This window comes from Eschscholzia californica, unplaced genomic scaffold (genome assembly GCF_041429995.1).
Source record: "Eschscholzia californica isolate CP2 unplaced genomic scaffold, dmEscCali1.0.p SCAF_6, whole genome shotgun sequence".
Lineage (NCBI taxonomy): Eukaryota > Viridiplantae > Streptophyta > Magnoliopsida > Ranunculales > Papaveraceae > Eschscholzia > Eschscholzia californica.
Genome location: NW_028238483.1, coordinates 21,873,492 through 21,945,580, shown reverse-complemented (window position 1 = coordinate 21,945,580; position 72,089 = coordinate 21,873,492). Strand labels below are relative to the sequence as shown.

Sequence of the window (72,089 nt, the reverse complement as noted above, 5' to 3'; positions counted from 1 at the left end):
CAACTTAAATTAGTGTATTACGTTATTATTTCATATCTATAAATTTGAATAGACAATACTATTTAAAATATATATAACAAAGTTGACCTATAATTTATGTAGTTTGAGTAAAAGGATATAACAGGACTTTCGTAAAATTTACATTCCTATTCCTACACAAACCTAACAACAAGTTAGGAATCCATCGGGAATGAAATTCCTATTCCTGGTTGAACCAAACATTAAACCAAAATAATCTGACTCCCAAGAATCGCATTACGGGAATGTGATTCCCGGAAATGACATTTCATTCCCGCGCGCCAAACATGGCCTTAGGGTTTTTGCTTTAAAAGATAAAAGGAAACTAGAGTTTTTTTTTTTTATTGAAAATACCAATAAGAATATAAATATCAAAATTTAAATTCAGACTTAATTATTCAAATTTAGAAAACAAATACCTAACTTTGCAAAATAACTTTCCCAATACAAATTTGTGACAATTACAGAAAAACAAACACAACATGTTTTATACTAATCTCACTAGTTTAGCTGTTAACTTTTCTTTTTCCTTTTTCTTTTTTTTTTTTTGTTGAAAATCCTAACTTTATGATTATTAAGTGAGAAAAATAGAGAGAAATTAATAGGAGAACTTTCAACAAAAAAAAATTTAATAAGAGAGTAACCAGAATGCTTGTTTTATACTAATCTCAAAGTTCATGCCTTCAAGATCCAACCAGACAATGCTTGACCATTTAAAGTTTTTTTGTTTGCTATTATTAGGTTAGATGCACGTGTAATGATGAGAGTAACCAGAATGAACACAAAAGATGATCAACCAATCTTTTAATTTTTTTTTTGTTGGAATTTAAACTGTATATCTTTGATCTAAAAAGTCGTAGCCACCGTCCTGTATAAGCTGATATAACCTGTTTGGGGTGAGCTGTGGTCAATTGTCATCATTTAGGATCAGACCGAAGTCAAATCAATTAATTGTGATTTGAATAACTAATTGATTGAAGTTGGACCCATCAATTTTATTAGGTCTGTTCCAATTTGTATTAGGTCTGTTCCAATTTGACTCGACTAAATTCAGTTGGTCGGTCTGATCAAACTCAATTAACCAAAATCAAACATGAGATAAAGACTGATCTTAAGCTAGGAGAATAGGAGTAAAAATTTAAAGTCAGCTTTTAACCTATTATAGATTTAAATACTTACCAAAAAATCTCTAGTGATGTATAATGTTATATACGTATAGTTTTGGTCAGTTCGGTTTGGATGGTTTTCAAGAATACAAGTCAGAACCAAATCAAACCATGACCGATTAATCGCTTTTTCAGCCAAATGTTCCGTTCGGCCTAAAATCTATTCAGTTTGTTTTGGCTTGGTCCGTTTTCCCTACTGGTATTTTACTCACAACTAGCCACCTTCTACTAAATATGTAATTAGTATTTCGAGAGAAATTAAAATGTGTTTTTTATGATGCTTTGTAGCTAGCTAATTCAGTGTTGGATTTTACTTCTGTTAATTAGTCAACAGTACCTTTCAACAAAAAAAAAAAAAAAAAATAGTCAACAGTACTTGTGATGCTCACTTTAGTTAACCAACAATAAGTTGAGACGAAATCAAGATTTTATTTATAGTGGGATGAAATTATGGTCACCAGGTGGTAAACCCAAACATTGCTTCATATCGTGGATTGCTTTTCGAAGACGCCTCAAAATCAAATTTATTCTGGCTAGTTGGGGTATGGTTATAGATACTTCTTGTGTATTCTGTGGGGGAGATGAAGAAACGAATTTTCATCTATTATTTGGTTACTCGGTAACAGAGAATGTATGAGAATTATTATTACTCAAGATGAGTTTTCAGAGAGTATGTGTTGTGGACTAGGAAGAGGAATTGCAATGGTGTATTAATCACTTTGGTGGGCCCTATATTGCAACCCGAGTGGGTCGTTTGCTTTTAAATGTCTATGCCTATGTCACCAGGACTGATTATCCACACTATTTGTGATGAAGTGCGGATCAGGTTGAATACTGTTACTAAACAGTTTGAAGAAACAGAGGAGAACCGGAGGACCATTGATCGTTGGAATCTTACTATCTCTCTTCAAAAGTTGGTTTATACTTCATGTAAATGGACTCGGCCGATGGCAGGGAGATATATGATTAATACCGATGGTGCACTAAACGAGGTGGATGCGGGGTATAGAGCTATTATTCGAGATTCGGAGGGTACTGTTGTTAGGGCAGCCATTGGTCAGGTTGATCGACAAACTATTTTTATACATGAGCTGCAGGGTGTTGAGTTGGGATTTGAGTTAGCAATTAGCGTCGGGCTGCAGGAAGTTGAGCTTTGTCTTGATTCGATAAAAATCAAGCTATTTCTTGCAAAACCACATCAGAAATTATCATGGAATGCGGGGCGATTATGGAAGAGGGTGCAAAGGCTTCGAAGCTAATTTCGGAGAAAGTAGTTAATGAGCCAACTGCGAAAGTAGTTAATGAGCCAAACCATGGTGTGTATGTTAGTCTGTTTAGCAGCTGAGAAAGTAGTTAATGAGCCAGACCATGTTGATTTAAATGACTGTTTGCCTGTCTGCGGCGAACTTTGGGTTCTGAGTTACGAAAGTAGATAGTTTAATTTCAAGCTCCCACCAAAAGAAATATGCACAGGTTTAGGAATGGGAGATTGTTATCATAAAGTGAGATTTAGTAGGTCTCCACTCAATTCTTCATTGCTTCTAAATCAAGTTTAACCCTTCTCTACTTATACAGGTGATGAGTGCCTTCGAACTGGCCATGTTTACTACTTTGTTATCTATTTCACAAAGGCTATAATCTTCTGGTATGAATATAAGTAAAAGTTTATACTCTGAAGTGCAAAATAGCTTTTTCTGTTTGATTACTTTGTTGCCACAAATAATAGAAGTAAAAGTTCATATTCTGAAGTACAAAATAGCTTTTTATGTCTAATTACTTCGTCGCTATTAAGAAAATTTCATATCTAACTTTAACTCACATTTGTATTGCCTATTGACAGGTGCTATAATGATTAGCGCTTAGAGAGGAACAAATATCTTTCGTAACATTGAGGTTCCTGTTAGTATATATATTTTAAATTTTAGGTTTCTAGTCCAAAAATCTACCCCTAAACACACATTTAGTCCACCCTAATATTAATATAGGATTTTAAGCCAAAATAATAATTATAATGGATATTTAGTCCAACTTAGTTAAAGTATGTTTATATGTCAAGGTTAAAGTGTTTTTCTGTTTATCGATTCTTGTTTTGTTTCATAAATTACCTGTTATTTATTGTTAAAGTTTCATATTTTATTTCATTTTTTCATACTTTATTTCATTTTTTTTTATATGTGTCATACATAACACATTATGTATCAACAATGTTTCTTCAAAACGGAAAAGGACTAAAAACCCATTTTCTGAGAAGATTGGACCTTAAACCCTTTTTGAACTTTATTTTGGACTTAAAACCCATGGTGTCGTAAAATACCTTTTATTTGATAACTTCGCTTCTCATCTCTCTGACACATTTCTTATTAAGTGAAATGTCAAAATGAAATGCAATTACGTAAAAATATAAATTGTAAATAACATTCACAAAAACTTGCAGTTTGTAATACCACAAACTTAAATGTTTTCAGTTTAAATGATCAAGTCTTTACTTTGTGCAAATTTGATTTTAATATTATAATATTCTATTTTTTTCCCAACAGATCCTAGGTTTGCTTCAGGTTTTTACCAGAATTAAAAAGACAAACAAGCTAAACAGATTCCCCTCTTACGCTCTCGTATGTTAATATTTCATTAACTTGATATCTCCATCATACTGAGACGCTCATCTGTAAGTAAAGGTTTTATTGATGTTGTTTGGTTTATTTATTTATTGGCATGTACATGAACTTCACCAAAACTTGGAAAATTTCTCTAAAGTTCAATGTTCTTTAGTCTTTACATTAGATGGTGATTTTATTATGTCCCTTCCTCAGATTATAGTGTTGGTTTTCCATTGTCCAGAGAGAGTCAGTTGGTTTTCCCTTTTAGTACAACACACAATATTTGTTTATGTGCTCAATATGCGTTGACGTGGGTTAGACATAACTTTTTAGTTGATCATTACTTTGCTACATTGACATTAGCTGTCCATGTTTAAGATTTCTTTGAAGATCTTATAAAAGCATGTCAGTGTTACTTGTAATAGGGAAGTAGTAGGTCAGTTTATAGTCGAGCTATCCTTTCATCTCGAGAGTATTAGTTAAATGAAGAGAATTCATGTACAAATTTTAGAAGTTCAAATAAGAATTGGAGTTAGTATTGTTGGTGGATTGGCATGTTAAACTGATCATGTTTTTTTTTTCTCATATTTGCTAAAACTAAATGTCATAAGAACCAGATTTCAAGAGTCATTTGGTTTAACTTTCAATTTGATGTTAGGTTATATCAGTTTAAGAGTTAATTTTTCATCGGATGTTTTGTCCATTTTCGCAGTCCATTCAATTATGGAGGAAAGACAAATGGAAGTCTTCTTAAGCTCCAATCTCAATCTAAACCATTGGTCCGAGGTAAACTGCTTCAGATCCAAAAAAATTGTCTTAATCACTGAATTTGTAATGAAAAAGTGAAAGCTTTTTTAGTGGTAACAAGAAATGGTATGAAAAAAGATAAAACAATATGGTTACTGTTGTTAGAGTTAAATCTTACAAGTATTGTTAGTTTATTAGGTTTCTAACATTATCTATTCTCATGTTGATGTTTGAATATCTTACTACGAAACCTGAGCCGAATAGCCGACTACCAAATTGGAGACGGAAAGACTGTTTTAGATACACAATTTTTTACTAAATGTATTTAATCACGTAACAAAATTGACAATATCCAAAAGATTTAAATATGCGTGTGGAATTGAATAATATCTAACTCGTATTGGTCTGGTGCTTCCTCATTACATTGGATTTTCCTCCTATAAGTATAAATATATTGAAATTTCGAAAAAAATAAGACATGAATTAAGGATTTCTTATGATGAGTTTTTATTTGTACATAAAATTGCTACCAATCCACCTTTACCATTCTTGTGTATTGTGTCAAGATTGGATAGTTGTTTTGTTTGATGCATTGGGGATATACACTTCTTTTCGGTTTGTTATTTTGTCTGATGAATTGGAGTTATGCACTTTTTGGCCTATTGTTTTGTCTGGTGAATTGGGAATATACATTTATCTCTTAATGCTTTTGAGGATGGGTTGATAATCAAACTTGTTGCATAGAGAAAGTCAATTTGACCGTTTTAACGATATTACGGTCAAAGAACAGATTTGACTTTTCATTCACGTGGTCTTCAAAATATATTTTTGTATTAGCATCTGAGTTTTCCTATAGATTCATAAACTATGCTCTCTTTATATATGTATATGTATATGTATATATGTATATATATATATATATATATATATATGTCGGTTTCAGTCTCATTGAATTCCTTTGTTTATGATGTTACTGATGTTATAGGTGATTCACCGATTCAAATGTATAAGTTTCCTCTTATTTGTTGTTCATTAATGTTGGGTTTGTTTTCATTTAAACTTATTCACCGATTTCACCGCATGCATACTTTCATTCAACCGGTGCATGAGTTAATAATTATGACGTGGTTTGTTGGCTCTTGATTTTACTTGTTATATTTTTCTGTTTGGGTGCTTCTAAAGGCACCTGACCAAACAGCTGTTAGCATCCATCTCTGTTGGCACCACGCCCAACCGCTCTATTCTCTGTTGGCACCACTCAAGTATGTAGGCACCGGTCCATTATCTGTTGACCCTAACCCCTCCATCCATCTCTCACAAAATCCATCCAAAATTGGGGATTTTAAACTTTCTCTCTCTAAGCTCTTAAAAAACCGAGTTTAAACCTCATCAAATCGCTCATAATCTCACCAATCTCCCTCAAATTTTGCTGAGAATAAGTCATTCGACTCTCTAAGTCTTAGAATCAATAATCATTTGGTGGAGACGAAGTTGAAATCAAGCTACAATTGCTCCTTCAAGGTTGGTTCAAAAACCCTAACTTTTTTAATTTTTTTGAATAAATTTGTTGTTTGATTGATTGGGGATGTTAATAGTGTGTTGTAACATGTTTAGAATGTTGTATTCTTCAATTTCGAATATATTTAGAGCATTTTCTGTGAATATTTGATGCCCAAACAAACTGCCCTAGATCTATGAAGCTTCTGGAACGACTCGGACGGACTGGTCCAGTCCGTCCGTGTCTTCCTAGTCACGGATCAGCTAATCCGTGACTTAGTACAAAGAAACGGACTCCCTTTCCAGTCCGTGACGGACTGGGTAATCCGTTCCGGACTTAAAGGGCCCGGATTACCTGATCCGGGACCTTAGTTTTTTTTTTTTTTAATCTTTCATATTTTTCTTTCTTTATTTTTCTCATCATTTTTCCTTCATTATTTGAATGACCTTTTTTGTAGCGATACGTGCCTATTTTGAATGACCTTTTTTATAGCGATACGTCTAATTTTTCCTTCATTAATTTAGAGTAGGAAAACATATTTTGATTATTTATTGTTTGTGCATCACATATCCGCGTATTATTCAAAAGTTATTATGGCACCACGTAAGCAACGACGAACGCAAGGAGATGAGAACGAAACAGAGCCTCCTATTTCGACAGCAGAAACAGAAGTAGGGGGGTCATCTTCATTTTCAGACCCGTACTCTGGAGGTCCGATAGATCGTGCGCTTCTACCTTGTTTCAAGAATCATGTTACTTATACGATTTGGAACAAACCGGTAAGCAAATATTATTTTCTAATTTTAGTAGTTATGATAAAATTTTGCTAATCATCAATCTAAAACAATATCTTTTTTATTTTCAGGAGAGGCCGGTGCTGAAGTTACACAACCATGCGTCTGCCGTAGTTGTGGGTACTGCTTTGAAGAAGACGAATGGGTGGGACCTGGAAACTGAGTGTCAAAGTGTTCGAGAGAGAGTCCGGAACACGGGATTGGCCCACATCGCCAAATATTCATACACCAAGCTAGATCGTGTTCTAATCTCGGCATTTACAGAGCGGTGGTACGAGGACACAAATACTTTCCACATGCCGTTCGGGGAGATGACGATCACGTTAGAGGATGTGTATCGCATATGTGGTCTTCCAATTGAAGGTAAACCCGTTGTTCTGTCCAAGACGGATGATGAAGATTTGAACGATGACGATGATACAAAAGATACAGATGCATTACTAGTCTCTCGTTATTTACAATTAGATTACGAAGGTGTAAAATTGCACTTAGGTAAATCTAAGTCTGTGGAGCTTAAGTGGTTGAGGGAGCAATGCAGTGGGTCGAAAGAGGATGACTCCGACCTTGTCAAAGATGCTGTTGCACGGGCATACCTCTTGCATCTTTTTGGTTGTACTCTTTTTGCTGATAAGAGTGCAACTAAGGTTCCTTTTGTCTATCTACGTTATCTGAAGAACTTAGATGATATTTTGAGTTACTCGTGGGGAACAGCGGCGCTTGCCTATCTTTATCGGCAGATTGGTTTTGCTTCGAGGGGAGGAAATCAATTGGCTGGTTATCTTACTTTATTTCAGGTAATTTCATATTTATTTTTGTCTCTCAATTATTTCTTTATTATGTTAGAGTAGCGAATAATAAATGTGTATTTAACATTACATTTGTAGGCGTGGATCGATGAACACTTCAAACTTGGGGTGTCTGTTCCCAACCCAAAATATGATCCTACATCTAACGTGCCCCGGATGTATAGATGGGAGGAACACGTTTTGAAAGGCAACAAGGCATATGCTCTAGGAAGCACTCGTGAGCAATTGGACGGTCTGACTGAGAGAGATGTATGTATTTTATTTATTAATTTTTTCCTGTGTTCTATAATACCTCACGTATGCTATAGGAATCACTCGTTAAACGTCTGTATCATGTAGGTCATTTGGGACCCATATCGTTCCTTATTGTCTGGTGATGCACTACCACTTCCTGAATACTCTTTTTACACTGGTTGCATCGCGGTTAACGATATTGCCGAGCCCTATCACCCTGATAGGGTGTTAAGGCAACTTGGGTTGGTTCAAGTCATCCCTAAAGAACCGATTCGACCAAAAAAGGTGTCGAAGGATGGAGATTCTAAAAACTTTGGTAATGTGGCTTCTTATTGGGGGCGTTGGGAAGATCACCTACTAAACATGAGTGATAGACCGAACGAGATATCTTTGGCTCCGTGGGAGGCAAGCGCTCAGTATAACAATTGGTTCAAGAGAGTACTCACCCATTTGTACAAAACCCAGCTTTGTACAAATCCAATAGACCAGAACAGTACATAGGTTCGGTATCGTACTACATGAGTATTCGATTTATCATTCTTTTGTTTTGTTACTTTTGAATTTGTAGCTATAATTTGTTACCTAATTTGTTATTAATCCATTGTTGTTTTTTTAGAGAGATGGAATTGATCGTGCCATTGTAGCGATTCAAGCGTCTGACGTTCCGTTAGGGCTTGAAATCCTAACTAATGCGAGGGCTGAAATGCCGCTTCCCGAATGTCCTCATCAACCTCAACCAGAACCCGAACCAAGAAAATCGTCTAGAAAAACTACGGTGAAGAAATCGAGGAAATCACAAAGGGAATGAAGTATTATATTATCTCATATATTATGGTTTAGAATCTCAAGAGTAGTCTCGTTATTTTGAATTGCTTTTGTGAACAACGGTTACTTTTTTTTAACTTCTTTTGTGAACGATGTGTATCGTACAATTTGATCTATGTTTGAACATCGTTACTCTTGTTTTAACAAGTTTTAACATCTACCGTACATTTTGATCGTTATTCTTGTTTTTTTAACAAGTTTTAATATCTGTCAAACTGTAACGACTCTAAGATCTACCGAACGGAAGGTTTAGAAAGCGCCACCTTAAATACCATTGTTTGGAAAAAAAAAAAAACCGTACGGATCAGCTAATCCGTGTCTTCCCTTCTCAGGTCACGGATCTATGGATCCGTGACTTTGTTACAAGAAACGGATCTTTCTAACAGGAAAACAGTAACCCCTGTTAGAAAGTAACGGATCTATGGATCCGTGTCTTTTTTATAGGAAACGGATCCATAGATCCGTTTGATTCTAACAGGGGTTCCTGTTAGAGATTGACGGATCTCTGGATCCGTCCCTTTGTGAACCAAAACGGATTCAGGGATCCGTGACCTGTATGAAATTCCTGTTTTCTGTTTCTCTTCGATTATAAACTCAAAGAAAAAAAAAGTTAAGTAACGAAGACAATTAATCATCTAAATTTATTCAAATATTAAATCAAAAACTTTGTAACTCGGTCTTTCAGTACACCTTAATCATCACTTAAATTTATCACACTACTACTTGGCTCATTCGAATTATCATGAGAATAAAATTTCTTTCCATCCTCGATTCTATCTCTAACAAGTTCAAGCCAACCCGTTGCCTCTAGCGATGCATACCTAGACCATTGCGGTGCAATGGGAGGGAGTATAGAATCTTTTTTGAGTTTAACGTTCATAAAGTGACCACCACTATATGTAATGCATGCAATCTTATAACCCTCAGAAGGTGGACCACTAAGTAAGGGTAAGAAAGTTGTCGAACAACCGTAAGACAAATGAACTAATATGCATTGAAGCTACTCACCACAACTATACTAGTGTACGGGTGAATGTAGAACCAATCATCCGGACATGTAAAATTGAAGTTGTTCGAGGCACTTAATGTTTGAGTGTATTCTCTTATTCCAAACATCTCTTTGTAGAGTGTGTACTGATCCTCAAGTTCTTTTATTACGTTTTCGCGAACTTGTTTCCAACCATCTTCTAGTGAAAACCCAAGTCCTTTACCAACGGCATGAAACCCACAATGACCATCGCCTGGCACATCTATAATGTCATCCAAGAATGGATCCATAACTGACGGAATCTATCCTTTGTATCTTTTAAAATTGGGTATGGTTGCTTTCGGTGCTTTGGTTACTTTGTTAACTTTACGTTCTGTCTGAGTGGAGGGAACACATTCATCAACACACTTTGCATATTCGAAAGCAGATGGGTTCCTCTTAGTAGATTTTGCAGCTTCTTTTTCTTTTTTGCTCATTCTTCTTTGTTTCGGAGCCCCTTTTGTCTTTGTTTGTTGCAATGGCTCACACAAGTTTGTCATGACCGGAAAAGAAATTTCCCTCAACTTCTCAAGTATTGCGGTCCTCTCAGCATCACTGGATTTATCCCACATTAAATAAAGGTGCTCTATCTCATGTGATGCGTCAAGATCATTATGAATCGGTGGAGTCGGGTTAATGGATAGCTTGGTCCACTGAGGGTGAATGATGTCCTTTGGACATACCTTATCTTGATTCATCAAAGATACCATCTCATGAGCACAAGGGAGACCATAGACATACCTTAGAACACATCCACAATTTTGAACGTTAATATCAATCCCATTTGCACGGTCGATCTCATCTACCATAAGATCTAATGCCGCGTGCGAGACATAACCACGTAGCTCTTTAAAAAACTTGATTTGATGCCCTTCCTTCACCTTAATACGACTGTGCTCAAAAGATGTTATAATTTCACATGTCTCGGTTTCCGTCATGATATGCATAAATTCCCAGCACGTAACATAGTTACCTTCGGAGCTACATAGATATCTCTTCAATTTGGAATGAGCACCTTCCACACGATTTGTTGTAGTATTTCCCATGTGAATAACCCCGTTAGTCCATGCAGTCACAAATCTCTCTTTCAATCCCAACCAGGTATCTTGAACATAACTAACATCTTTATGATGTGTGTTTGACCAAAACTTCACAAAAGTTTCCACCGCCTCATTATAACCACTTTCAGTCTCAGCATACATGATAGCTCGAAACATTGTCATAAACACATTGAATTGTTCTTGTTTGAAATGACCCTTGACTTTGGCTACCACACACTTGTCGATGTGGAAAGTACATAGCAACCTTTGAGCATTTGGAAAGACTTCACCAATGGCGTTAATCAGTGCAAGTTCACGATCGGTAATAAACACGATTGGCATTGAGTTGGGAGGAAACAACGTCCGCAAACGATTAAGGGCCCATGTGTACTGATTAGTTGTCTCCCCATCCATAAATGTAAAGGCCGCGGTGAAGGATTTCAACGTAGAAGTTACCCCGACAATCTCAAGCAATGGCTTGTTAAATCGGTTGGTTTTATACGTACAATCGAGCAATAACACGGTATGGAAACTCTATAATAATCGAATACAATCAGGATGTGCCCAAAATAGATTTGTTACCTCATCAGTGTCTTCGTTCTTTGAAAAATGGTAGACGTAATGGTGTTCCACCAACAACTTAATGACTTGTTGCATCGGACTCCTTCCTTCTTGGTTTTCCATACGTATGTTCGCACGTGCATTGTAAATGGTTTTCAATGTTGATGTGTTATCCTTGAATTGTTCATGAATTTGAGAAAGAATTTGAGCTGGCTTCGAACCAATTTTTAATAGATGTTTCACAACAGCTTTTTCATCGGGTTTCAACCTATTCACATATGCGTGACCTAGAAGACTTTCAGCTAACTCGTGGTTATGGATTCCAGACACAACTGACACTTTCCACGTGTCATTAACCCCCGGTATTCCTTTGAGCTTGAACGGACATTGACATTTTTGGTGCTCGATTTCCTTTTCTTTATAGGTGGTTGATGGGATTTTGGAACTAAATCTTTCTTCTCATGTGAACGAAATACTCCACTTCTTTCGCAACATAATTCTAACCGGGGTTTCTGTCCACCTCTTCTATTACCTGACCTAGAGGTCAATACTACAAACTTATGTTTTTTTCCCAATTTCTTGAGCCCAAACGATTAACTCCTCTTTAGTTTGAAAAACATCTTCAGTCACAAAATACTGACCAACATCAATACTAATAAATTGACACCCATCATTTGAAGGTCGATTTTCTTCTTCGGCATGGTACTCCTCTTCAATAGGAACAATATTAAGGTCCGGAATCTGTCAAAAGGTGAAAAAAACATAAAAATCACTTAAAGATAAAAAAAATCTTCAGGATGGAACGGACTGAACGAGTCCGGGATTTATCAGCTAAGGACGGATCAGTCTATCCGTCCAAATCTACAAGAGCACGGACTTCTGAGTCCGTGACATTTCATTTATAAACGGATAGACCGATCCGTTAGTGACTGATAAGTACCGGACTGGTTCAGTCCGTCCGCGTCAACGAAGTTTCACTTTGATTTTTTCAAAAACTCACACAACACGTATAAAAACATATAAAATAGGATCGGGGAATGGTTGTATACCTCATGAGAAACTTCTCCTTGCCCGGAAATAGGTGAAAGAGTTGGAATCGATGTAGTTGTTAAATTTTTAGAACTCTCTTCTTCCATGGTTATCTTCCTAATTTCTTTTCAAAAGATGATATAAAGAAGCTATAAATTATATGTGACACAGCTGTATGATGAATAAATCACCCGGATTGATTTTTTCGAATAAAAGAATAGTCGCCGGTAGGTGTCGGAGACGTTGCCGTCGCCGTTGCCGGAGAATGTTGCACTCTTTTCTAGGGTTTTGTTTTGGAAGAAGAATTGATTAGGATTCCTTTTTTGTTGGAAGAAGAAGATGGAAGAAGTAAACGAAGGTGAACGTCACCCACATTAAAAACTGGTGCTTATAGAGACCTCGAGTCAAAAATCATTGACTTGAGTCAACAATATTTTTGGATGCTAACAGCTGTTTGGTCAGGTGCCTTTAGAAGCACCCTTTCTGTTTTCCTATTAGAACTTTGAGCTACGCATTAGAAAAATTGAAGGAGAAAGTGGATGGAGAAGAATCAAGAATATTAGAAGGTTTTAGGTCAAAGGATGTTGGTGCTCAATGAAACTATCAATGATGTAATGTTGGGCCTAAAAATAGGTCTATTCCCGCAAGTATACGGGGTCAAGTTATAGTATTTATAATAAGATCGAGTATCGTCCCAAGAGATAGGTGGGTAACTTCGGATATTGATTGCGGGTTTAACCCAATAATTAAAATGTTAATAGCTAACTTAAACTAACACACACACCCCACTCATAAGTTTAATGATTGATTGGTAAGAAATAAGAAAACAAATAAAACTACTAAACTATATAAGAAAGAGGTGAGAAGATATCTAAGGTTATAAAATCCATCACATAATTTCACTTTATAAAACAAGCACTTAATTACTTAAATCTCTTTTGTATTTACTCGGGATCCAATATAATGAACTATTTGGATTCCGGATGATATTCTAGATAAAATAATTTTATAATTAAGAATGTATGATTGACTACCATATAAAACTAATTTCCTACACTATCATTCAAGATCTAAAAGGCATATCTCATCTAATAAATCAATAAAAGCATGAAATATCTAATTATAATACATGAATGATAATAAGGTTATAGAATCAACATGAAATGACAATCAATAGGCATTGAAGCACATCAAAGGATTTAATTAATCAAGAACAAGTATTATAAAGATCCAAAATGGGTTTCATTCACAACCTTAGATTGCTAAATTAACTATACATGGAATCTAGAATAACATTCATTGACATTGTAAAATAAATGAAAATACTAAGAAATTAATGGAAAGAAATCACCAAGAATGTTCAAATTCCATATCCCCATGTATCTCCAATTTGTCCAAGATTTGCTCCATTTATGCTCAAGAATGTTACTCCAAAAAATCCAAGTAATAGCTATTTTATTGCCACTCAAATAAGAAAAAGAAAGGGAAAGAAGAAATTAGATCTAGAAAGTTGGAAAGAAGAGATGAAGAGGGTAAAGATGATAGAAGAATATGGAAGGAAGAAGAAGATGACTATTAATGGTAGAAAGAATAGTGGTAGAGAAGAAAGTAGTAGTATTAGTAGAGAAGATAGAAAAAGAATGGGAAAAATGGATTAGGTTGAAGAAAGAAATATGTAAGAAGAGGTATTAGAGAAGAAGGAGTATGGAGAAATTAGAAGGTTAGAAGTAGAAAGAAAATGTAGAGAATAGATGAAGGTGGTAGAGAAAGTAGAAGAAAAGAATGGGGGATTAGGGTTAGAAGATAGAAAGAGAAGTGGCTTAGAAATTAGATAAGGAAGCCATTGAGAGGGTTTGCAAGTCTCGGTTCTAATGGAGGAGAAAGTGTTGTTTAAATAGAGTTAGGGTTTGTGTAGGGTTAAAATGGTAGAAAATGATAAATTGGGGGTTATATTTGGAATTATTGGGGTTTAAAGGACAAAACCCATGTGGCTAGGGTTTGAAACTGGGACATGTGTCGGCTGAGTGAAAGGGTATCAAAATTCGTTTGATAAGGTGTGGCCGGGTATGATTTAATAGGGTGAGACGGAGCAGCAGCCCTTGGATCTTTAGGCACGCGGATCTGGAGGGTTTAGAGCAAGCCACGTGACCGGATGCACGGAGACTAAATGACTTCGGGTAACACAGTAATGGATAAAGAGCTGACGCTCAGAAGCCGTCGGATGAAAGGAAGCGCGGGATCTGGGTGGACGGGAACGGGACACGTGGCCGGGACTATGTTAATACGAAGCTTCGGGCCACACGGAATGAATGTAAAACACGGGTCTTACCGGAACCGTTGGATCTGGGACACGCGGAGAAGAACGGTCAAGATTAAAACGTTGAAGTGGGGCTACCGGGTTAAGTTGCAATGCGCTTCACTGGATCAAGCTTATAAGCTTCACTTCGGTGCTCAGCGCAAATACGGGAATAGGATATACTGGCCTCCAAAATGCGCCACGTGTTCCACCGAATCCCGCGTGCCAAATTAGTGCCCGACACTGTCCCGCAAGTCAACCCTCTTTGACAAAACTTTGACCTTAATTTATTCCTTCGTCCGGACTCCGATTTGACTTCCGTTTTCTCCTACGGATTCGTCTCGACCTCTACTTTTCAACCACGCACTGACCTTGGCCAAATTACCAGGATTTCCTTCACCCCAAATGACCAAAATACCCTTCATGCATCTTTTCCTCGTTTTTAACCGTTTTTCACATCTAACTCCGCAAAAGACACCTAATCAAGAAAACCAACCATTTTATTATAATAAAGACTCGAAACCGACTAACTTGGCTAAATTAAACGACTTAGATGGGACATTTTCATGACCCATCAAACATCCCCAAACTTAGATTTTGCTAGTCCCCGAGCAAAACAAAATAAAAGAAAAACCTAACTCACTTTCGGAGGAATCCCGGTTGCATTTAGCGTATGCAACAAGCCGTTAAACCCCTAGGTTGCCCTAGTGGACGAGTGTGGTCTCGTGAGGGTTTCCATAGATGACACCCACAAACATCATGGTTTCAAATACACAAGGGTCCAAAATCCAAATCGTAGATAAGCATGATTGATATAGTAAAGGGTTTAAGCATGTCAACACATAATGAATCAAGTAAATAAGCTCTTGTAAAAGCTAAAGATCTCTTCACTAATGATCTTACCCTAAAATGCAAGTGTCATACCATAATAAGCACATCTATGTTCCGAAGTCACAAAACCTTGATTCCCAAATTAGTACATTTCGCCTCGACTTCGGCCTCACGGACATACACTCCAAAAAATGAAATCACTCAAGAATGGTTCGCTCGTATGTGTGAGTGTGATCACTTAAATAGGACTCAACACATAAAAAGGGGTGAGGACAACATTTTGGAACAAATGATCTTCGAAAAGGAATTAGCCACTAATAGAGTGGGGAAGCTCACTCACCCTTCTCACCCATTCTACCCTCTAAAAATGCCTTCTAAAGTTTAGCGGATACTAGAGATGGATGACGATGGTGGAATCCCGAGAATGTCGAACTCTTCATTATGGTAGAACCTCTTAAGCATCTCAACATTTGTTTCTTGCTTCGAATACTTATTCATGAACAAAAACACCAACACATATACACAATCACATCACTCACACAAAAGAGCTAACACATGCTCAAACATACACAAAAATCACTTTTTTTTTTTTTTTTTTTTTTTATATCACTTTTTTTTTCATTTTTCATTTTTTTTTTCATTTTTTTTTCTTCTTTTCTTTTCATAACACAAATACAAACAACTAATACAAAATACAACACACACAACTCTATTCTTGCAATCAACTTTTTATTTCATACTTGCTTTTGACATTCTTCATTCTTTTATCTCATGTCTTCATTCTCGGGATATAAGATGATGGATGGTGATGGAGTATCCGCTTTCCTCTAGTTGGCATTCTCATTGGGTTTCATGGACTACAAGGGCAAGGTTAATTCGCTATCCTAATGTCACTCCTAGTGGCTAAGGAAATTGAGCACACGAGATCAAATGAGCTCTTTTATAAGTTACGAGGTTGAGTAGCTCTTCATTCTACTCGGAGTTAGCGCGGAAGAGTACACTCGAATGACAATTTAGGCTTTGAGCTCTTACATGGGTTAAGTCTCCACTAATGACTACTTTAGGTCTCTTAGAAATGTTTCTTCTTCACTAAGATGTAACTCACATGGCACAACACAAACACTAAAAGACTCGACTTTCATGCAAAGGCCATTAGCAATCACAAAACTCATCAACTCGACACATATGCATCAAAATTCTTAATACTATCACTAGAATCACATGCAAATCTACTCAAAATGTTCAAAATTTTCAAATTTTGGCTAATTTGAACCCTTTTGTCTTTGAAACCCATGGTCATGCATCGGTTATAGTCATATCCCGCATCCCCAAACTTAAAACTAACATTGTCCTCAATGTTCTAAGCATACACTCACCAAAAGATAAAGAGGCACATCAATCTAAAGAGAAGAGTGGAGAGATATTACCATAACCGAAGGAGATAAAAGATGATACTACCAAGGCTCATGTATAAAGAGGTTCCAAGTTGATGCCAAGCTCGCGCCATCCCCAAACTTGGAACAAACCACGCCTCGGAAGTAAAACATATAAGAAATGCTCCTAAAATATCAACAAATATCATGAGAATGAAGCACATAAAACATATGACCATATAAAACTTACCACTAACGCGGGTATACACGATTGCATTGAGCTATGCAATTAGCCTTTAATTCTCTTGATTTCACACAAGAACACGAGTTATGTCTCGTGGAGGGTTTCCAGAGATGTTACCCACAAACATCAAGGCCCATCAATCGGCCTAACGATCATAAAGCAAAAGACGGAATATTTGGGGGTCAACCCAAAAAAAGATATATACAGGTGCTAATCGTCTCAAAAAAAGATAAAGAATACGAAGTGCACATGAGACGATAAAAGAAAACAAGCCATCCCCAAACTTAGTGGGTGCACAGTCCACTAAGTAGGTATAAATAGAAGGAACGACAACAAAGAAATCATCAAAAGGATCGACATACATGTGAAGAGTCAAAATATCAGTCGAAGGCAAAAAATCATCTGGAAGCTTAGTGGACAGAATATCCACTATGTCCATAGACGTCTTTGGAAAAACGTCTGAAATGTCCCAAAAGGGATCAACAACCGAGTTTGAGATCATGTGGAAAGTCGAACTAGACTCTAAGGGTAAGGCAGTATGCTCAGGGACCAAGTCAAGGTCCATGGTTTCCTTAGGTAAATAGTCTGACAAACTATCCAACATGTCTCTAACTACTTCGTCATCAATATCCTCAAAGACATCTGGGGCCTCGCAGTCAGTTATAATATCAGGCCTTCCTAGCATTACATCTAAGACTGACTCCTTACAAGTGTCAAAAATTGGATAGTTCGGAATCGTGCCATCCTCAAACTTGCTCGTAGAGCCATCACCCTGAATCTCAAAGTCTAATGTAGTCCTATCATGATGAGATGACACATGGTGAGGAAACGAGACAACAAGGTTATCAGTTTGTTCAAGCTCTTGGGTCCTCTCAGTTGATTCGTCGACATTTAACTTAGTACTAGGGTTAGACGTATTACCCTCGCCATCGGACCTAGTACCCTCTTGAGTTTGGGGTGGTGAAACCCCTTCCTCGTCGGCTAACAACTGTGACATCATCATCTCTAATGGATGATTTAGAGATTCTAATTGATGATTTAGAGACTCAAACCTCTGATGTAACTCTTGTTGCAGTTGAGTCTGCGTTTGTTGTAACTCTTGCTGCATTTGAGTCTGCATCTGTTCAAATCGGTCTTGTGTCTCTTTAAGTTGTAACATCATTTCAGTCAGACGACTCACAGACTCTACTTGAGAACTATCTTCAAGAGTCTCTTCATGATAAGGCTCATAAGTGTAATGAGATGAAGACTCTTGTTGATAATTCCCACCGTACATACTAGGATCATACCTGCCTCTAAAATCATTGGTCTCAGAATAGTGTGGACTATAAGGTCTCTCATACATGTTTACTGTCGGACCATATCCATCACTAATTCGACCATCTCTACACATCCGTCGGTATTCTCCTAGGGTCATACGAGATCTGTCAGACTCAAATGGTCTATTCCCCTCACTAATCGAAACATCCCTACACATCCGTTGGTATTCACCTAAGGTCATATCAGGTCGGTTAGTGCGGGGAATCCTCGAAATAAGCTCATCATCATCATCAAATGGCCAACCGTTATAAGAACGGGCCATGATCTCACAATGCTCAAGGAACTAACAAACAAGCTATCAATGCAAATCACAACTCATCCAACCAATCACACACAAGTAAGAAAGAAAGAGATAGAATACGATACTAGCGGATGCTCCTCTCGTTTCGTTCTTCCTTCCGATTCCTTTGATTCTTTTGTTCCCCTTCGCTCCTATGTTCCCGTTTTTGGGCTTTTCTCTTAAAGGGGTACCTAAAAAAAAGAATAGATAAGAAACTACGAAAATAAAGAAAGAAAACGTCTAAGTTAACAAATAACGCTAAACTAAAGAACAAAACAAGCAAACAATATCCTAACTACGAGACCTATCCCCGGCAGCGGCGCCAAAAACTTGTTGGGCCTAAAAATAGGTCTATTCCCGCAAGTATACGGGGTCAAGTTATAGTATTTATAATAAGATCGAGTATCGTCCCAAGAGATAGGTGGGTAACTTCGGATATTGATTGCGGGTTTAACCTAATAATTAAAATGTTAATAGCTAACTTAAACTAACACACACACCCCACTCATAAGTTTAATGATTGATTGGTAAGAAATAAGAAAACAAATAAAACTACTAAACTATATAAGAAAGAGGTGAGAAGATATCTAAGGTTATAAAATCCATCACATAATTTCACTTTATAAAACAAGCACTTAATTACTTAAATCTCTTTTGTATTTACTCGGGATCCAATATAATGAACTATTTGGATTCCGGATGATATTCTAGATAAAATAATTTTATAATTAAGAATGTATGATTGACTACCATATAAAACTAATTTCCTACACTATCATTCAAGATCTAAAAGGCATATCTCATCTAATAAATCAATAAAAGCATGAAATATCTAATTATAATACATGAATGATAATAAGGTTATAGAATCAACATGAAATGACAATCAATAGGCATTGAAGCACATCAAAGGATTTAATTAATCAAGAACAAGTATTATAAAGATCCAAAATGGGTTTCATTCACAACCTTAGATTGCTAAATTAACTATACATGGAATCTAGAATAACATTCATTGACATTGTAAAATAAATGAAAATACTAAGAAATTAATGGAAAGAAATCACCAAGAATGTTCAAATTCCATATCCCCATGTATCTCCAATTTGTCCAAGATTTGCTCCATTTATGCTCAAGAATGTTACTCCAAAAAATCCAAGTAATAGCTATTTTATTGCCACTCAAATAAGAAAAAGAAAGGGAAAGAAGAAATTAGATCTAGAAAGTTGGAAAGAAGAGATGAAGAGGGTAAAGATGATAGAAGAATATGGAAGGAAGAAGAAGATGACTATTAATGGTAGAAAGAATAGTGGTAGAGAAGAAAGTAGTAGTATTAGTAGAGAAGATAGAAAAAGAATGGGAAAAATGGATTAGGTTGAAGAAAGAAATATGTAAGAAGAGGTATTAGAGAAGAAGGAGTATGGAGAAATTAGAAGGTTAGAAGTAGAAAGAAAATGTAGAGAATAGATGAAGGTGGTAGAGAAAGTAGAAGAAAAGAATGGGGGATTAGGGTTAGAAGATAGAAAGAGAAGTGGCTTAGAAATTAGATAAGGAAGCCATTGAGAGGGTTTGCAAGTCTCGGTTCTAATGGAGGAGAAAGTGTTGTTTAAATAGAGTTAGGGTTTGTGTAGGGTTAAAATGGTAGAAAATGATAAATTGGGGGTTATATTTGGAATTATTGGGGTTTAAAGGACAAAACCCATGTGGCTAGGGTTTGAAACTGGGACATGTGTCGGCTGAGTGAAAGGGTATCAAAATTCGTTTGATAAGGTGTGGCCGGGTATGATTTAATAGGGTGAGACGGAGCAGCAGCCCTTGGATCTTTAGGCACGCGGATCTGGAGGGTTTAGAGCAAGCCACGTGACCGGATGCACGGAGACTAAATGACTTCGGGTAACACAGTAATGGATAAAGAGCTGACGCTCAGAAGCCGTCGGATGAAAGGAAGCGCGGGATCTGGGTGGACGGGAACGGGACACGTGGCCGGGACTATGTTAATACGAAGCTTCGGGCCACACGGAATGAATGTAAAACACGGGTCTTACCGGAACCGTTGGATCTGGGACACGCGGAGAAGAACGGTCAAGATTAAAACGTTGAAGTGGGGCTACCGGGTTAAGTTGCAATGCGCTTCACTGGATCAAGCTTATAAGCTTCACTTCGGTGCTCAGCGCAAATACGGGAATAGGATATACTGGCCTCCAAAATGCGCCACGTGTTCCACCGAATCCCGCGTGCCAAATTAGTGCCCGACACTGTCCCGCAAGTCAACCCTCTTTGACAAAACTTTGACCTTAATTTATTCCTTCGTCCGGACTCCGATTTGACTTCCGTTTTCTCCTACGGATTCGTCTCGACCTCTACTTTTCAACCACGCACTGACCTTGGCCAAATTACCAGGATTTCCTTCACCCCAAATGACCAAAATACCCTTCATGCATCTTTTCCTCGTTTTTAACCGTTTTTCACATCTAACTCCGCAAAAGACACCTAATCAAGAAAACCAACCATTTTATTATAATAAAGACTCGAAACCGACTAACTTGGCTAAATTAAACGACTTAGATGGGACATTTTCATGACCCATCATGTAACAGAAAAAGATGAACACGTCATTATAGGTGAGACTGTGCTGCTTTTTATGGTTTAGAATTAATTCTACAACAATTTGCTGCTTTTTAGTTAGTGGGTTTGCAGATATATTATTAGGTATTCATTTTTCTTTCTAAAATTTTCATAAAAGTGAATGATCGTTCATACATAAGCGAGACAAGAACCCGAATTGGATAAGTTGGTGATTATGTTGTTATGATTAGTAAGAAGTCTTAAGCATCTGATTTAAATTTTTTGATACTTATCCGAATTTAGACTAATTTTGATTTGATGTTTTAGTTTTATGTATGTCGATATTATGTCAATCATGTTTGTTTTAAACTATTCTATTTGACGTTAGTTTATTGTACAACTTTTATTCACTATTTCGATCGAAAAGAAAATTATATTTGTAAGAGTTCTTCATATATAGATCTCACCGTGCCGAAGGCACGGGTTATTACTAGTACTTAACAAGGCTAAGAAACTTTAAGAAACTAGTCACCAACAATTCAATCTTATATCTTTTTTAGTCTTCGAAATTAGTATAGACGCAGTAATTTTTGTGACTACTAATTCTATCAGTAAATTATTCAATATTTGCTTATGTTTGTATGGTCGTAATTTTGGAAAGGATGTAGTAGTTTTTCAGACCCTTTTGAAGAAAATTCTAGATAAGCCACTAGGTACAATGAGGTTGTTGAGATATTGGTGGCCCAACACAAACCATCGTATCAGGCATAATAATATGAAAAATAAAGTTATTTTTTAAAATATTTTAACTGAAAATTATCAAATTAAACGTCTCTACATCAAAAAAAGAATTATTCATAACTATTATATGTACATATTTATATAATTAATTTAAATAAAATGTTCAAAAATATTTAATCTAATTTTACAAGCCAAATACGTCTCTCTCTATAACTGCTTTTCTACTATCCGTTCGTGATCTTCAAGTTTTTTCGGCGTAGGGAGGGATCCCTACGCCGGAATTTCCTCTTTGTTTGTATATTATCTTTAGATCTAATATTATCTATGTTGAGAAGAACAGAGAGACAGGGACATGAATGGTGGTATGGGTAACGATTTCCTCATCATCAATCTCCATAATACTAAAAGGGTTCTTCTCAGCTTAAAGATGATGGATCCATCATAACAATTTCTTGATCACCAACTTCTTCTTCACCATGGTTGAGTAGTGTTCTTGATGCAACCATTATGCGTCTCTACTTGGTTCAATCTTCTTCATTAGTATAATAATTTCACGACCTAGGGTCTCTTTGGTGATCTTTAGGATCTTTATTTTGTGACCTTTAGGGTCTTTTTATTTTATCTTTGCAATCTTGTACTCCTTTCCGTTCATGTTGTCTTTACTTGTAAGTTTCATGTTGTTATTTACTTTAGTAAATCCATGTTGTATTGAAAGGAGTCAAAAACTAATCAAACCATGTAATGTGTTGGATTATGAATGAAATTCTGGTTTATCTAAAAAAAAAAGTAACTTTATGTATTAAAATATATTACTCCATTATAAATGTGACGACAAAAATCTTTTTTGTTTTGGTTTATTTCTCAAATGACCCCTACTTTACGACCAGCTTCCTGCTTAGCCCCCTACTTTATAGAAAATATTCAGATGGCCAGCTTTTTCCGTTACCGTTAAATGTCTGTTAACTCTTTCTCCTCCATCTCATCACCTCTCTTTGTCGCGTCATCTCTCTCTCTCCTCCGGCAAAGGTCATTGGCCGGAAAATTTTCCGATCGGCGACCTTCAAACATAAAAAGAAAAATAAAAATGTTTCTCCTCTCTCTCTCTCTATACACTCCGACTAGGGATTTCCCTTCACCAGGGGTCTGGTTCATCAGATCTGAACCAAACCTCTGGTGAAGGGAAACTCCTTCCCCGGAGTGTTTAAAAAGAGAGCAAAGAATATATTTTTTATGTTTGAAAGTTGCCGATCGAAATTTTTCCGGTCGACGATCTTTGCCGGAGAAGAGAGGGTGAGGTGGAGACAGAGACAAAAATTAAAAAATAAGTTGATGTGGCAGAGAGAGGTGGCGGGAGAGACCGAGAGAGGTGGCGGGAGAGACCGAGAGAGGTGGCGGGAGAGACCGAGAGAGGTGGCGGGAGAGACCGAGAGAGGTGGCGGGAGAGACCGAGAGAGGTGATGAGAGCTAACAGACATTTAACAGTAGTGAAAAAAGGAGGTCATCTAGGTATTTTTGATAACGTAGGGGGCTACACGGGAAGTTGGTCATAAAGTAGGGGGCATTTGGAAAATAACCCAATTGTTTTTGGCATAAAAAGTTATTAGAGAAAGTGAAAAAAACAAATATGTATACTTGAAGGGTAGATAAAAGAATGAAAAAGATAACAGATAATGGAAAAACAGAGGAAAAAAATAAAAATCGAGAGGGAGAAAAAGATGGAAAAGCAGAGGAGAAGTGTTAAAAACCCCCCTCCATTAGTGTTTTAGTGTTAAAGGCATCTTTCCCAAGTAAAGTTTTAGTGAGTTGGCCCTCAAGACACATTTTAGGGAGGGAGCGCGAGAATAAAAGGCGTCAATAATACTTTAGAACCAGGCTTTTAAAATCACAAAATTAACAAATGGAGTTATTCAACAAGTTGGTCAATTATTGTTTGGGCAGGATCATTTTATTTTTGGATTTTTGAGTTGGTCCAAAAATAGGGGGCTAATTAGTCATATATCCACTCCTAAATTAATAAATAATATAAAACCAAAATAAACAGAAAATGGAAAATAAGTCCAAAAATTTACTATTTAGTGGGTTCCATGCATTAAACCATTCATTCCTCCCATTTTCACGATTTCATAAATATATATGGCCAGCGCTTTGGGGAAAGCAAAATAGTTTCCGGGGTTTGAAGACTTGGTCAAAAATTAGTCAATTTTGTTTGACAATTTTATTTTGGGAAAAGCAAAATAGCTTCTCCACCTCAGCTCTCTCTCTCTCCACCTTACTTCTTTCTCTCCTCCTCATCTTCTCTCTCCCCACCACTCTTTGTTTTCTCCGACAGGTCAAAAATTAGTCAATTTTGTTTGACAATTTTATTTTGGGAAAAGCAAAATAGCTTCCGGCCGGCGACCTGTCGGAGAAGACAGAGAGGTGAGGTGGAGTGAGAGTGAGGTGAGCTGAGGTGGAGTATTTTTTTTTTTCCTCCTAAAATTTATTTCCCCGGAAAATTGCTAAAATTCTACATATTCCCTTTAAAATTTCACACCCCGAAAATATTTAGCTTTCCCCAAAAGCGCTGGCCATATATATTTAACCATTGGCAAAGGTTTTTAATGGTTGAGTTAATACATGTATTCTTTCCATAAATTATAAGAGAAATATTTGTGGTGGATATTTATTGTCAATATCTATTTCCAAAACTTATATTTGTCTAAAGTAACCTACCAAAACAATCGCTATTTACCTAAAACGAGTTTATGTCTCTCTCTCTCTAAGTTTATGTTCTTTGAACTTGAAGAAATTGTGAATTTGTGATTGGCTTTTTTATCTCTACCTCGATATTTCCAACTCTTGAACATATTTTCCCTTGGAAATCATTAAGAAAATTATATATATGTCGATTAAACTTAGAATTTTGTTAACAAATTATTTTATTATAACAACAAACTTAAAATGTAACACTTTTTCGTACACAGTGAATTTTGAAATCTCTATCACTATAATCTTGTTCTCAGAAACAAAATATAACTGAATTTGTTTTTGCTACATTTTCAGTATTTTACTAACATTTTCTTGATTCTATTAGCATGTGTTATGAATATGTTAGAAATAGGTTAATAATCATTTTATTATTTCGCTAGCATCTTATTGTAACTAACAACATTCTTATATATAACAGGATTCTCAAAAATTTATCTAGCATTTTATTTATTTTAAAAATTCAATAATATACTTACAAAAATAAATTCTTCTGCAATTAGGATTACATTTTTCTAGCATCTTACTGATTCTAACAAAATTCTTCTGAAACTATATTATGTTAACCAAAGTTTTAATATTTCTTTAGCATTTCACTGATCCTCCTGCACATGTCTTACATTATGTTTCTCTAGCATTTCATTGATTCTCCTGCAATACTTATATTTCTCTAGCTATTATTTATTCTGACACAATTCTGTTGAAATTATATTATGTTAGCCAAATCTGTATTAAAAAAGGTTATAACTAAAAGCTTGGTCATTCCGATAAACGAAAAAGGAAACTTTTGTTGAGGAACGAAATTTCTTTTTGAGGAAATAATTTAGTAAATCTTTAATATAGGTTATTTTTTTAACTTCGGATAGGTTAGGTAGTAATAAACAACCAAAAATTAGACATGTCATTTACTCTAAGTAAATTTATTTTCTATTTTAGATTATCTTTGGACTCTAGACACATTGATCATTCGATCTTGGAGTTAAAACCCATCCTCCTATTTTTCATCAATCCTCTATTTCAAAGTGTAATTTTAATGATACTGCACCCTACTTTTTTGATAGCCTAAATATATAATAAACTCTCTGAGCCTTACATATCTTCGAGATTGAGGGCCTTCCATAGCATCAAACTTAACGTTGGTTTTAATCCGCAATATATCTCCCGATTGAACAAATTATTTCTTGCTAGTGTTATAAGTATTGTTAAAATAATATACTTTTTCTTCATGGGTAGCATAACTAAAATCTCACTGATAGAAGAATTAGATGAGAATAATTAAAACTTCACTTAAAGAATTAGGTAATTTACCTAATCTCCCACCACCGCCGCGATAGTACACTACAAGTTCATTTATATAAAGAAAAACCCTAGAGATTTCGAATCTTGTTATGGGTACGCCCTATAACGACGATTTATTATTGATAAGTCATCATTCAACTCCACACTTGACAATTCCTTGGTCTACTTTAGTAATTATTCTCACTTCTGTCGCCTATTGTAAACATTATGTTCACTTTATCTCTATTATTCTTATCCTCCCCATATTTTATACATTCAATTAAAATAATCGGACCACTCTGTTGGTTGAGAATTGAGATGGTATACTATAAAATAGAGCATATGGTGTTCTTCCTCAATAATTTCTCTTTTTATTTGTTGAAAGGTAAGTGAATCCCTAATGATTAGGTCTCTCTAGATTGTTCCTGAAACACTGTGAATTTGTAGTGAAAATTATTGATTTGTAGCATATAATTAACCAAGTATGTTTGAACAAAAAAATATGTAAGAAATAGTAATACATGTTTTTATGTTTTTTTTATTAATTTATATACACGACCAATACGACAAATAAAAAAAAAACAATCTCAATCAGATATGATTCTTGTATTAAATTTTAAGCGAAGGATCGCTTTTAAAACATCTATGGTTAGGGATCTATGGATTGTTTTAAGATTCTTGCACAAATTTAATTTTCATGCCTCCTTGTTATACAGGCTATTCTTTACCTAATCAGATCATTAATGACTTAACCTAATATTACTAAAGTTGATTAAGACTTTTAAAATACCCCAACAAACCCCTATCAAAATTAGGTTAAGTGGTTTAGTAAGAAGTCACATTATATAGGATATAAATGTCATTCTAAAGAAGTATGAGGTCATATATGGAATATCAAAACTAGAAACTATTTGCAAGACATTAACTGTATAAACCTTTAATAAAAGCTTTTTAAGACCCCCATTTCAAGAAACACAACTAGAGTTCTCTCTCTCTCCCTCTCATCTTCTTCAAACTTGTCATGGCTATTACTACCAGTACTAGCAGTTGCACTAGTTTCTTTAGTTATAAGGGCAACTCAGTCGAACCGAGGGTTCGAACATCGTCGAGCCATGGTCCATCATCACCTGGGTGTAGTAAGCTTGATGGTGTAGCTATGTGGTTCATTAATGGTGTTGCGGCTGCATTTTTTGCTTCTCTAGAGAGATGTTCTTGCATTAATATCACCACCGAAGAGGACAACGATGACGAAGGTGACCTACCATTGATCTTTAATGACGGAAATTCTCGACGTGATATCGGAGGTGAGAGCCGACGACGACGGAGGACCAACAGGGGTGGAAAGAGAAAAGGTGGGTGTGTTGAAGAATATATTCATGGATAGAATTATAACTACATGGTTTTCTTTTTGGTTTTTAAGTAAATAATATGTCAATTAATTGAAGTTTTATATGTGCTTGAATGGAGATTACATGACAAATTTGACAAGGGTGACATCTTGTTTATTTATTGGAGAAACTTTCAAAATTAGATAAATTTTTCATTAATGGTTCTTTAGGTGAAAATGATATTCCTTACAATTTTGATACTCCACTAGTTTATTTGCTTGATCAATTGTACTTATAGATATAATGTAAAAATAAATGGACTATCCGTCTATCTGTGTAACAAGCTGCAGGAATTGAGTTGACTATGTGTTTGTCAGGCCTGGTTCCTTGCGCAAGAAAAATGTCATGGAACAAGAAAATCCGGCGTCCTCCGACAGAAATCTTACGTGTCTAGTTATGATTCATGTTTTCGATGGTTCTGAACTGCTGAGGTGCTAATCACGACAAACGACATAAGCCCTAAATCTGCCTAATTTTCTCTAGCATTACTCGTTAGGAAAACAATGTCTTCTAGATAAGGATCATCAAATTAATTTGGATTAATTTTGGTTTGGAGTATATTTTGATAAACATAAATACTTATATTGCCAATATGTTTCTTATGTACACGGTAGAATGAAAATTATCTGGTAATGTGTAAAAGATATATTGAGTTTAAGCTCCAAACTTAATCAAAAGTAGACAATAAGTCTATCTTTGTTAACTTCTTTTTTATTATTATACAAATACACAGATACATCGCTAATGCGTTTATCGTTTAGTAATAATTTAGATATATGTAGAAACAGATTTGTTTACGCAATACAAATGAAGTTGGATAAAATTAATCAGTAAAAGACGTAAGATTATTTACGTTTTGTTTAATACAGTTAAATAACAATGATATAAATATTGTACATACAAAAATAATCTATTTAATAATTCTTCAAATTATAAAAAAAAAAAAAATTGTATTAGCATTGAAGTGTTATTAAAATCTATTTTTTGAACTCTACAAAATTATAAAGATAGTGAGAGGCAAAAAGGTACTGCTTTAGACATGAAATGATTGATGTTCATTTCAATGATGAAAGTGGTCATCATTTTTCTATTTTTTAAAATAAAAGCGGGAGGGAAATACAGAGTGAAGAGGAGTGTGCAATTTTCTTGGCGGAAAGTTAAACTGACAGTGGTGTCGTGCCGTTTGGTTCTCAATAAAGAAACAGTTCCCTTAAAGCTCTGTTTGCAGAAATGATGGATTTTGTGAATAAACAGAGTTCAGAGATTATATGATTTCACATAGAAGTAAAGTTTTGATAGTTTACTATGGAAAGGAATCAGATATCAATCAATGAGAAAAAAAATTGAAATGGAAATTTCTAGAAGTTGTTTTAAGACATTTATACTTTTCTTACTCGTGAATCTCGTATTTTATCACAATACATCATTAACAATCATAAAGTTCACAATGCGTTATAAACTGCATAATTTCGAAATTTATGAGTGACTATTCGTACTGATAATATATTACAAAAAAAAAATCTTATTTTGTTATTCAACTTCAAATATAAAATCGTTTTTCTTCCTTGATCAAGTTAATCTTTCAAGATTTGTCGTTCATACTTCATGGTATATGTTAAGAACAACAACAATTAAATATAATTGTTTTAAATACCGGAGGAATATGAATAAATTCCAAATGATCAATATCAGAAGTTAATCGAGCTGGTTACAGAGAGAAGATTAATCGAGCTTCGTGATCGTGATGATAAAACTTGGTTGATTAAATAGAGAAGAAGAAAACGATGTAAAACTTCTGTATGGTTTGAACAAATCACACCTATTGACTTCTTTAGACTGCAGTCTTAACCTTTTATCAAAGGTTCGGTGTTTCGTATGGAAATTAACTCTTTTGGGGAGTGCAATGAGAATGAACATTCATTCATTTTTAATGTTTAAGAGACTTTTTTCCCGTGTTATCAAACTGAAAAAACTATAGAGCACCAATTTATCTCTTGTGCAAGGGAGCGGCTAATAGCACCCGCTAAAATTGTTGTTAGCCCCCCGTCTCTGTAGGCACCCGATACAGATTGGGTGCCTACTAAGGAGACACCCTCTCCAGCCGTTTTTCTCTTCTTCTTCTCCTTCTTGTCGTTCTTCTTCTTCATCTCTTCTCCTTCTTCGAATCATTATCAACACTTTATTATGGAAACGATTTTGTTTCTAAACCCATCATCATCAATCAACAACGAGGAGTTAGAGAGATAAAGAACCTTGTTTTAGAGAGAGAAACAGAGTAAAACCATTATGAAATGAACTGTTATTTGAATCCAACCTTGATCTATGATGAGGACTTAGAGAGAAAGAACCTTGACCCAAAACCACCATTAAAAATACTCTCGGAAATCCTACTCACGGACTAATCCAGGACCAGTCGTACGAGTTTCAGACAGGACAGACCAAACCCAAAGCAAGGGCTCGGACTGTCCTCTCCAAAACATGTCTGACTGATTCGATTCTGAAGCCTTGCTTTAGGTTTCAGACGGATCTGCCCGTGCTCGGGTGCCGATAGATGTTTGGGGTCAATCTCTTCATCCGGGTGCTAACATTAATTCTAGCGGGTGCTATTAGTTGCTCCCCTTGTCGAAAGGTAAGACAATTTTGTGTCTCATATGAACTTTTTATCCCACCTTCAGGTAATGAGGAAACTATTTTACTCTCCCTCTAATGGTGGCTCAACCAAAGTTATAATTACTCCTTGTGTTAATAAAATTTGTAATGTCTTCTCGATTCATTGGGAAAAAAATAATGAAGATATTTTTGAAACCTCCCAATATAACATTAAGAGGGTTACCGTCAATTTAAAAAATGATCTGACACCATTCAGGTCGCTACATGAAGAATAAAAAAGCACAATATTGCGTCAGAATCCAATAGTACAAGCTCGCTCGATTACTTCCCCTGATTTTTTTTGTTAAGATACACGCTAGTGGAGCATGCTTCAAAGAAGGAGCTGAGTTGTGTTATTGTTGCTCGTTCCTTCAATGGAGATTTTCTTGTCGGACCATCTTGTCGACATTTCTGCTCTACATCTGATATTGTTGAGGCCTGTGCCTTTTTACTAGGCACGGAATTATCCTTAAAGAATACCATTTGAAAGATATAACCGAGAGCACTCCTAGAATTTCACCAACAAGAGTCCACCTGCTACCATTGGTCCTCAGGCAAATGGCAATCCCAACCTTTCCTTTTAGATGTCCACCATGACAAGAGCTACTCTCAATCACTCCAATTCCTTTTTGCCCCAGACCGAGGGTCGCCCATAATTAGCCTCTTTGGGTCTTGAAATGAGAATTTGTATGGAGAATGGAACTCCATCAACAATTCATCGTCAATTATCTCTTATGTGTCCTCAATTATTAATGAATTTATAGTATGTTTCATAAGAAAAAGGCATTGTAACTTCTAAGTAGTGTAAAAGACATTAATTGTAAATGTATATAAGTGAAAATGGTGTATTTGTTATTTTCTCTTTTGTCTTGGATAGTATTGTAATTGTACAACACTCTTCCTTCTATAAATACAATACCAATGCCCTACATTTAGGGTATCCTGATTCTCTCAATTACATGGTATCACAGCCGCCAATCTCAAAGAAAATTCTTTGGGTCTTTGTGCCTCTTGTCTTCATCTTCTTCTTCTTCTTCTTCATTTCTCTTCTCTCTAACCCTTTTTTTTCAATGGTTGCTTCCTCTAATCCTCTCTCTTCTCCTACTTTCATTTCTTCTCCTTCTTCATCTCCAACTACCTTTGTTCCTACTCTTCCCTCTCTCACAAACGTTGCCAATCTGGTATCCATTCGTCTTGATAATACAAACTATCTTCTCTGGAAGAGCCAGTTGCTTCCTATACTTCATTCTCAGGATCTTTTCAAGTTTATCAATGGCACATTTCCACCTCCACCTGAGTTTTTGACAACCTCCTCTGATAACTCTTCTTCCTCTGTTCCAAATCCAGACTATATCTACTGCTATCGAGTAGATCAAATGTTGTTGTCTTGGCTAAATGCCACTCTCACTGAGCCTATTCTTGCCCAAGTCCTAGGTCTCACTTCCTCTCAGGATGTCTGGGAATCACTCGAAAGAACCTTCTCTTCCTTTAACTCTGCTAGATTACTCAATCTTAAACTTCAGCTTCAGACTTCTAAGAAGGGCTCACTCTCCATTTCTGAATATCTTCTTCGTCTCAAAAGCTTAACAGACTCTCTAGCTGCCATTGGACACACAGTTTCTGATGATGAACTTGTTCTCATCATCCTTTCTGGACTTAGACCAGATTATGAAAGCTTTGTCACCTCTATTACTACTTGATCACTTCCTCCCACTTACTCTGAGCTTCACTCTCAGCTCCTCACTCATGAGTTTCGTCAACAACTCCTTCAAACTCAATCCTCTCCCCCAACTGCTCTGTTTTCACAAGCTCAACCTTCTCGAAACTCTACTTTTGTTCACAGAGGCCCTCGAGGTCGTCATTATGGTCGTGGTGGAGGAAGATCTTCAGCTCGAGGTTCTTACTCGAATCGAGCTAGTAACTATCAAGAAAACTCATCCTCTGTATTAGGAAAACCACCTAATCAACCTCAGATTATTTGTCAATATTGTGGAAAAGCAGGGCACACTGCTCGTCGTTGTTACTAACTCACTCGACCAAATGAACTTGCTCAATCCTTTGCTGCTCTTGGTATTGATTCAATGTCACCTGATCCTCACTGGTATTTGGATTCTGGGGCTACTTCTCACATTGCCTCTGATACTGCTTCCATTGTCTCTCGATCAGATGCATCTGTTCCTGATCAAGTCATTGTTGGAAATGGCAACTCTGCTTCAGTCTCGGGTGTTGGTAACTGTCGCTTAAACTCCTCTTTCTTGCTTAAAAATGTTTTAATAGTACCTTCTTTCAAAAAGAACTTAATCTCTATTTCTCATCTCCTACGAGATTTTGATTGTGTTGTTCTTTTCCATCGACATGGATTCTTTGTCCAGGACCTTCCAACAGGGAAGAAGCTACTCGCAGGCACGACTAAGGATGGTCTTTTTCGGCTATCCTCTGCACCTGCTCCTCCTACTTCAATATCACTCTTCTCTCAATCAATGTCATCTGGCATTCGAGCTTCACCTGATGTCTGGCACAGTCGCCTAGCTCATGTTCACCAGTAGAATTTAAATTACCTAATTAAGCATGATGTATTACCTTTATCTACCAATGTAATGAACAAATCTAAATGCATCAGTTGCTTATCTTCTAAACACCATCTTCTTCCTTTTATAACTGTTACTCATCATTCCAATCACCCAAATGAGATTATTCACACTGATGTGTGGGGGCCTTCACCCATCTCCTCTGTTTCTGGCTATCGATATGTATTACTCTTTATTGATGATTTCACAAGATATACATGGATTTATTTCATGAAACAAAAATCAGAGGTTAACTCTATTTTTCAAACATTCAAAGCCTTAGTTGAGAAACAATTTTCTAAACCTATCAAAATTCTACAGTCAGATGGAGGGGGTGAATACATAAGCTCGGAGTTATCTAATTTCCTAAAGAATCATGGCATTGTTCACAGAAAATCCTGCCCACACACTCCCCAACAAAATAGAGTGGCTGAGCGTAAAATTCGCCATCTTGTCGAGACATCACTCTGTCTTCTTCATCAGGCCTCTGTTCCAAAACAGTACTGGCCTGAAGCATTTCAAACCGCAACCTTCACCATTAATCGATTACCTTCTTCTACTCTTCATGGTCAGACTCCCTTTTTCAAATTATTCAATCAAAATCCAGATTATACCATATTTCGAATCTTTGGGTGTCGATGTTTCCCACTTCTCACTCCCTATCAAACAAATAAACTTGATAACAAAACCACACCATGTGTGTTTCTTGGTTACAGTTCTGATCATAAGGGGTATAGATGCCTTGATGAGAAATCAAATAGGGTTTACATTTCTCGAAATGTTATTTTTGACGAAGCTTCATTTCCATTCAGCCATTCTTCTCAATCGTCTTCTTCATCACCAAACCCTAACCCTAATTTTTCCCCCATTTTACTAGAAAGGACGGTGGAAAATCGTCTCTCTTATCCTCAACGTTCTAATCCACCTCAGCCACCCACTACTAGACCACCTGTTCCCTCTGATCATTCCCCAGACACGTTGTCCCCCTCTCGCTCCTCTTCATCTCACCGTCTATTTCAAAATGACACGGTACAATCTCGAATGCCAGCACGATTGAGCATTTCCACCACTCTGCCACCTCGTTCCGTACCTCCACAGCTGTCTCAAGGACCAGCTATTGTGGTCCCACCACCTAACGAGTTGTTCTCTAACCCTCCTTTATCCCCTATCTCTGAATGTCCTTCGTCCCCAAATGTTCCTTCTACTGAAACCCTAATTGCTCTAATTCCTTCTTCTATGACTTCTCAATCTGTTCCTTCTATTCATCCAATGATCACAAGAAGTCGAGATGGCACAAGGAAACCAAAGATTTTTCTAACCACTAATGATTTTACTGAGTCTTTGCAGGAACCCCAATCTTTTTCTCAAGCTTCTAAGCATTCTCACTGGTGCACGACAATGGAAGAGGAACTTCAAGCTCTTAAGAAAAATAATACATGGTCGCTAGTCCTTCATCAATCCAATATGAATCTTGTGGATAATAAGTGGATATATCGAATTAAACAACGACTCGATGGTTCAATTCTTCGCGACAAGGCTCGATTGGTTGCTCGTGGCTACACTCAGCAACAAGGAATTAATTATGCAGAAACTTTTAGTCCAGTGGTCCGACCTGAGACAATAAGAACAATTTTCTCTCTAGTTGTTAGTAAGAACTGGTCAATTAGACAATTGGACGTCAAGAATGCTTTTCTAAATGGGGATCTTCAGGAATCAGTGTTCATGGTGCAACCAAAGGGTTTTATTGATCCAAACTATCCAGATCATGTCTGCAAGCTCAATAAGGCAATCTATGGCCTTAAACAAGCCCCTAGGGCTTGGCACCAGCATTTTAGTGACTGTCTTCTACATCTCAAGTTTCGCCAGTCCATTGCTGATCCGTCCGTGTTTTATCTCCAAACATCTAACAGCTTAATTATATGTCGCTGACATTATTGTAACAGGTTCTTCCTTCTCTGATCTTCAAGGATTCATCTCAACACTCAAATCACGTTTTGACATGACGGACATGGGTGACCTAAGCTACTTTTTGGGTATGGAAGCTTTCAGGGATTCAACCTCTCTTACACTCACACAAAGAAAATATACATTAGATCTATTGTATCGCTTTGGTCTTCTTGAATCCAAACCAGTGCACACACCAGTAGTCAATGGCACAAAACTATCAAAGTCGGATGGAGTTCCTTTATCAGATCCTCAAATCTTTCGAAGTCTAGTAGGGGCATTACAGTACCTCACCCTCACAAGACCTGATATAACTTATAGTGTCAATCAGGTTTCAAAATTTATGCATACTCCTACTACAATTCACTTGATTGCAGCCAAAAGAATACTTCGTTACCTCAAAGGTACATTATCGAATGGTCTCTGTTTTCATCAAGCCTCAAAACTACAAATCATTGGCTACTCAGACGCAGATTGGGCGGGCTCACCAGATGATAGAAGATCAACTACAGGTTCATGTGTGTTTCTAGGACCCAATCTCATTCTTTGGAGTTCGAAAACTCAACCAACAGTTGCTAGATCATCAACTGAAGCAGAGTACAGAGCAGTGGCCTATACAAGTGCTGAAATTCGATGGTTACAAAACTTGCTAACTGAATTGGGTATTACTTCATCTTCTCCTCCAATTGTTTACTGTGATAATATAAGTGCGACGTATCTAACTGTGAATCCGATTCTTCATTCAAGAACTAAACATGCTGCCATAGATTTTCACTTCGTTAGAGAACAGGTTAAAGCTGGTAAGCTTACGGTTCACTTTCTTCCAGGGGATTCTCAAATTGCAGACATATTCACAAAAGGAGTTTCATCTTCTCGATTCAATAATCTCAAATTCAAGCTCTCACTAGTTGATTCTCGTTCGGCTTGAGGGGGGGTGTAAATGTATATAAGTGAAAATGGTGTATTTGTTATTTTCTCTTTTGTCTTGGATAGTATTGTAATTGTACAACGCTCTTCCTTCTATAAATACAATACCAATGCCCTACATTTAGGGTATCCTGATTCTCTCAATTACATTAATCACCTAAGGTACTTTTTTTAGACTTCATTTTATGAAAATACACAACCTATGTAATTTACTATTTTGATAGTCCAACAATCACCTAAGATAGTTTTATTAATATAGTTTTCTGGTTAAGACTAATTTTTTTGACGGAGATGCTAGAGTGTCCAGTTTTTAGCCCATTAAAATGCCCAGCTGATGTGGAATCACTAAAAGACAAGGTTTTTTCAAAGTTTGACTACGGTGGGGACCGCTTTTATTTCTAAATAAGGAAAGTTGAGCATTTTAATGGGCAAAATTGCTGGGCACTCTATCATTTCCCTTTTTTTGAAATATCATTATAATGAACCTAAGTGATTAGGCTCGATCTCAAGTTGAGTCGAGTTATAAATCAAGCATCCTTGTTTATAGCTTAATAAACTAAAGTATTTTATTACATAGAAATTGAACTCTTTCCAAAAATGTTTTTATGTTGAAGCAGGATATAATATTAATAAAGAAGAGTGTTATGGTTATACAAGTGAGAAATAAAATAAGGAACATTAGTGGAGGAACTATTGCGGCTATGTTTACGAGCTTATTTTGTTATTTATCCGTTGGGATGTTCTGGGATCTGCGAATATGATTGATGATTCAAAGTTATACTGTTGAATTTGCTCATAAGGCTTTTGATTTGCTAGACAAGTTGACGGGATTGCAATTGGATTTCTGAATAGTTTCCTTGAAGGTGATGGATGAGACTGAAGTTGTGGCTTTCAATGTTTATGAATTTGTATTCATAGTCAATCACCCATTTGATGCCTAGTAAGTTTGTCTTCGCTTTCTTCAGCAAGACAAGCATGAAGGTGAACTGTTTTTGCTGATATGAGTTGTGTGAGGGGCCGCCTAGGCCCAAAGCAGCCAAAGCGGCTGCTTTGGGCCCCCACCTATTTCAGGACCTCCTTTATAAATTCTTATAGGGCATTGGAGTATTAGATAAACAAAAAAATGAAGACATTGACAAGATTCGCTTTTTAGCTCAGTGGTTTGGAACTTGGTTTATGAGGTCAAGGTCAAAGGTTCGATCTCTCCCTGAAGCAACATTTTTTATTTTATCTTCATTATTTTTTGCTGAGAGGGCCCCTATTCTTGTTTTGGCTTTAGGCCTCAAATATGCTTCGGCCGGCCCTGTGACACTTGTGTCTGAAAATCATGAGAAATAATGCCAATACCCATAGGATTTCTTAAGTTCATGAAAGAGTCATCTGTATTAATTTTAATAAAAGGTTAATAAGGCAGTGGCCATTTCAAATTTCTAATCTTAGAACTATTCGTACAATTAGAGTCACTAAGGCCATGTTTGGCGCGAGAATCGCGTGGGAATGGAATGTGATTCCTGGGAATCACAATCCTGATATTGTTTGGCTCGCGGGAATGTAGTGGGAATCCTATTCCCGGGGTAATAGAATTCCCTCAAAATGGGGTAATAGCAAACCCAGGGAGGGGGGTGGGTTTGTGATTCCCATTCCCGGGAATGCTTTGTTTTAATATTTATAGACCAAATTATCCTTAATAAAATATTAGAATGACTATTATTAAAATCGTCCTCCACACAATATCACAACTAAAAAAATTAAAAACCTATGGTTAGCCACCACCATAGCAATACTTTCTCTCGCTCAAATGTAACTTTTTCTCCCTCTCTAGTTTTTTCTCTCTTCTCTTTTTCTTTTTTCATTACAATCGATTTCATAATGTTAAAAAGAAAAAAATTTAGCCATGTCCTTTATTTATTTTAAATAAATTTTTTTTAAATGGTCAGCGTCCCTCGAACCTTTGACCTCCGAAGTGGAAGATTATACCTTTTACGACTCCAACCAAAGGTTGTTGGCATTTTAGATACTATTTAATTGGTGTGTCATGTTACTATTTCATATCTGCAATTTTGAATAAATAATACTGATTAAAGTACATAATAAAATTGACGTTTTATTTATGTAGTTTAAGGATATAATAGGAATTTTTCAAAAAATTATATTCCGATTCCTACACGAACCAAACACCAAGTTAGGAATCTATCAGGAATCGAATTCCTATTCCTGGCCAAACCAAACATCAAACTGAATAATCTGATTCCCGGGAATCGTGTTACGGGAATGTGATTCCCGGGAATCACATTCCATTCCCGTCCGCCAAACATGGCCTAAAGGTAATGGTGGGAAGGGATAGTATTTGGTTAATAATTTATGAGTTTCTAGTCCAAAAATCTACACCTAAACACACATTTAGTTCACCCTAATATTAATATAGGATTTTAAGCCAAAACAATAATTATAATTGATATTTAGTCCAAATTGAACCATCTATATAGAAAAAGCAGATCTCTATCATTTCTATTTAATCATAATACCCATTATAACCTTTTTATATAAGAAAAAACCCACTTTTGAAAATCAATTCCCAAAATTCTCTTTCTTTTTTTCTCATATTTTTTTCGATTAATTTCAAACTTACTATTTGTTTCGTAATAGACACGTTATTTAGTATCAATTACATATAATTCTACAACAAAACACATTTAGTATATATAGTTAAAGTATGTCTAGATGTCAAAGTTATAATGTTTTTCTATTTATTGATTCTTGTTTTGTTTCATAAATAACGTGTTATTTATTGTTAACGTTTCATACTTTATTTCATTTTTTTTCAAATGTGTCATACATAACACATTATGTATCAACAATGTTTCTTCCAAAAGAGAAAATGACTAAAATCCTATTTTCTGAAAAGATTAGACTTTAATTCATTTTTAAATTTTATTTTGGGCCTAAACCTCGTGGACCTTTTGGTTAATGACCTGTTTAGGTGATCTAATTCTAAATTGAAAGCAACGATCATATCGGGCCTTCCATATGCACCATAATATAGTAAGAAATGTATGTTAACGGTGGATCAAACTAAAAAGTTTAGATCTTTCCATGTAAGAATCCATTTTGTTATTGGTGGGATATTATCAAAGTTAATATTGAAATAGACCCAAATATAACACGCAAAGTGACAGTAGAGTAGTGTGTGCTCTATGGTCTCGTTGGTATTGTCGAACAATTAAATTGGTTATTAATATACTTACCTGTGCGGTGTCGCACCGGCAAAGCTCCGGAACATCATTTCCGAAGAAAAAGTTTAATTCGTGGTATATATAGTACTAATACTCCAGATTAAGTTCCATTGTATGGTGTAGTGATAAGCAGTTAGATGCGGGAGGCTAAATTTTTATGCATAGATTCAACTGAGTATTTACCAGATTTGGTTAACAATCATCGTCTGGCAGCCGAGTATTTTTCTAAAATTAAGTGAAAGCTAGATTTCCAATAAGGAAACTGAGTGTGTCGACAGAAAATCCATCTTAATACGGTTTAGTGTTGGGCTGGGCTTGGGGCGTTGATAAGTAGTGGTTGTGGGTAATCTTCCAGGAAAGCTTGGTGGGGGCTTATAGCTAATTAAATTAGGTACTGGGTTAGTCCCTAGTGGCAGGCATGCCATAAACATATTTTGAAATAGGTCCAAGGCCAATTCAAATTTTTCGATAAGTATTTTGTTTGGTTAAAACCCACAGATTTATACTTTGTTTGGTTAAAAATTAAAAAATTTGTATTTTATTTGATTAACAACCCAAATTCTTGGGTGAATTCTCGGTCAATTTGGTGGATAAGACTAAAATGGAACTTTTTTAAAAATTATGTAGCATATTACACAAATCTTTCATTTGAGAAGTCTGTATGCACGGAAAAAACGATTGTAAATTTGTGAAGCGTAATTTTGAAAACCGGTAAAAACTCCACTTGGAAACTTATATAACTCCAAGACTTATCGATAAATAAAAAGATACAAAAATAAATTAGTAGTGGAATAGCAGTTGGATTAGCCACAATCGAACACACATAACTCTGAACTTATCTATTTATATACTAAATTAATTATTCGAGTTGCTTTTGGTCATTACAATATCAAAATCAGTGTTTGTTTGTGTGTGATTTTTCAATGAATGAATTAACAAATAAAAGCACAAACTAGTCTCCACTTCTCTGCAGTATTAAGTGATGATTTTCCTACAAGACAAAAACATATGGAAAGCACTCACTAATTCATGAAGTCATAACTAAGCAATTTATAAAAGGAAAAGTCTCCATGGCCTAAAGATGTTGCCCGCATGGCCAGAATGATGACGTGGCTATATGTCGAAAAATAAGCATGCCATGTCATCATTTAAGTCATGTTCAGGTTACATTTTCGGGCCATCTAACACCTTCGTTTATAGTAGTGAAGAAACTCAAGAGTAAATAGTAACGGTGGATCATTATTAACATTATCCTAGTTATACGAACCGTGTATACTGAAAATGATTTTGAGCTCATGACATGAGTTCTGTGACTAATAAATAGCTGAAGATCTATAACATAACATAGCACCTGTCGAAATATTTTATCATATTTTGGTAAATATGAATCTTGAATCAAATGTGAGCTCAAGCTCACTGAATATGGATCTGTATATTTATAATTTTTAATATGATCATATGTTTTGATTCGGAATCATTTGTCGCAAATTGTGTTACGAACATGCTTGTTTCCATATTTAGAACAAAGGGTTTTTGGCATCTTCCAAAACTTCATAACCATTAGTAAAAGTAATTAAGTAGATATAATTAGTAATATTATCCTTAAAAGTTCGAATAAAATTTACTTGCAGTACCCGTTGATGAGTTCACACTTGGAGATCACTTTTTTTATATCTAGCGTTAATAAAATATTTAATTAAGAATGTTATTTATCCTATACAATGTTATCGGGTTAGGGTTTTGCCGATATAAAGAAAGATAGGGTTCTCTTTTTCAAGACATAAAAGCAATAAAATAAGGATGAAACTAATCATAAAAAATATATATACCTATTAAGAGAAGACAAGATTTATGACTTTAGATTAAGGAGGAACCCCAAGTAAAATATCAAAAGCAATCCTATATATTTAACTCAAAAGACTGTTTCATACTCCATTACAAGATCTAAGTTCCAATTCCCTAGTCCAACTTGTCAATTTATAATGCACAAATGATATATAATATATCGCTGGAGTATTAAAGACATCACAAAAAAGGAGAAACAACCACTCAATTCCTTTGGAGTTTCTGATACCACGAAATTCAAGTTTTTAGCGAAAAGAATAGAAAGAACTACTTACTTCATCTGTCAACAACCATTTGTGAAGGAGGTTACCAAGTTGGTTTCGACCCTTTGAACCTCGAATTGAGATACAGATACATGTTACTTTTCAGATATTTTTTGTCTGTAATACTTGCATTGGGTAGCGTAAGCCCTTATTACATGTAATGCTAGAACATATTAGTTGTTGAGAGAGTAGTCACTTTACTCAATTCAACCGAATAAACTGTATTTTGTATAAAAACATAAAGACAAAAGAAAAACAAAATAAGAAAAGCACATCTGATCATAAACATCCACCATTGTCAATCACCCAAAGTATGACAATACCATCTATCTATCTATCAGTCTTGCTTTCTTTTTTTTGTCTTTGATCTTACATACTTTTAGTAACTAGGTCAGTTCCAAAAACTAATGAGTTTAATACTTTTTCAGTGATTTGGATTGATTGGGTAACAGTTGCTTTCTCGAGCTTCAAAAACTTAACATCTCTTTTGCTTTTCAATTGTTGCATGTTACCTTTACCTATTCATAAATATATTGATTTTTTAGTTACTTGCTAATGTGATAAATTTCTTGTTAGCTAGACCTTTTTTTTTTAGGGGTTGGGCAAAAGGCCCAAAATCAGCCCAACAATATGTATCAGGCCCACTGCAGATAAAGAATAAGGGGCAGGTCCAAAAAAGTCAGGCTAGGGGTGGAATTTCCGAAACACCCTTTTCTTTTTGAAATTTACGAAACGACCATCGAAAAATTCCCGGGAAACTCGAAAATTTCTGACAAATAATCTGACACGCCTCCCATCAGACTGTGTACTTTCCATAAATTCACAAAATTGCCACCGAAAAATTCCCGGGAAATGCAAATTTTTTTGGAAAATAGTCTGATGCACCTAGGGGTGGGAAAAAGATCCGGAAGACCGCTATCCGACCCGTTCGACCGAGATAAAAAGTGTCCATGGACACCCGATGGTCATAACGGTCAGTGTCCGACCGACCTGAAAGAATTGGCGGACGGTCACGATCAAAATTCTATGTCGAAGGACCGACCGCTGACCGACCGGTACGAGTGACCGAATAGGTTGACCGACTAAACTGTCCTCATTTTTAGAAGTTGACAGTTGAATTTTATAGACATATGAATATATGATGATCGTTGGCTATAGTCATATAGTCCTCTGGAAGACCAAACATTAGTGCATGGCTTAATTATATCTTGTCAAATGATGATCCATTGTGTTTTGTCTTTTTTATATTTACTTTTGATTTCTTGGCTAAACATTTTCATTTGTAAGTAATTTTGTTTGTGGTAATAAAAATAAAGTTCTGAATTAAGTAAATTTATTGGAAAGTCCGGACCGAGACCGTCCGGTGTCCGACTGGACCGGTAAATTAAACGGTCTTGGACGGTCAATGGACAAAGAATTCTTGAGAGTGACCGTCCGAGTCCGCCCGAGTAAATAGGTGGTCACCAACAGTTTATGTCCGAGTCGACCGGTTCGATGAAGTTAGAGTCCGATACCGACCGGTCCGGACCGATTCCCACCCCTAGATGCACCTGACATTAAACCTTGTACTTTCCACGAATTTACAGAATTGCCATTACAAAATTTACCAACTTGCCATTTTCGTTCTTTTTTCCAGATTTATTTCTTATTTCTTTTTTATTTTCTCCCACACATATTTCTCTCTCCAATCTCAACAAATTTCGTTCTTTTTTTCCAGATTTATTTCTGATCTCTTTACAATCTCAACAAATTTCTTCATTTTTGGTAGTATTTCATTGATTTGTATAAAGAAATTTTCTTGTGTACCGGGAACTATTTAGTGTACTGGTCATTTTTTAGATATGTACTACACATTTTTGTACTGGAAATTTTCTTGTGTACCGGGAATTGTTCTGTGTACAAGCCATTTGGTTATGTACTAGAAATTTTTGTAGTGAGAATTTTCTTGTGTACCGGGAATTGTTCTGTGTACACGCCATTTGGTTATGTACTAGACATTTTTGTACTGGGGAATTTTCTTGTGCACCGGGAATTGTTCTATGTACTGGCCATTTGGTTTAGTACTGGACACTTTTGAACTGGGAATTTTCTCCTGTACCGGAAATGGTTCTGTGCACTGGACATTTGGTTATGTACTTTGATGTTTTTAGAGATGAAGAAGATAGAATGTGAAACAAATAAGAGTGATGAAGAAGAAAAATAAGAACATAAAACTTTTAGAGAGAGAAAGACAGAAAACTTTAATGTTTTTAGAGATTGAACGAGATGAAGAAGATAAAATGTGAAACAAAATAAGAATGATGAACACCCAAAAATGAGAACATAAAACTTTTAGAGAGAGTAAGAACAGAAAATTGATGTTTTTAGAGATTGAAAGAGATGAAGAAAATAAAATGTGAAACAAAAAAGAATGATGAACATCCAAAAATAAGAAAATAAAACTTTTAGAGAGAGAAAGAAAAGAAAATTTATGTTTTTAGAGATTGAAAGAGATGAAGAAGATAAAATGTGAAAAACAAAATAAGAATGATGAAGAAGATTTTTGGATGTATAAATAAGAAGAAAGAAGGAGTTGAAACAAAATATAATGGGAGGGATCCAAAAAAATTGGCTGAAATTTCGTCAAAAAATGTCGCCATTTTTGAATTTTCAGAAAATCTGAATGTTTCTCCGACATGACGTCATGTACGGGGAATTAATTGCTTCGCTGTCGTCCGTCAGATTGTCTGAAAACACAGAACTTTCCCGTGGAGGGGTAAAAGAGGGATAAATAAAATAAAAACCAGAAAACTGTGAGCTGTCCTGACAATTTGGACTGGGTTCTAATTTTTTTTTGGACTGGGAGTAATGCTTATTTACCCTCCATTCTTTGGGCCTCTCACTCAAAAATCCTTTTTTTTTCTAGTCCTAGACTTACTAATTGTTAAAATCTAATTACTAGCATGTAAATTCTGAAAATAGCCAAGTAAGATTGATTAAGGATGCTTCTCTAAAGGCGCATGTTCTTTTGTTCAGTCTGAGGACCACGTATTGGATAGTCTGAGAGAACTTAGACTGGACCTAATCTGTGTTGTTCAAGTTGAACACAAATTAAGTGCAGTCTGAGTATCCTCAGGCCGCCCCAATCTGTGGTGCACAAAGAGAGAGGGAGACCCTCGAGTAAAGAGAGTGGGTAAGACCATTTATGATCGAACTCTGCTATCTGTAATGAAATGTAACTGATAATATTATCTAATTTCTCTTTCTAGGGGTTAAGACCATTTTTATAGCTTTATTCTTTCGTTGGAGAACTCTTTTGTATTGGAAAGAAAAAAAAAGGTTCTTCATAGGAAGTGGGAAAGGGATCCCTAAGCCTGAGAAAATTGCAAAAGAAACTTTGCTATATTTTTTATGAGTAAATGAACAAATGGATGGCAACAATTAGTTCAAATAAAACCTAAAACCACTTTATTCCATAAAACTAAACTAAGGTACGTTTGTGGCATGCATTAAACAACAACAAAACCACTTTAATTTTAACTCATCAACACTAGCAAACAAGAGAGAAACAGATAGATTTAGTATCTACAGAAAGCCTTAAAGATGTATAGGTTACTACCCTTCACATGGAACCCTATAACACCTTGAATTTGTCAAGTAAACCTTCTAAAAGTAATCATCAAGGAGACAACAATACTTTTCTATATTAAAGGAGGCAGAATCAAATTTTTTGACTACCATGTTAGCATAAATATAGCAGAGATTCTCAATACTTGGCTAAGACATGCAACATAAACTATTTTGTAAATATATAAATATATATATATATATATATATATATATATATATATATATATATTGGCATCCCCTTTTGTGATGCTATGTCTGTCTTTTATTTTCTAGGTTTATTAGTTAGTGAGAAATTCTATTACATCATACTGCATGGACAAGTAAAAAAAAAAATTAGTGCATAAGTACAAAAATGACATTGTAATGAATCGGTGGGACTCGGTTTCACTATCATTTTATTTATATTAGTAGGGTTTACAACTAATCGGATCTCTTGTATTACATTTATACTAGTATGATTTATCGATCCCTCGTATTACAATTATACTAGTAAGAACTAAACAGAAACTTTATAAAATAATGGATACTCATAGAGAAAAGACTTGATATACAAGAATATCTCAAAGTATATTTCTAAAATTCTTACTTTGGTGGGCCTCTAACCGAGTCCACCGGTTCACTGTCATTACATATACATTAAGAAGGTAGAATCAACTTATCAACCGCAATGGAAACAACAATACAGACTCGAAAGGCCAATGAAACGAACCCTAAAAAGACTAACCTAACTGTGAAAATAATGACGCTAATAATGTTGAATGAAAGGTAAATTTTATTATTATTATAATGTTCATGTATTTATAGATATTTTTTTTTGGAGACGATAAAATAGTATCATTAATGAAAAAACAAAACAATGCAATGGTAGAAGCCTAGATGGCTAATCATTCATTACACAGACAAAAGACAAGAAAATTTAGATACATTAGGCTTATAGCCTAGATAAAGCATCCCAATTCTTGATATATTGGCTAAAAGGGGTCAACTTGCTCCATAGTTGATTGGTTGCCCAATAGTGAATTAGGCTCTTAGCTTCAATGATGATATTATCCCGTGTAGCTTCTCTGCCACTTTCTATCTCCATAACTCTATAATTACGCTCTAACCATATGACCCATATGATTGCCAGAGGGGTACAAAGATGGAGGAAGGATTTTCTATCTGTTACTTTCTTTGGTTTCCATTCTATCAAGAAGTTGGAGATTGATTGAGTGCTACTGTTTGTATCATGAGAGGGGATTAAAGCTTGCCAAATCTTAGAAGTGAAGGTGCAATTAAGGAATAGGTGATCAGATGATTCACAATTGGACTTACACAAAGAGCATCTGTTTGGAGTTATAAAGCCTCTTCGAATAATCTTGTCCATGGTTGGAGCAGCTTTATGGATGATAGCCCAGAAAAGAAAAAAGACTTTCGAAGGAATACATTTGTTCCAAATCCAACTGGCAAGTGGTTGTTGTGAGGATGCAGCTTGATGTTCTAGCTCTAGATATAAAGATTTGACCGAGAAACCATGGTTCGAAGGGAGCAACTTACGTGAGTCAATCGAGGAATTGAGGGAAGATGAAGCTTCCGTTGTGGACTCAAGGAGAGAAGTAATGGGATCAATCTCTGGTGTTCTAATTGGACGAGAAAAATGAAGATTCCATGAATCATCGACGAAAGCACCACCCAAATTATCCTCTATAGATGCAAATTTCTTCTTGGTAGCTCGCCATAGAGTAGGAAATCTAGACTTAAAAGACCCTCTGCTCGTCCAGTCATCCAACCAAAAGCTAAGCTGACGATCTCTATTGATCTCTAGTTTGGTTTTCTTCATGATAATAGGGGTCAGGGAAGATATTCTTCTCCAAAGGCCAGCATTTTTGGATGTCATTTGGTCGCTTGGGAACCACGGAGCAGCACTTCCCTTATATTTTTCATCAATAATCTTCCTCCAAAAACTATGAGGTTCTAGCCCATACCTCCAAACCCATTTGTCAATAAGTGCTTTGTTCATCAATGGGAAGTTTTTAATCCAAAGTCCACCTAATTTCTTGCTGATGTTTATAGATATTTAGAAAAAAGAAAAAATGACCCTAGTTACAATTATAGGAAAGAAATAGTGCAATACTGCAATTTACACATAATTAAGAAATTGGAAACTTTGCTCCTTTCCTCGTTTCCATCATGCAGCCGGTTCATTTGGGTAGGGGAGGTACCATATACTAAAAGCACCTCCTAGTTTACTTCATTAATAACAAACTCCAAACACCATAAAGAATTCACTTTGCATTATCTAATGAAAAACGCTACTCAGACTCCCAAAATAAAGACAAAGTCAAGAAAGTAAGCACTATTCGGTTAAAGATTTGATCACTTTTATTTTGGTAAAGGTGAATAAAACTCACACCCTCAAAATGCTTACATTCTTAACTTTGTCTATACTTTGGAAGTCTGAGTAGCATTATCCTTATTTAATACATATAACTCTTGGATGGGAGTGGTCTCCAAGTTGATTTTTATCCTCTAAAACATATACATATGTTATCTTTCTAAAACAAATAAAACACTTTTTTAAGTGTACTAGTAAAGGAAAAGTTATCAAATGACTAGTATATTCCCTTTGAAAGTTTGACTGAATCTTGATCATTGAAATATGTTGTCTTCTCAGTATAATATTCGTCAATTTTTTCTTTGTGAACCTAGTATTTTCGGAAGTTTTTTTTTTTGAAGAGGGTAAAGTAGATTTCATTAATTGCAAAGGTTGCAGCTACAAAGAGAAAACAAGAAAATGAAGAGAAAAAAAAATTACATGCTAATTAGAGCATCCCAACTAAAAACCAAATCTGAAAAAATGGTGGAGGACTTCCATACTTGGTTTGAACTCCAATAAAAAAGGAGCGCTTTGATTGAAATTATAAGATTTTCTACCGATTTACACTTTTCTTCGAAGATCCTTGTGTTTCTCTCTTCCCATAAGCTCCAAATTATAGCATATGGAACTCCATATCTCAAGAATTTTTTTTCTATCAAGCGACTTTGGGAGAGTATTAGAGTCGACCAAGTCCTTGAAACGATTTGACGAATTTGAGAGCTTAATAAAAGATGGAGTAAGAGAGTTCCAAATCTGAATCGAGAAGGAACACGAGAAGAACAAATGGTCGAGAGTCTCTTCTTCAAGTTTACAAAGCGCACACCTATTTGGGACGATGAAACCCCTTCGCTTAAGAATATCAAGAGTGGGAAGAGCTTGGAGATACAAAGCCCATAAAACAACAGAGATTTTCGGAGGAATGATGTTATTCCAAATATTCTTACTCGGAAAGTCTGTCTGGATGTTAGCTTTGTTCTTGACTGAGAAGAAATTTAAGTGGTGGTGATAAAAAGACGAGACCGAAACTCACCATTTTTGCTTAGATTCCATGTTCCGGTGGGAGAAGTTGAAGTATCCACAAGATTGGTACTAGAGAGTTTGGACAGCAGTTCGGAAGCCTTCATTGCTTCTGCTTCAGAACATGTTCTAGAAAGCCTTAAATCCCAATTATTAGAAGAGAGGTTACCGGAATTCACTTCTTCGACCGAGGCGTCTTTAGTCTTAGAGAATTTCCAAATACTTTTGTAATCATCTTTTAGTGGAGTTGACCCTGCCCAAACATCCTCCCAAAATGATGTTTTTGAACCTTTGTTAGTAGTAACACATGAACCTGCTTTAACTGGCTTGGAGGTTTCTTGGATATGTTTCCATGGACCACCCACTGTACGCACACTAATCTCTTTGGGGAACCACCACCTTTTATTACCCTTATATCTCTCCCTAATCATATTTGTCCAAAGAGCGTCCGGCTCATTTCCGTACCTCCAAATCCATTTGGCCAAAAGGGATAAGTTAGCTTCTTTTAATCTTCTTATTCCGAGTCCGCCATGGCAAAGAGGCTTTGTAATCTTGTACCAAGAAACCCAATGGAGCTTCCTTTTAGAATTAGAATCACCCCACAAAAAATCTCTGAGAATTTTTTCAATCCTTTTCGCTACCTTGCCGGCCGGGAATTAAGAAGATAGAGAGCAAGTAAAGCGGCGTAGCTGAAAGAATAGAGTTTATGAGCACGATTCTACCGCTTTTGGAAAGAAATCTTCGCTTCCAAGGAGCAAGCTTCTTCGCAATTCGTTCAATAATGGGATTCCAAAAGGTTAAAGTCTTCGGGGACTGACCCAAAGGCATGCCAAGGTAAGAAAGGGGCAAAGAACCAATTGAGAAGCCTAACTTATCCGCTGCCTGGAGAGCGATAGGCTTCTATACCAATGTCAATCAGCTGACATTTGTGTTTATTGACTTTCAAACCAGTGTATGCTTCGAAAGAATTAAGAACATGGATAAGATGATCGAGTTGCTCCATGTTTGCCTCCATAAAAATAATGGTTTCATCTGCGAATTGTAGATGAGTATATTGATTCCCTGTTTTTGATACTTTGAAGCCTTGAATCTTCTTTTCCAATGAAACTGAGTGCATAAGCTTTGCAAAAACCTCTCCAACAATAAGAAATAGAAAAGGAGATAATGGGTCACCTTGGCGCAACCCTCTAGAGTATTTTCGGAAGTTAGTCGAGCCAGAGAGAGCTCTCCGTAGCGTTTTAGCTCTGGGCCAAGCATCGCCAAGAATGAATGCACTACTCTTTCTTATTCATGACTTTTATATGATGGAACTCCATGCATGTACTTTCAAACAACAAAAAAACTCCATGCATGTAAGCATAAAGTCACTAATTTAACATCTTTAACTCAATCTAATATACACATACTTTTCATTGATCCTAGCACACAATCAATGAGTTTTAAGTTTATTCTGATTATGTTTTGAGTTCATTTTGATCGAGTAACTAAATGGCGCTAGTAGTATACTTGGTCAATAGCAAACAATAAATATTGATCTCCTCCGGTTTCAAATCATGGCTACGTCTCTACTAAAGATATTTTTTGGTGAGAATGATCTGAAACGAGAGAACGTCATTCTCATCTCTATTATACTAGTTGTGGTTTATATATATATATATATATATATATATATATATATATATATATATTTTTCCTTATGTTTAAAAATTGTAACTTTAGTCTTACATATTAAAAACCCATAAAAACTGAATTATATTTATGAAGAAAAAAAATTGAATTGGTGTAACGTGCATGTGTATAGGATACCTTAATTAAGTCAATGCCTATGTGACTTTAGAGTATATTTTTAGATATATACCCTAAAAGTGTCCTAATGGGTCTCCCCAACTACCCCAAACCGCCACTCTCAATATAAGTTTGTCAAAAAAGATAAATAAAGAGAGAGAAAGAGAATTTAGATAAAGAGAGTGACGGATCATAAAAAAGCAAGAAAATGTAAGAAGGATCATGATAGAGAGGGAAAGCATTAAGATAGAAAAGAAATAGAAGAGAGAGGCCAAGGAAAAAGTATGAACAGGTTATAGAAAAAATTAGAGCTAGCTTTCTTCACCAATATATCTATTTTATTTTATAACTGCAATGAGGATTCCTTCGTTAAAAAGAAAAATAAAAAAAGTGGTGAGTGTCGGCCTTATGCTACCCATTTTATTTGTTCTTACTTTTTATTTTTTATTTTAGTTTTGTCGGATGTGATTTATGGATAATACCTAGCTATTTTTAGTCTTGATTGTTCGATTTGTGGACCAATACGTAAACAAATTTTATTTAAGGGGGGATGATTTATCTGGTGAATAGGTTGTTTTCGACATTTATTATTTCGTTATTATATACTTCATGATTCAACAAAAAATTAGGTCTTAATCTTTCAAATATTATGTTCTATTTTTGTGAAAAGAAAAAAACTAACATGTACACCTACTTTGATCTGAACGTGACCTTCCTGCGTTTTTTTTTTTTTTTGGCCCGATTACAAGATGAAACATTTGTATTACTTAGTATTACAAGAATTATCTGCCTAAATTAAGAGGGATGGGAATCATAATCTTGAAACGAGTACGAGATAAATTGTCTTTAAAGCATTATCCGTAGCCTCTCAAGATTGAGATTACTTGAAGACTACTAGGTACATAGCTTCACCGATATGACAAGGTCTTTCGTGAATCGGCACCAAATAACTTGTGAAGATCCACACATTTGGAACAGGAACGTATCAATATTGGCAAAGCACTTTTCTTTTTTTGTTAAGGCTTATAGAAAACTAAAAACCATCATATTTATAAAATGCCTAAATTTCCAACACTTACTCTTGGAATGTACAACTGTTACTACTTTACCACAGACAAAAGAAATGGAAAGGAAAAAAGATGAAAAAGCTTATCAACTATCAAAATATCTTATGAATCCAACCATTAGGTTTCTTCCATTCCACAGTAAAAAGGACTGACCGACTGAGTTACATGATTAATAGATTAAAGATCATTATGACAAAGACAACGACATTTTAGAGTAATTAAACTTCGTCGTTCTAACTTGTCAACAGTTTGGAAACGACCTCGAGTAATAGACCAAAGGAGGGTAGAAATGGTTACTGAAAAAATAAAATTCGCCATCGGGCTTCATTTTCATTGTTCCCTAAAGAAGAAAGATTCAACAACATTTGTGAGAAGTCGCAGATAGGAATCTGATTAGATGATTTTATCGTCTATCAAGTTCCTAATATGAACATGAAATCCAAGAATCACCCTTAGTCCTATTAGTAGTAATTTTCATGTGGTCTAAGAAATTATGCTTTCATGATTAATTTTAATATTTCCAAATTAACAAGGAAAAAGATTATGCTTTTATGTGCTCTAAGAGAACAAGAGTATTAACATTGCTTTTAAGTAGTTAATCATCATATTGGTAACCCTAATGTAATAATTAAATATTAATCTAAAGTTTAACAAAAGTAATTAAGTGACATCACATACAATAATACTAGTTTATAATTTTCCACATTGGTAAAGGCTCATCTATTATCCAACTAAACACAATTACCATTTAGGTGAGGTCAAGAACATCCATTCATATTAATAGCCCAATAAAACAATGACACGTGTCGCAAAATAACTCAACAAATCAGTATAATGGGTCCCACAGATGACAAACGTGATTTACCCTATTTCGTTTTAAGATCCTTCAACCCTAAGATAATCTTTTTATGGTCCCACCAATTTCTCATATGAGAAATGTGAACCCCCCACCACCACCATTTTTAGTGCCACATGACTCAAAAGCGTATTATACTTGTAGTAATACGTAGAATTATACGGTCAAGGACGTAAGAAGTAGGTCCCACAAATTACTTTCTAACATCTTTAAATACCAAACACTAGCAACGCAATTCTTCCCTTTTCCCTCACTCACTTCTCTTTCTTTAGTAGTGGTTTTACGATCAATGTGGGTATCAGAAGAGATGTTCGGAATACCATATCCGGTTTTCGAAGGTGGTTTTACACCTTGGCCAGAAACCCAAGAACCTATGTTTTTTACATTACCTAATGATGATGAAAACCAGAACCCTGTCCTGTCGACTTCAACGAGTTCAACCGATCCGAATAGGGTGGTTTGTGACGAAGCGGACGAGCGAAAAAGAAGAAGGATGATATCAAACCGGGAATCGGCTAGGCGATCTCGTATGAGAAAACAGAAACATGTAGAAGATTTAAGAAGCCAAGTGAACCGATTGAAAACCGATAATAAGGTTTTGGCGAATCGGTTGGGTATTATGAGTTATAATTGTCAACTGGTAAGGAAAGATAACGATATCCTTCGATTTGAATCGGAGATATTGAGACGTAGATTATCAGATATTCGTCGCATTCTAGTTTTTCAAAAGCTTCAACAGTTATCAGCAAACAAATTACCTCTTTAATTAATGGTGTAATATATTGACACAAATGAGGGCCTAGTCGAAAATTTGGGCCAAAATCCGGCCAAATATTGAGATGGACGGACGGATTTACCCTCTTGTTTCCTCTCTTGATTGGTTGGGAGAAATCCGACCTTCCACCGCAAATCTATACTGGATTTTGATCTAAATTTTCGAACAGCCTATCATAGTTGATATATTAATTATAAACCAATTTCACCTTAAACCCACTTAAATATGAAATCGGATAAACCCTTTTTCTATCTTTTTTCTTCTTTCTTTGTCTCTCAATAATGAAAACAGGGAAGCGAGTTTTTGGCAATCTTTGTGAATGGAAATGGTATAGGGTCTTTGGTGAAATGGGTCAGATGGATTACTTTGTAAAAATTTTGGGAAGGGTGTTTTAGTCAATTCAGTCTTATTTTTAGTTTTTTTTTTCTTCTCTTTTTCTTTTGTTTTGTTTGGTTTAGCAAGTAATAGTAAATTTGGCTAATATAGTGTTATAGTTCTTAAACATCTCTTCTCTCCATAAGTTGTCAAATTAAATTTTCTCCAAATAATTTGTTTTAGACATGGGAAATATTTTCAGGTTTGAACAAAGTGAACTTGGTTAAAGCTCCTATTTCATTTATCGTATGGATTTCGATGACGACCATGGATATATATATATACACCTAAGAGGAACGTATGAACCCCTTAAACATACGAAGATGAACGGACGATAACAACATCAAGAATACCTTATGGGCATGCTTAGGAGAAAATTATAAGAATAAATACTGGATGTGATTCAGGCATTGAGGCATAAGTAAACATGAGCCACACACAAAATCCTAGTTTAATCATGGCGCCAAAACTTATTCCGGATTCCATCCTTCAACTTGATTAGGTTGTCAACCTGTAACTCAAGTGGTTGATAATGTTGACATAAACTCCGAAATCTTGAGAGTCTCAACTTCGATTCACAATAGAAGTGGAATCCATAGTTGATTGAACTTCGATTATTTAAGGTATAAATAAAGTATTTGATGGGTTTTCGCCCACTAGTTAAGGTAAGTTTTAGGCCCGGTAGTTTAGAATGTTTAATTTCAGGCGGTTGTCGCGCTTATCAATGCTTTTGTAATGGCTTCGGGAAATCGTAGTCAACCTTCCCAAAAAAACTTGATTAGGGTTGTTAATTAAGTTTAATCAAGCATAATATAATTTAAACATTGCAATTATTCATAATAGTAGGTAGGCATTATGTACATTTTGTGTCTACCGTGTAAATGACCAAGGCATGTACCCCCATGAGAAAATGACCATTATCGAAAGAATGTACCCACATTACAAAATAACCGTTATCAGAACAATTCAAAACGTTCATGACTATTGTATATACACAGACCGATAATAACTTCATTTACTCCTCAAAATCTACTTCTAAAGCATTTTTTTTTTTTGTTGAAAACTACTGCTGAAGCATTCGCTACTTCAAAGTTAGAACACTCTCTACAGGGGAAAAAATTGTGGCAAGAAAGTGATGATATTGGTTTGCAAATAAATACCCTACCGACTGAGTTTGTTTTTGAGTATTTTTAATAATCTAAATGTGCAAAATAAAATTTGGTTGTTAAGGATTAATTATCATTTAAGGTAAGATTTAAGCTAAAAAAAAATATGTAAACTTGATAAGCCAAATTCAAACCCAATAACCAAAGAATAACAAACACATTATCATGACTTCCTCATTATGAGGAATAGCCAACTACTAACTACTACTAAAACATACACCAAACTTTTCATGTCTTATGTATTTTTTGTCACATGTTGATTTGATAAATTAAAGTTTCATTATATTAATTATGCCCTAATCAATATTTAAGTCATCTTGACCAACTTAAATCATTTCATAATATAAAGAAAGAGTACGTGCTCATGAAATTGGACTTGTAGTCAAACTCCTAACAGTGTTAATAGAGATTGATTAGATGCATGCACTTAGAGATATAGAGAGAGAGATGCTATATATACTTAACTTTGTTCATGTTGATGAAAGTGAAAGTAGGGTTGGTGAGTAATAGATTTGTAGGGCACATCAAATCAAAGACATTATCAGTTTCTAAAACAGAAAGAGAAACACAAAAAGAAGAAAGAAGAAAAAGAAACTACCATTAGAGGCTTCATGAAAGAGAGGCTTGACTCTATCTATTTATTCCTTTCTTCCTTCTTAAGTTTCTTATAGAATTTCTAGGATCTTCACGAAGACTCCCAATATAATACATACTAACTATATGGGTTGTTCGTTCGGAAGTTATAAAATCATTATACCTATCACGACTAATGCATGACAACATAATTCACTGCAACAATACACACGCATAATACAAATGGCAACATTAGGTACGGACAGATGGTTTTACGGACTCTCCTAAGATGTCTCTATAAGGTCTTTATATTATAGTATTTAGAATTTAGAATATCTTAATAATAGCGGTAGGTGTGTTCATTAAACTCATGGTATAGTCTATATTATATTTTTGATAATATCAATGTCATATAAGTGTAATGATTCTTGGAGTTCAATGTCAAAAAAACAGTAGGGAATTAAAAGAATATACTTGTGATTTCGATATTTTAACAACATCATGATTCAATTCGTTTTCGATATTTTAAGGAATTAAAAGAATATACTTGTAATTTCCACAGAAAAGGAAAAGGAGGAAATGATGGCAAAATGAAAAGATTTGTCCTTGTTGCTCCACAGATACTCATAGACAAAAGGGAATGGAGTTTGGTAAGTTATAATTGTCTGATTTTGATCATTCCTGTGAAAGAAATGTCTGATTAAGCATCACTTTTTATGAATTGATTCCAACTTGTGGAAATTTCATTTTCTATGTTTTTTTTAGGTATATAACCAAATCAAATTATTACAAAATTAGGAGTTGTTGAGAGAAATCTGGATTTTAGATTCACTTGCATCAAATAATAAATTTAATATTCCACAAGTAAACAACGACCAATTACTCTAACATCAATCATTGAATGTTTAGTAGCTTAAAGAGAAAAAAAATTATTTCCTCAAGTAAAAAAAAAATATTTTCTCCTCTAAAATTCACCAAGCTAGATTTCGCTCCATTAGTTAACCATCATGCATACTACAATAATTTAGACCGGTCATGTTCCACCAAAAATCACACTCCGCAATGGTGACAGGACATGAAAATGCATCCAGAATCACATTCCCAGTGAAATAAGATTTTCCCGAAGAGGAGGAATCTCCCAAACCCAAGGGTGGTCAAGTTATAGCTTTCCATTGGAGTCATGGATATATAGACAAAATTAATCTTTGTAAATCCTATTCTTGACCAAAGTAAGTGAAATAAGGTATTACGAGTATTAGGAATCACACTACTTTATTGCTACCTAGTAACCATATTCTATTATTGATCAAACTACACATTAGAGTTACGTATTAAGGTACCACACTACCAGAATCCTATTCCTAATAACTACGTTACCGGGGATACCCTAACTGCTTCCAACTCTTTCTTCCCTTCCACTTGAGACTGGTTCGTTCCTGAGATCTAGTTTTCCGGCGAATGGCCTCCCTTCGCCGGATTTTCCTCTTTTTTATGCTTTCCTTTTTCGTTTATTTCCCTCTTTCTCTCTTTAATCGGTGATTAGATCAAACCATACCCTAATTTTGATTCCCTGACTAATTGTTTCGATCCATTTCTGGACTTTCTTTCTTCTTCTTCTTCTACTACTGTTGGGAGGGTAAATTGAATCTTTCTTTCTTCTTGGGAGAAGACATGTTCTTCCCTTTTCATCTTCTAAGGCGGTTTTACAAACCATCTCTGTCTTTTAGGGTTTGTGGTGGAGTAACAATGGAGAAGGTCATATTGAGTTTATGGATTTTAATTCTGCAAATATAAAGTGTAATACTATAGTACCAGAGAGAAAAACAAGAGAGAGAAGTTTCATCAAAAATCAAAATGGAGAGAACTTTGATGAGGTTGGGTACTTGGGTAAGAGAGGATCTAAAATCATTAGTAATACCTTTCTTCAAAAGAACAATTTTTCTACTGATAGATCTTTTGTTCTAAAAATCAGAGATCTACCCATTGATTTTCCTGCAACTAAAGTTCAAAAGGATACTTCTAAGGGTAATAACTAGTGATTTCTATGGTGGTGTGATGGCGACGATTCTCCGGTAATGGAGGCGGTTTTCTGGCGGCAACGGCGGTTTCCGGTATCGACAGGCGGTTTTTCGGTGACGGCGACGCTTTTCCGACAACAAGACGATGGTTCTTTTATAAGTTTTACTGTAATTTTTGTCGACCTTTAGGGTCTTTTCATTCACGATCTTTAGGATCTTTTGTCGGCCTTTAGGGTCTTTGGTTTGAGTCAGTGTCTAGTCCCATTTCTTTCTCTTCATGAGGCACTTTGCATTTAAAGGTATGTAACTCTCATGAAGTTTTCAGAGGAGAGAAATAAGAATGATGTATCATCCATGTAAACTATGTGATTTTATCACTTATTAATGGAAATGGTTCCCTTGGTTTCAAAAAAAAAAATAAATAACTACGTTCCTTTCTGCACCCCAAACATGGCCTTCCAGATACATTTACCATAAGTAAAAATTTCCACTAGCTCTTAAACTTATCTCTTCTTATGACACTGAACACATTTACCATAAGTAAAAATTTCCACTAGCCCTTAAACTTATCTCTTCTTATGACACTGAAAACTAAATCATTTCGAACTTCACACCTCTGCCTCACCACATTGGGCTTCATGAACAACTCTTGGTCGCAACAGTGTTATCAAAAGTGCAGCGAAGGAGAATGGTTTACCCTTTGGGCCCTTCAAGGATTCAGATTTGGGTTCTGATTGTGTTCCATCCCATAACTCAATGTACCAGCAACAAACGGTTAGTCTTTAAGCCCTTCAAGGTTTGAGATTTGAGTATTGATTCAGGTCCATCCCACAACTCAAGCTAACCTCAAACGTATTTCAGATTTGGAATATTATCCAACCAGTAAAATGATGTTATATGAGACAGAGTAATGGTAAGTCAGTTTAAAGCCTACTCACTCGAAACAGATGACAAAACTTTCCTACTTCTAAGAGAACAAATCAGACATTCATAAAAGATACATTTTACTTCATATTTAGGGCTTTCTGGTCGAAAATCCTAAACACATTCAACAGATGTTCAAAAAGGCATCATGCAAACACCCCAACTCATCTCAGACTTTTGGTGATTACTTTATCCCAAAGTCCCAAACTCTTTCTAGTTTACTATGGTCCTTGACATTTAACATCATTATGCATTTTAAGAAAAAGGGTTAAAAAGTAAAGAGCCTAGCAGTGTGCTAAACTAGCAAAAGCTTAAAGCTTCACAGGCTACTAAAGGTGAAGAGGTCAAAAATAGCCTCATAATGACCAACGATAAAATCTTGGCCTTCCAACTATTTCGACAGAAAATCCATAACTACAAACTATGACATAATAACAAAAGTTTCATGCAATATTAACTAGATATAAGATAAACTTCACATAGTATAACAACAATGATATTTGTTTGACAAGTCACACCTGAGTCAAAATTTTACCTCAGCCTATAAATATTCAAATGTATATAAAAAGTTGGAAAATGAACTATCTGAGATATCTTTGTTTATTGCAGAGATCATCATCTTAGGGAACTATTTGATGCATAACCCTAACATCGATGTCATAGCTCTTTCAAAATCCATATTCATATCATACCTGGTCAGCCCCAGCAGCTTGCCTTCCGAAGATGGTTGCAAACAAAACTTTGTATCCAGATATCTTTGCTGTTTGCTCCCATTCAGACACTCCTGTTGGAATTCCTGCAGATGCCGCTGACGTGTTAGATTATGGACGCACCACTACTACCAACAATCAGTTTAAGCAATCATAACCAAATTCAACGACAAGCTTTCAGAAAAAGTAAAAACAAAGGAAGATCATATTTGATATTAGAGTATATTATAACACAGGGATGAACTTAGACCTCTGTAATAATTATATTATAAGAATATGTTTGTTATAAGCTGCATAACCAAAAAACTTATGAATCGTTCACTGGATACATCTTTCCTCGAGCTATTACAATCGTTAACCGGTTATTAAGCACACTACACTACGAGCCAAATATCTGAGCTCTTCGACAGTGACCAATTCAACAGTCGCTTCTATGCATTTGTTTAGTATCTAGGATGTTCTTTCAGAAAGAAAAAAGGATTACAGGGGCCCAAAAGACTGGCTACAAGTACCAAACGTTTGGGCATTTGGTCAAGGCCACTTTTCCCTTTGCGGTCACATCCCTCCTAGTTTCCAATGTTACAGTTGCAAAACTGCAACACATGTAGTACAAAACCACTCCAAATAGCCAAAATGTGAACCACAAAACCCTCACCATAGGACTCTTACATTCCTTCAAAGCATTCTAGGACTTGGGAGCAAAGAAAAACTTGGATTGGATCTTGTGGCCGAAATTCAACATGCTTTCCAGACTTGTAGTCAAAGATGCCAAACAATAACAAAATTTTCAAAACAAAATAATACTAACAATATGTATCGAATAACAATAAAAGTTAATACTCCTTGAACATAAACTAAACTCCAATTATGATTTCCTCGGTAATGCCGTCTTTTCTTTGCAGTACTAATTTCAAGTTGTCTATGCTACTTGTTGATGTAAATTTATATGGTAGTGCATAGCTTACTAATAATATTAGAGTGTGACATGCCTCTTTGAATATTCTACACAGTAGTGCTTCCCACTTATCATGCAAAATTAGTCTGTAATAAATCAAATACCCAAAAAAGTATAGAAGGAATAGAACAAGCATCCTAAGCACACCTTGATATCCACTGACACTAATCAAGTAGAACATATATTGATAGAAAAAATGTGCGATGAATATCATACTGATTATTGGATTATGAGCAGTCTCTACGTTAAACTTTCCTACACCAATTCTCAGGACTGTAGAACATGATCAAGTAATAAGTTAGACAGAGAACATGATAGAAGAGGTTTATATTTAATCTCCCCAACAACAAAAAAAAAAACTTGCTTTCCGTGATAAAATGTTATTTCCTAGAGTACGAGTCTATAGACACATCACAGAGAAGTAGAGAACAAAACATGAGATGCAAAGGTCTACTTTAATGTATTTATAATTGTGTAAAAACCAGCAGAAATTAGATATGCTTATTAAGAGAAAATGTACTGATCATGTCATAATGCATATGCTAAGATCAGTTATATCAAAATCAACGGAAGCATTTGGATTTTTAACAAAGACAATAATGAAAATAGTGTTCAATGTATTTCAGATAGGTGAACACCAAAATGAAACTGACAAAACTACCATACAACCAAAAGCTATGTATACTGCCACAGTCAAAAGCTCTTTTTTGAATACATGGATGAAGAAAAGTACCTTATTTCCCCGTCTTCTCCAAGTTCGCCGTCTTCAAGCTCCTCCCCGCCATTTCTACGAGAACCATCCCTATGGTCTCTCTTATGTCTTTTATGCCCACCGTCACTATCTGATTCAGGTGTATATGCATGCTGTTTATGAAAACCAAGACAGGAAAATGTTCAATGGCTTTTGTGCAAAGCTTTACAATACAGCACCAAAAACCATGCAGAACAATCAACGTTCATAAGTCTACCTTTCTTGATTTTCTCCGAGAACTAGTATGCCTACGTGATTTTCTCGAATCTTCTTTCTCCTCCTTGTCAGAGCTAAAGTCATCGGTCGCACTTTGGTGTCTCTTTCTGTGTTTCCTGCCTTTGTCCTTTTCCCTCTTTCTCTCTTCTTTTGTTTCAGTTACATCAAAAGTTTCACTGTCCGATTCATCTTTCTTAGAGTGTTCCTTCTCCCTATCACGTTCCCTCTCTTTTTCCTTCCTTTCTTTTTCCTTCCTCTTCTCTTTCTCCTCTCTTTCTTTCTCTTTCTTTGCCTGTGAGAAAAAATTGAGAAACACATCTAAGACGAACTTTAAAGGAAAAAGAATAAGACGAACAACACGAAATAATTAGTTTGAATAGAAACATAAATGCCCCTCACGTTGTCTTGAACTTTTCATACTCTTAAGTCCGTCAAAATAGTTGAAGTTGTACTGTAACAATACCCATTCAGTAAAATACAACTGACCGGTATATCATACTTTTGCAAGAAATGTATGGTCGAAAAAATCTGTAGGGTTTGGGCAAATCGGCTCAGTGGCCCTCCCCTTTCTCCTTCATTTCGTTCTCTTTTTTTCATTTTCTTTTATTTTACATATGGAAAGCTAACATAGTAGTACGCAGATGAAATGTTTCTGATGTATCTTGTATATTAACAACTTTTTGAAAATTGTATATTAACAACTTTAAGTTGTATATTAACGAGAATAAGTGCTGATGTACCTTCTCTTCCTCTCGCTTACGTTCCTTCTCTTTAGCCTTTTCTTGCAAATGAGTGATGTATTCCTCAAAAATCTCCTTCTTCGTGCTTTCTTCGGTGATAGATCTATACATGTAAATGCCATAAATTATGATATCAAGAAAATAGCTTTCATGATTTGAGCTAATTGACATTTGACTTGTGAAGTACCTGTACTCTTGGCTGTCCTCAAGAAGTGGTTTGCATTCTTCCCATTTTGAAGATGTAGTTATTTCCTGCAGTGAAGCAAAATCACCTGACTACTTAAACAAGACTTATGATTAAATATCAATGCTAAGTCGTTATTAAATATATTTGCTATACCTTGGTAGAATGTAACAGATCCAAGAAGTCATCAGCCAAAAGTTTACGCTTTTTCACCTCTTTCTCCTCCTTCTCCTTTATTCTTTCTAGCATCTCATCAAATACAAGCTGCAAAAGGCACCACATTTGACTTCTGAAGGGAACATTTGAGACAACGAAAGAAAAATAGCAAGTAAAAAAGGACAAAATGCAATTGACAGAAAGTCCGATTTTAAAAAGGACTTTTTTCGCTGTAAGATTATCGGCATCCTGGGGTGTCACACTTGACCAGTACTAGCTTACTCGTAAGCTTGGACGACTTCACCATGTAATTTGTCATAAATTAGGATCAATTGCAAAGATTTAGATAGACAATCATGTCAACGTATCTGCGAATTTGTGTAGGGCTTATAATATTTTTTTTTTCTTACAGATTTGTCCATGTGATTCACAGATAAATCATTGGAGAGCTGAGGCTCTGCAAGAATCAACTTAACATCCTTACAGAATCAACTTTTCCGGAAGATGGTAACCCTACTAAATGCCGATTAAGAGTAGAAACACTTCTACATCATAAACTGATCTCTTCCGATAACTATCTGCCATTAGCTATCCAATGATATCCTTTAGGTTACTATTTTTAAATGGGTTAATGTTTTGGGACAGCTAGTTCGCATGTTAAGATAAACTCATCACTGAAAGCTACCGTAGGCTCTCACCCATATGGGTCTTACGGACCTGGATAGAATTTTTTTCATAAAGCAGAAACTGCTAGAGGATTGCCCACAACGCTGTCTACACTACTAATCAGTACCGATAGAATCTAACAAATTCATTAAAGATTTAAAGATTCCATTTCAAGACACGAGCACTGCCAAACATAAACCAAGTCACGATTAGTCCAAGGAAAACATCAATTACCTGCAGGTTAATATCTGATACTGGTGGGAAGTTCAAATCCTCTGAAATGGCAGTCTTGAACTCTTCGAAAGTCAGTGTGGATGTCACAGTTATCTGCAAAAAAAAATCCAACATTCACAACTGGAGAAATTTGAATATGTTTAACAGATGAAACAAGACATTACCTTTCCCGACTTCATAGCATCTTTAACCCGAGTCTTATCATCACGGTACTGCCATGAACACAATGAAGAAAGAGTAAGTCGAATAACCCATACACGTGTTCCCATTGTGAACCACTAAACCCCTCTCCCACATACAGACCACATTATCCTGGTACTCTATTCTAATCACATAGCAGTAGTTATTGGTATATAGCAAGGAATGAAACTTCCCGAAATTTCACCGAAATTTCACGAAACGTTTCCTAAAATGAGATTAGGTGCACGAAATAACACTTACAACTATTTCCTGCATAGTTTCCACCGGCATGGTCGAAATTTCCACCGAAGTTGTTGGAAATAACGAAATTTCCACCGACATGATGAAAATTTTGACCGACATAGTAGAAATCTAGCAAAAAAAACCGGAGAAACTATTACTTGTATCATATCTCTTCCTTCGTCTTTTTCATCTTCATTTCTCTTAGATCTCTCTTGATTTTTATGTTAGCTTTCCGTGGGTTTTAAATCTATTTGAATGATTTACGCCTTGACTTACTAAATTGATTTTATCTTAGTAACACCCCAGATATAATTGCGTAATTGACGATACCTTCTAAAACTAAAATAGTTTGTTAACTGTTATTAGTAAGAATGTTATCTTTTGGGCGTTAATGCGTTATAGCCAAAGAGTTATTCAATTTACACCTGGAAGTAACTGTGTAATTGTTATTACTCCCTCAAACTAAATAGATAATGTTAAACATTATTTTTATGCTTCATTATGGTTTAATAATCTTGTTATACATAATTGCATCATATTTCTATCATTTCTGTACATTTGTAAGATTTCCATACTGACCGAAACATTTCTACGGAACGTTTCCACTTTTGGACCGACCGAAATTTCCACCGAAACCGAAATTTCATTCCTTGGTATATAGTCACTAATAGTGATCCTCAAGACCCAAAGAGATCCTGACCAACCCACTGTGTACCTACCAAAGGAAGATAGCCTAAACACAACAGAGGAAAAAAATCGAAGTCTAATACATACAGTGGACACAACTATAACATGACATAGAAGACCGACCTGTTTCTCTAGTTCTTCAGCAACATCTTCGTACAAATCCTTTGGTGTTGACCCAGATGTGTTTTCTGCTACAGCAGTGTAAGCTGCGAGATCTTTCACCTAGCAACCAAAAATGAAGAAACTGATCAGAAGAGAGTTATAAAGTCAGGTTTAGGTGCACATGATACCCCGTACACTGTGGGCACAAGAAATTAGACAAATATACCTTCAGACAGTAGTCACGCCAGTGAACTTTTGCTGTGAGAACGCCAGCAGCGACATGCTCTTCCATCAACTTGCGGAACTCATCACGGTTTTTTCGCTCAGCACGTCTTAGTTGTTCCTGAATGTTTTGTTAAAGTAAGAGAAGAATAAGAAAGAAAGGTTTGGCTATCCACAAAATCCATTGTGACCATTAACCAACATATAATTCTCTAATTTACCTTTTGCATCTTTTTCTGCTCTTCCTCCTGCTGCTCTAATTCACGTATGTATTCCTGCAACATGATGTGGAAATAAGCAGAAAGTCACTAAGAACAGTGGAATCAAAAGCTGAAGAAAATCACCTGGAAGATTTCCAACCGATCGATCTTTTCAAGACGTGAGCACCGATCATCATCCTCCAGGCGATCTTGTACTTTCCGCCACTGGCTGGTTGGCTGCAAAAGGAATCATAGTAGTGTAAGAGAATACAAATAAACAAGGTCCTAGTAGAACTAGAAAGTCATTTAAATGAACAAAAAATGATGAATCCAGATTCTCCAAGACATACTTTAATAAAATCACAAGACTCCAGAAATTGTTTATACTCCGTAATATTCCGCCTATGCTCCTCCTGTGCTTTTGATTTTTCCTGCATGAAACACCCAAGGTGTTAATATGGATCCCTTAACACAACAAACTGCTTTACAACTATTTAGAAACCAGTTGAAAAGTAAATTTACCATGAAATGCTTGAATAAAACAATATAAGAATAATAAAAAAAAAAAAAATAGGTAATAATGATCAAAACAGATGATCACAACTATATTATAATTTTTTAGACCTTTCCAGTATACAATGCTTATGGGGAACAATAAAAAAATGGAATGTTTGCCGAAAAATACACAAGTAACATAAAGGTTTAACCCCAAGTGATCATAAGATTCAAGGGGAGTTAGTGGAATTGGTACACTTAGCGAAAGAATTTCATTACTTTTTCGTTAATTATCGCATTTTCTGTTTTTCTTATTGGCCAATGTAAGCTATAACTCCTAAATTCGTAATAACTCTGAAATAAGATAATAAGATAAAAGTTATACGATACAAATTTTCTTCGTTTATGTGCTGGTAATCTGACTTGACGCTTAAAGATTGTGATGAAGGCAAACCATGACATGTGAAGAAACACATATAATATGCAATTGAAGAAACGTGAAAGTCGAAATTTATCATAATCATCGTATCGGTAGATCCGACTTTATAAACATAATAAGAGAAAAACTTTCCAATGTCGGCGAAATTCTGGAAAAGATGCTATAATTATTCTCATTTACAAAATAAATGCATAAGCAACATATGACGAATTGAGCTGGTACTAATTTACCTTTTTCTGAAGATCAATCAAATAATTCTCAAAAAGATCTTCACGGTCTCTAGACCGTTCAACAGCTTTGAATCGCTCATCATCCTCAAACATAGTTACAGCTTTGCTGGATAATGAGTAAATTCAAGCATATCAAAGGAAGATTCAATCATCGTGAGAGAATAATGAAAAACATGAGTGACAAATCATATTGTATTGTCAAATTTCAAAACTACATAGAGAAATAGCAAACCTCCATCTTGTGGATGATGTAAGCTCTTTTGACTCCTGCCACAATGTTCGAAGCAAATGTATCAGAGCCATTAGAAATGCACTAAAGGAGGATAGGTAATTATGTAATTCTTTATTACCTCTAACATTATCATAAATTCTTCTCTCGCCTTTTTTTGTCTAATACGCCTCTCTTCCGCATCCTGTTTCTTTTTCTGGCCCAAGTACTACAAGAAATAACATAAGTATGAAATGAGAATAGCTATAATAGGTCAACCAACATTGCAATGAAATAAATTAATCTTAATGTGTAAGGAGAACTTCACTCATTGTACATCCTTGTAGGATTTACCTCATTAAAAGCTTGCTTCCGCTCACCGAGTGTTCTCAAAGCGCCATATCTTTTGTCAGTTATTATCACTCTCATAGTCTGACATTCGCTGGTATCAGTATCCGATCACACGCATGGAAACAGCAAATGCAAACAAGAACACAAATTACGTTACCTGTTCCCAATTCCAGTCAGACTCTACATTCATAGATTCCAAAAGCTCTTTAAAGGCATTTTTTGCTTCCTGGAAGACGAAGTAGGCACTCAGTTTGCATCTTTAGAAAAAAAAACGAATGAACATTAAAAGGAGGTATTTCTGGTGCTTACCTGCTTAGTGGCATAAACCAAGGTTTCCTCGTCGACTGGTTTTTCCTCTGATGGAGTAATATTAATCTTCCCAGCAACTGCCATTCCTTTTCTTGCTTCCTTCATGGGATAGACACACAAGACAACAAATTTGGAGTATTAACTATTAAGGGACCAATTCTAGTATTGCACAACTATCTAGAAGAAGAAGTTTTTTTTGAAAATATCTAGAAGAAGAAGTTGCAGATCAGCATAGTGAATCTCCAGAAGGATTATAATGCAACCCCATAACACCAAGTCACCAACCACTTTAACAGGTATAAAAAAAAACTTCTAATTCTGTGTAACTGTTACAAATTTGTAAAACCTATATCGGTGATACTACCATAAGTAACTTGAGCCAAATACGTTAAGACATTATAAATATTCATGTTTCACTGTTTCAGAATATAAGTACAATCTTACTCAGGAAAATAAGAATCTGAATTACCTCCAAATCCTGATCAGAAGTTCTATCAATGGAATTCCCAACTTCTTTCAGTGCTATGCTTGTCGATGTACTCCTACAACCATTTGAAACGTAAATGGAACATGATCAGCATATTCTTAACTAACATGCAAACCTTGAGATCAGAAGGAAGTTATAGAAGTTATACATTGTAGTAGATGCAGCCAAAGCAACTGGAGGTCCAGCATTCCCAGAAACAGTTGGCAAGACTGTTGCTACAGCAGACTGAACTGCAACTGTGTCAGTCGATAAACTAGAAGATAGAGAAGGAACAGCTGGTGCCCCAGTAGGAGCCACTGAAACTGGGCTTGCCCCAGATGTTGCTGAGGATGAAATAGGTAGAGTATCAAGCGACGGGGCAGTAACAGAAGCTAAGAGTTGAGAAGTCTCAGCACTTCCTGACTTAATCCCTTGACTAGCTACATTTTCTGCTTGCTCACGAGCCAACTGGATGCATTTGGGTACAGAAATGTTTAAATGACTTGGAGTAGATAATCAAAGAATATGTTTTAACAAGTTTATGCTAGAATACCTTCAGCTCCTCAGGTATCGTCCATTTAGATTGCTTTGTAACCTTGTTGAAGTAATACCTGAAGAAATTTTCCGCGAGCATAAAATCAAGATTGTCCAGCACAAGTATACCAAACATATAAAAGCACAATTATTACACAAAATTAAGAGAAATGATATCACGCACTTCCTTCCATCTGAGGTAGTAAATTCCTTCCAGTCGGTAGATGCATCGGCTCTCTGTTCAGCAGTTGAAACCCAGTAAGTGAAAAGTTAAACAGACCTTCAAAAAAGCAACTAATTCTGAAAAAGGTTCTGGAATGTAAAAAAGACGAGTAAACAAACATCAGCTAGGTGTAAGCCGTAAGGTGAGATTAAGAATATAAATGAAGACAGCTATTAAAAACGAGTTAGCCGGCACCTAGCAAGCTGACTGGGCCGAGTCGAACTAGGAATCGCCGAACTCGCTAGGGCTCCTCTTTCTCTTCCAAAATCCAACAGCAACTGAAGAAGGAAAGACCACAAGCCACCATTGAAGCTCTTTCTTCTCCACTCGGTTTTTTCTCTCTAGATACTCACCCACTCAGTTTTCTCTCTCTAGATCTTCTCACCCACTCAGTTTCTCTCTCTAGATCTTCTAAGTTACAGCACCCACTTGAACTAGGTAGTCTTTCTTCTTCTTCCTCTCTACTTGATTTTCTCTCTAGTTCTTGGCTTACTATATCTTTACTGTTATTTTCATCTTCTTCAAGTTTATTGCTCTCATACTTAGTCTTTCTAATTTATACTTCATATTTTATTCACTAATCTATATGAAATTATGATTTATGGATCCAGAGTGACTCATAAGCTGTAATGTCTATGTTTATTAACTCTTCTAGTTCAATCTTTGTATGGAAAATCTTTGATTGTTTGGCATGACTTACTTTTCTATATATAACTTTTCATATAGATATATATATAAATATATATATATATATATTTATTATCTGATGAAATCCGACTAGGCCCCATGAAATCCGACTACTCACTAGTCCCCAGTTGGCGGCCTAGGGGACACCTAGTCCCCTTTTCCGATTTTTCCAGCATAGATAAACAGACAAAAACACGTTCCTGACGCATACAGACGAAGAAAAAAAGTAATTACGACATGACAATATCTCTTTCATAAGAAAAAGTGAAACAGGAAGAGAAAGAAACAGTAGGAGTTAAAGAAGAAAAGAAGATGGAAGATAAAGGAGAGAAAGAAGCATACAACATTTCTCTCTCTACAGTGTACTACATATTTCTCTATCAAATCTTTGTTCTTTCGTAATTTCAAAATACAGATAAAAGGCGGAGAAGCTGGACTAATGTGGTATTGTGATTGCGGTATCCATAACCAGTAGAAGAAAATGGAAAGAAACGGAGAATTTGCACAAAACCATTGTGATCAATTTAAATGCAGCTATTGCCGACAACTACAATTAGGCATGCAGTTCTAATATCGCAGAGCAATTTAGCATAAAGACTGAAGATTGTCCATTAAAACAAGCAACCAATTATAAGAGAAGTAACAGCCGGGACGACTTACCTCAATGGGAGTCATTAATTCAAGAGGTTTCTCCCAACTAGATTGTTTTGTCTTCTTGTTGTAATAATATCTGAAGAGATTAGATACACTTTCAGTATTCAGAAAATTACAGAGAGCTATAGTATAAGACAGCACTGAAACAGTTACAGATTAACAGTTCTCAATTGAGAAAGCAAAAATGATTGTACATAAATTAACACTAAAAAAAACTCCACAGAAGTTAATCACGAAGTTTTGTAAGAATCATATACCTTCTGCCATCAGCAGAGGTATGTTCTTGCCAATCTGATGACCCAACGGTCGGGGTATGTGTAGCATTCGTTACCTGAAACTCAAAAATGAAAAGAACTCCTCAAACTAAATTAAGGTCGGAAAACTGGAGCAATATGAAGGGTACTAAAACACAATATAGAGAATTAGAGATGAACATATAAGTAGACACTCACTGGCACAGCAGCAGCTGTAACTGAAGACTGCTGGCCTATCTGCTGTGCTGGCGCGACAGGAGGTGTACTTTGGCTTCCAGATGACAACCAAGGTTGTCCGCTAGCAGGTGCACCAGCTGTATGCATCTGAGATGTTGGTTGATATTGGGATGAGGCACTAATGTTATTCTGAGGATGGCCAAAAGAAGGTGCAAACTACAACAATGAAGTTATACAAAATCAGATTTGGGTTCATTATAAGCAACCCACCCATATCACCTCTGAAATAAGTTCAAGGATGAAGGGAAACATACAGTGTATGATGAGGAAGGAGGCATTCCACTGCCACCTACACCAGGGATGTGGTTACTATTTTGGTGAGGCAGTGGTGATCCAGAAATAGGTCTATTTTGCTGCATGAATTGCATCTGAATTGCTTGAGACTGTGGTGGGCCATGACCTGGTTGGTCAGATCTTTGAGGTAATTGATGGATATATTGAGAATATTGTAGTTGCTGATTCTGGGTAGGATTTGGTCCAGGAACTCCTTGCCCAAGAGGCCGAAATTGTTGAGACCCTGAAGGGACAAACTGTTGTCCTTGTTGCGGAGCAACAGGTCGGAACTGTATACCATTAAAATGTCAGACAGGCAGTACCCAAAAATAGTATGAGAACTTGAATGTATAGATGGTAAAGCTCCTAGAAACACTTACCTGCATAGACATAGGTGGAGCGAAATTTGGAGGAGGACCACCGGAGCCACCTACCTGGGGCCAAAGAGGCTATTCACAAAGAAATGAACTGTCTTATAATCAATCAATCAATAAATCGTAACCAAGAAAAACAGTCGCACGTAATAGAACAAATATGCTACCTGTGTCCCCGAAGATTGTGAATTACTGGTCATTTCTCCCAAGAGGCAACCCTCTCCTAAAAAACAATATCGCGTTGAAAGCCATAGCAAGAGAGTTACACATTAAACGAAGAGAAAGATAAATGACAAAAAATAATATAACCAACAAATGACTAAAACGATTTATTTGACGGCGATACAGAGTAGTATGGTCATAGATTGTTGTAAGGATAAAAAATCAGAGCCCAATGCCGAAGATCAAATTAAGAGTCAATACTTAATGTTACATGGTACCAGATTACAAAAGCCAAAAACATCCCGAGTGGTGAAGATCTTCAAGAGAAATGCAATATCGTTGTTCTAGTTTAAAACAGAAAGCACACTCGAAGTTCAAACATAGAAAGGAGCGCGTGAGATGTGAATGTTTTGGGTTAACTAGGAAAAGTCTGGAGAGAGGTCTAAATTGGCAATCTACTCACTTGAATATCGTCAATTACCTTCTCTTCCACAACTCTCCCATATACCTCCTCTTTCTAGTTTAGAAATCAATTAGTAAGAGTATTTATCTAGAATCCCCTCTCTTGATTCTTCCAACCCACTTACCTTTCTGCACTAAAAATTACTGAAAAAAATATCTTTAGAATTCCACCTCAACAGCTGTGAGAAAACTATTTTACTCGTAAAAACCTTAATAAATGAAACCTATTATTTATTTCTTTATTTTTAAATCCTACTCTCCTAAATTTCCCCTTAAGACTCTTTAGAATGTTCCAACTGACCCCTACCCCCTCGACACACAAACACAAAGAGTCCAGCTTATGGCTCCTAATATAGCAACTGACCTGCATCCAATTTACAAACAATGCAACTTAGGAAAGACTATAATCCTTTTAAGTACGTCTATTACCTTAAATCTCAAGACACCGGTAGGACGGTCTTATAAAACTTCCGTCACTATGCACCTTCTTCTCCAAACATTTGAGACCAAGCCAAAGTTCTCAGTCTAGATTTTAGCTAAGGGTATATTTGGTACAAAATAAAACCAGGCTTGCAAATTGTGCGCAATCAATATCTAAAAGCCATGTACTTCAAATACTAGCTTAGTTGTTTCTATTATAAGGTCTTCAACCTTCTGATATCCTTCGTAAAATGAACATACTCATCTTAGTTGTGTCCTCCATTGTCAATTTTAGGCTATAAAATTTTTTCTTGAAATAATTAGGATTTGATTGCCTCATTCATATGTCATTTTCACAAAATACTGCTAAAAGTGCTTAACTATGTTTGAATGGACACAGTTTAAGTAGAAGACATAGTTATCGAGAAAGGTATTTTGAGAAAACGCTTCAATAATAACTCTAATGAAGTAAACCGAGCGTGGGCACAAAAATAGAGTAGGGATGTGTTCAGTACAGGTTGATGATCCATTGGCCATGTTGACCTCAACAGAGAGACATTCATCCACGTCAAGCACATCTCTTTGCTTTCCCATATAAATGTAAGGCTGCAAAACTATAACCACATATGTAGTTCTAATGTTTACTTGTGGCTATCTTTGAATAACTACACCAAACACCCCTTTATGGTAATCGCAAATAAAAAGAATCTATTTACATTTAATTTCCTCAGTGTTTCATGTTCTTCCTAAGGAGATCCCAATAAAATTAAAACGAATATTTGGGCCGACACACAATTTTGGAGATGCAAGATATCTAACAGAGATCCACCAGTAAGATACAAGTCCAGGAGTGAACAGGACATACCAACCATGATAATCCCATTATTTGCAGAAATCTAATCCCAAACCCTAGCTGCCCTAACCAAAGACTCAATTGCATGTCTCAAAACCCTAACCTGAAGCTGAAAACCAAAAAGTTGCAACCTTTACCCTAAAACCCTAATTACACTCTCTACATTACTACAAGAAGGGGAAAAACACAAAAATTAAACATTGGCATTCAAACTACAAAGAATTATCTGATTATCACAACAATACTTTGGATATTCCAAAGGATCAAGGATCAAATGATATACACAAAAAACTGTAAAATTTAACACAAAAGCAAGTAAGGATCGATAAGAAAAGAAGAAAATACCAGTTCTTACGCGGTTGACGAAAAATTCTTCCGAGCTTTAACAAAACCTAAAAGCTTCTCTCTTCCGAGCTTTAACAAAACCTAAAAACTCTCTCTCTCTCTCCTCCCTAAAAGAAATATTTTGATTCGAAAGAACTGGCCGTAACCCTTGAAGCCCTCAAACTCTTGGTGCTTACCACTGTCACGGGGGAGTCCTTCCGAACCTAGAGGGTGACTACACTAGGGGTGGGAATCGGTTCGGACGGGTGGGAATCGGTTCGGACGGGCGGGAAACGGCCACTAAGTCAACCGGTCCGGGCGGAACGGGCATAAGTCTTAAGTGTCCATTCGGACTTCCAGACAAAACGGGCGGGCATTTCAGATTTTTCTCTAACAAAGTGCCCGTCCGTGACCGTTTTGATAGTCGGGCAAATCGGGTATCAGTCGGTCGGGCACCGGTTACTAATGAACAAATAAAAAAAATTTATCCGAAATTAAAAATGTTTAGTAACTAAATATAACTTTCTAAATTCCCA

General features: G+C 35.8%; 4 protein-coding genes across 10 annotated transcripts; 1 reads left to right on the top strand and 3 right to left on the bottom strand.

The window, feature by feature from the left end:
* Positions 1-9,669: 9,669 nt before the first annotated feature.
* LOC147532466 (PKS-NRPS hybrid synthetase cheA-like) lies at positions 9,670-11,166 on the bottom strand. Its single transcript, XM_086649957.1, has 2 exons — positions 10,200-11,166; positions 9,670-9,935 (listed from the first exon to the last, which is right to left on the bottom strand). Exons 1-2 carry the CDS (start codon positions 11,164-11,166, stop codon positions 9,670-9,672), a joined length of 1,233 nt encoding a protein of 410 aa, XP_086506083.1.
* Positions 11,167-45,371: 34,205 nt separating this feature from the next.
* Positions 45,372-46,439, bottom strand: LOC147532465 (uncharacterized). The gene has a single exon (XM_086649956.1). The coding sequence runs from the start codon at positions 46,437-46,439 to the stop codon at positions 45,372-45,374; it is 1,068 nt and encodes a 355-aa protein (XP_086506082.1).
* Positions 46,440-51,810: 5,371 nt separating this feature from the next.
* LOC147532464 (basic leucine zipper 4-like) lies at positions 51,811-52,287 on the top strand. Its single transcript, XM_086649954.1, has one exon. It carries the CDS (start codon positions 51,811-51,813, stop codon positions 52,285-52,287), a length of 477 nt encoding a protein of 158 aa, XP_086506080.1.
* A 5,506-nt stretch (positions 52,288-57,793) lies between these two features.
* LOC147532463 (pre-mRNA-processing protein 40A-like) lies at positions 57,794-71,759 on the bottom strand. 7 transcript variants are annotated; one of them, XM_086651062.1, is made up of 31 exons: positions 71,656-71,759; positions 71,575-71,621; positions 69,500-69,555; positions 69,339-69,407; positions 68,940-69,248; positions 68,647-68,841; positions 68,452-68,531; positions 68,201-68,270; positions 66,815-66,867; positions 66,650-66,707; positions 66,266-66,564; positions 66,100-66,172; positions 65,631-65,729; positions 65,479-65,547; positions 65,325-65,402; positions 65,113-65,199; positions 64,995-65,029; positions 64,763-64,868; positions 63,949-64,029; positions 63,743-63,835; positions 63,620-63,673; positions 63,403-63,519; positions 63,198-63,296; positions 62,129-62,176; positions 61,965-62,057; positions 61,065-61,172; positions 60,912-60,976; positions 60,725-60,827; positions 59,986-60,276; positions 59,751-59,881; positions 57,794-58,148 (listed from the first exon to the last, which is right to left on the bottom strand). In XM_086651062.1, the coding sequence occupies exons 3-31, from the start codon at positions 69,530-69,532 to the stop codon at positions 58,127-58,129; spliced, it is 3,018 nt and encodes a 1,005-aa protein (XP_086507188.1). In that variant the 5' UTR covers positions 69,533-69,555; positions 71,575-71,621; positions 71,656-71,759; the 3' UTR covers positions 57,794-58,126. The 7 variants fall into 7 exon arrangements, 6 of the variants coding, with proteins under 6 accessions (XP_086507188.1, XP_086507190.1, XP_086507192.1 ...); XM_086651064.1 differs by having other exon boundaries at positions 68,452-68,525; XM_086651066.1 differs by having other exon boundaries at positions 68,452-68,525; positions 69,500-70,320; positions 71,575-71,759.
* Between the last annotated feature and the right edge of the window lie 330 nt (positions 71,760-72,089).

Coding starts and splice junctions, on each gene's coding strand:
- LOC147532466 (XM_086649957.1), bottom strand. CDS start 11,166: ATGGATGGGGAGACAACTAATCAGTACACATGGGCCCTTAATCGTTTG. Junction 9,936..10,199: donor TCCGGTCATGACAAACTTGT/GTGAGCCATTGC, acceptor ATGACATTATAG/ATGTGCCAGGCGATGGTCAT.
- LOC147532464 (XM_086649954.1), top strand. CDS start 51,811: ATGTGGGTATCAGAAGAGATGTTCGGAATACCATATCCGGTTTTCGAA.
- LOC147532465 (XM_086649956.1), bottom strand. CDS start 46,439: ATGAACAAAGCACTTATTGACAAATGGGTTTGGAGGTATGGGCTAGAA.
- LOC147532463 (XM_086651061.1), bottom strand. CDS start 69,532: ATGACCAGTAATTCACAATCTTCGGGGACACAG. Junction 66,565..66,649: donor CGATACCTGAGGAGCTGAAG/GTATTCTAGCAT, acceptor AAATGCATCCAG/TTGGCTCGTGAGCAAGCAGA. Junction 59,882..59,985: donor CTCGGAGAAAATCAAGAAAG/GTAGACTTATGA, acceptor TTTCATAAACAG/CATGCATATACACCTGAATC.